The sequence below is a fragment of the Vigna unguiculata genome, chromosome 5 (genome assembly GCF_004118075.2).
Source record: "Vigna unguiculata cultivar IT97K-499-35 chromosome 5, ASM411807v1, whole genome shotgun sequence".
In the NCBI taxonomy this organism is placed as follows: Eukaryota; Viridiplantae; Streptophyta; class Magnoliopsida; order Fabales; family Fabaceae; genus Vigna; species Vigna unguiculata.
In genome coordinates this window covers 21,413,341-21,485,429 of record NC_040283.1, presented here as the reverse complement: position 1 = coordinate 21,485,429, position 72,089 = coordinate 21,413,341, and the positions used below count along the sequence as shown (strand labels likewise).

Sequence of the window (72,089 nt, the reverse complement as noted above, 5' to 3'; positions counted from 1 at the left end):
AGCTTTCTCTTAAAAGTGTAAGACGACAATTATTTTAAGATAAGAAGAATATTTCTCCAACATGACTACAGTAATGAATAGATATTGCTTCAAATTACAATTAATATGGTTTAATCAGATGATTTTTTTTTATTTCTTTTTTTCGATCTTTATGGAATATACATGGTAACAAGTAATGAATATATGTAGAAGAAATATATATTTTCATTTTTTACATAATAAAATTGTGAAAAAAAAAATCATTTCATTCTAATATATAGAAAGTTAAAATCGCATAAAATTTGATGTGATTCAAGAACATAGTGTTGTCACAATTTTTTTGTTACTTCTTATTTAGTTCTTGTTTATTGGAATTGTATATTCTACAATATTTGTTCGGGGGTTGAGGTGGTCAAATAATCAAGTCAAGTAAAACACTCTAGCTTTGAGTCCCTATAGTTTTCTCATGAACCTTCGTAAATTTGAAATTTTCTACTTTATCCTTATTTTATTAAATGGCAATGGAGTTGCGTGTAGAGATACATTTTGACACAAAATTTAGCTTAAGTGAACATTGTGAAGATTGGTAGATGTATGAGTTACGTTAACTTTTGTTTTTGGTTGAGTAGCTTTGGATCTCATATTTTGAGTTTTTCTCAAATTGTATGATATTCTCAAAATTGTGTATTTCCTAAAGGAGAAGTAACTTATTTTGGATTATTTAATCCAAAACAACAATTTGGCATTTAAAATTGTATTTTTGGATTCTTCCAAATAAAGGAGTGTATTTTGAATTTCTCAGTTTGGAAGATATTTTTCATATATTTTTTTTTTTGAATTATACAATATAAAATAGACTTCTCGATTTAGAAGAATATTCTTAATATGAAAAAGATTGTTTTAGAAGAATTTTTAACTAAAAACACATATATAGATGACCCATCACTACTTTCTAGATTCTTCAATTTAAAAATTCTCAGATCAAACAATACAAAACATACAAGTAAAAGAAAAAAAAAAAACCCAAACAATATAAATATCGCACCTTCTTACTTCACACAATAACAATGGTAACAATGTTGATGACAATAATCAATGAAAACAATAGGTGACAACACTGCACAAAATTCATTGAAAGAGAAAGTGTAGAAAAAAAAATGAGAGAATCAATCAAAGAAAAAAGATATAAGAATTAACTTTCAAATTTTAATTAGGATCATTTTTATCTTTTAATTTTCGACAAAATATAGAAAGGAATCATGAGGGTACAAAAAGCAATCCCATTTCAGTTTCGTTTATGAGGGCATCTTTCCTAAAGCCCAACGTGTTACTTCAGGACCCACAAATAAAATATTTTGGGACCCGTTAACTTTTAAAATTTTTCAAGTATATTTAAACAATAGATTTAAATAAAATAGTCTAAGTGAATATTAATATTTTATTGATACTACAAATAATACGTAAATAGTATCTTCCTTCAATAAATAATATTTTATTTTTAGTTTTAAAACAGAGAATAATTTAATAGAAAAATAAACTAAATAGTTCTTTTTTATCTCTTATTTAGTTCTTACCTCCATATGTTTCTTTTCTCTTAGTACTCTCTACTACTTTATGTTTCTTTATGAATCTTAATTGAATAATAAAAAAAGAGCTATAAATACATTTATAAAAAGGAAAAAGGAAAAACAAATGACCCTAATGATGACTAAATTCTATGATTTTTTGGAAGTAAAAGTTGTTAGAGTTTGCTCTAATCGGTAGGATATCTTTTAACTTGAACTTCCATGTATATTAGGAAATATAAAATATACATATATATATATATATATATATTGGATTGTTTGATTCGCAATAAATATATTTTAAATTATACAATTTAAAATACATAATTCACTTTCAAATATTTTTTATATTAAATTTTAATTTTAGAATATAAAATAAAAAATATATTTTGAATTATATATTTTAAAATATAAAATATACTTTTTAGATAGTATGATTTAAAATACAAAATTTTATGAAAATAGCCTAAGTAATTTCTTTTATAGATAAGAATGACAACGGGGATAGGTAGGAAACATATATTAAAAATGGATACCTGGATACCTGTTACTCGTGTGTATGGGTATTTTTGATACCCGCATATTAACGGGACGGGTACGAGCATCATAGTATCCATACCCGTAGATAACCGTACCCGCTAAACTTAATTCACAAAACTACCCTCATATATATATATATATATTAAATAAAAAATATTCTGACCTAATTTATTCTAAGTTGCACATTTTATCTTCTTTCTTCATTCTTCCCGCTTCAAGTATTGGTACGTTGTCTTCTTCCAGGTACATCCCTTGATATTCTTCTCTTTCTTTTCTTTAAAATTGGACATATACATCAAACCTTATATAGATAGTGACGTTTATGGTATACTTGTTGTCAAATGATGAAATCTAAATAAGAATACTTGGCATGTGGCATTTGAGGTTTATTATTTGTTTATTTCGTTTATTTTTCAGGAATCAATTGGAGAAAGTGAGTTTGTTGATCAAAACACTAATTAAAGAATTTCCATTGTGTTGAACGTCATTTTATATTTATTTTTATAATTATTAGGACTTGTATGAACTTGAGTTTATTTTGAACTTTATTTAAAATTTATGACAGTGATGTATTTTATTTTATTTTATTTAAATTTATGATTAAATATTTTTTTTAAATAATTTTGTAAATACTCACGGTACCCGTGGATACCCGCGAATATGAAAAAAATAGGCGGGTACCCGCATAACGGATACCCGACGGATATGGATATAGGTACGGGGCGAATATTTATCCAGCGGGTATGGTACGGGGGAGCTACTACCTGTATCATACTTGCTCCGCTGACATCCCTAGGGATAGATGAGGACGAGTTTTATTATCTTATACTCATTTTTAAAGAAAAAATCATCTTATCTCTATACCCAAATTCAATGGTTATCAACTTTTTGTCTCATTCCCATCTTAACCAGATAAAAGGTATAGATGTACCTGTGTATGTACTTACCTTTTTATTATTTCAAAATTATTAATTAATTTTATAAAATAATAAAAATCACGACATAGATAACATAATATTATCAAATATTCAATATTCAAAGAAAGTATTATTGTTTCTTCAATATCAAATATTTTAATAAAAAACTACAATGGTATATATTTTCAAATTAGAGTACCAAATATAATTTCACAAGTACTCAAAACCAATGTAACAATGCTAAGAGTTTTACCACAAAGGTATGAAGATAGTAACCAAAAAAGGAATAATTTGAGATAGTGAACTAAAACACTAATAGATGAATATTAATACTCTTTCATAATGAATAAAGAGAATAAGAAATGTTATATACATTGGAAAACATAACTGTCAGGAAAATAGAAACAACAAGTGACACCAATTTGAAACGACAAGGTACTTCTTCCTTGACCTCCACCATCACCGTGAGGATTTCCAGCCATTACTTCCTTTGAGATGAATCATGATTCTGAGAAGTAGTATGACGAATAACTAAAGAAGGAGAGTGATTGGCAACTTGTTGTGCTAGAACTCGTTGTCTCCTTGTGTCACTATTGTTTGTTAGAGTTGTTTTCTCTATCTCATGGTCAACAAGGAGTAGTTTTGAAGACACCATCCTCCTTGTACAGATGTTACCCTACATACATTAGAGAACAACAACGACTAAAACTATAAGTTAGCCCAAATAATTTATGTATCTAATTAAAATAAAAATCACAGCGTATGGATAAAATAATTGATTTTAAATAAGTTAAAAATAACACAATAGTCTAGTATTAGACACAAGTTCCCGACAGTGACGCCAAAAACTTGTTAGCTCTTTGGCAAATGTACCAAATCGTGCGACTAAATATCGTTTCCCAAGAGACTCTTGTAAGACCCGGGAAAATTAAATAATTATTTAAGTAATTATTTAATTAGGACGGGTAATAGGAACAATTAAAGTAATTAATGTGTGGAACTATGACGTGGAAAAGTACTAGCTCAAGTGGTTGAGAGTACTTTATTGTGTGTGAGGACTTGGGTTCGAGTCCTATGTGTGCCACTTGAATGTTAATTAAATTATATATTTTTGTTTGATTATATATGGAATGCGTGGAGTGATGATAGATTCCTAAAATTGTAAGAGTTATTACGAAAGATGAATTGGTTTAATGGTTGTGAAATTGACTTGGTGAGTGAGGAGGAGGTTCAAACCTTGTTAAAAACTAACCCATTTTTCTTTTTACCAAAATTTCGTTAGCATGAATATGAAGGGGCTTAAGAACCCTAGCAGCCAATGAATAGGTAATTCAAAGGGCTGGATACATCATGTGAGGGAACTTAATTAACCATTAAACCTTCTTTTATTTAATTTTCGTTTTAATGGTAAAAAGGGGTAATTAGAAAGGTAGTGATTCAAGAAAAGAAAGAGAATTAGTAAGACGAGAGGTATTGAGACTGGAGTGTGAGCGTTGGGTGGAGAAAGGCTGGTGTGGGCGTACTGCAGAGAGGAATTGGAAGGGAAGAACCGTGTGACGGGTGCAAATCAAGTGAGGAGGAGGTTTTGCTTCAAAGCACACTCACCAATTCGGGTTTGGAGCAAGGATCAGAGGTTAGGGGAGTTGTTTTATTGTTTTTTTGATTGTAATCGAATAATTGTACAATGCCTTGAATCATAGCATGATCACTGCGTCGTTTTCTGCACTATTGTATTGAAGTTTCTGGATTTTTCCAGAAACCGCCTGGCGGTTCATCCCCTACCGCCAGGCGGCACGTCAGACTGGTGTGTTGTTCTTGTTTTGGCATGAACCGCCTGGCGGTGATGAATTTATGCCAGGCGGCGCGACACTGTTGCGTTCTATTTTGGTGATTTGAAATGCTGTTTGCGTGTTAATCAATTGGATTATTGAAATTGATATGTTTGGTTTCTATTGAATATTTGATTGGGCGGAAATCAATTGGAATTCGAAGTATGGCAATGTTCTAGGTATAATCGTGAATAAACCGATTTGGGAGAATTCAAGAGGGTAAAGATCGAGGAGTCTATATGCATTGAATTAAGAACAGGAAACTAGTCCTTAATAGAGATATGGTCATTTCTGGGGGAATGGATGTAGTGGAACTGAGTACTGGAAAAAAGATGGAGTCTGTCACAGATGTGAAAGAAGCCTGGTTCGTGCAGGCATTGTTACTCCGCCTGGCGGCAAGCAAGGCGCCGCCAGGCGATGACGCGGCAGGGGGCTATTTCGTGAGGTCTTGGTGGCGGAATTGAGGGTAGAGATTTGGAGTAGGTGAGGATATTGGTAATTTGGCAACATAGAAAATTGGGGGAATAGAATACTGGGATGATTGATTTAAGGGGTGGTAAAGAGTAGATGTATAACTAATTATGGTCTTGGATTGTGCATAAGGGAGAAAAGGGAGAGGGGAGAATTGTAATTACTAGATCAGGTTTCTGGAAGCATGGTATTGGTGAAATTGCGACTAGCCAGGGCTGATTATGACTAAACAGATTTTAGGTAAGGGTTGAAGGGATAATCAGGAGTGGCGATAATTGGTTATGTCATATTGCATGGGGAATTATGGGGAAGAATTCTAAGCCGATTGAGAGGGAAGGTTGGCTTAATGCAGCGGGATGTACCTTGGAGTGTAATTGAAGGTCTGGAGCAATTTCGCCTGGCGGCGAATGGGCAGAGCTAGGCAAAAATACTACTGTTCTTTGCTTTCTTGGTGTGTTGTTTTAATTAACAATGATGCTTTGCTTGGATCGGGAGATGCTGTGCCATGAGCGGGTAGGTTCATGGATGGTGGATGACATGTGACGATATGAGCGGGGAGGTTCATATCCAGTTACTCTCACGTGGGGATACGAGCGAGGTAGGTTCGTATGTTCCGTGCTCACGTTGAGAGATGCCACGTGCGGGGAGGTACGGGGCTGGTGGATCACATGTGTTGGACTACGGGCGGGCAGGTCCGTAGAGAAGGACTACGAGTGGGGAGGTTCGTAGAGTAGGACTACGAACAAATCATTACACTTATGATATGAGTTAGAAAATAAAAACAATTATATAAAAAACATAAAAAAAGTTCTATATGATAAAAATAAACAACAAATAAATTAAGAAAATAAAAATGATCAAATGTGTGTCTTATAAGAAATTTCATAAACCATGATATGTGATTGGACAAGGTAAAACAAATGTATAGTTAAGGGATGATAAGATGAAAAATACCTTAGAGATTACATAAATTTTTTTAGATGTCAAACTAGTCAAACTGTTGAGAGATAATGAATTTTTTTAGCAAAATAGAAGAGTTCTTCCTTTAAAAAAAATTGAGAATAATAAAATAACGAAGATAAGTTTTTTATATGACCTAGTAAATGTAAGATTTCTGTTATTGAACATTTAAATTGAGTGTTAAACATTCTCATGTGAAGAAAATAATAAATAAAATATTGAAAGGACAGATTTGGGATTCAAATCACAACAGCAAACCAATTCAACTCATCCACTTCTAGATGCAATGCCAAAGCTTGATATGTTATGTATAAATTAAGTGGTATGCATAGAAAGCTTTAAAATAGAAACTCACAGTGGTTAAACTGCATAAACTTCTCAAACTACTTGAAATATGATGGTGTGGATGCAGAATGTGAGTGCAGATTAAATATCATGGATGGATTATGAATGTGAATATTAAAATGAATTTAAGTACTCTCAAATGAAGATGGATGCATGGGCACCAGGAATGCCGCATGAAATTATAGCAAAGAGTGTATATAACAGATGGCGATAACAACTAAGCACGTGACAATAACAAAATACCAAATTAAACTCACTATGCATTATTAGATTTGTTGTGATAAAGTGCTACTACAGGACAAGAACATCAAAGTCCAAATTTTATATGGCAGTAGAGAATCAGATTTTGGCAACAGAGAAATAATTAAATTCAGAACCAGATTTATGCATCAACATGATAAATGGAATGCTAAATGATGAAAGAAAAATGAAAAGATGAATTAAACTAATTGAGAAGAAGATTAACCTAGATGTAGTTCTAAGCTAAATAAGAAAATGCTTGGAATGTTGTTATAGTATTCAATCAGAGCATAACAGTGGCAAATAACACAAGATAATCATGAATTTATCACATTACAACAGCAACACACCCCATTAATTCATACCAGATCATAGCATATGCAAAATGAGTTCAAAACAAATCATATGTAGTGAAATAAAAATTCCAACGCCTAAATGAATGAATTTTTTTCACAAATAGAATGCACCTACCACTAATTCATATGCATGAAAGTAATCCAATCTATGCTGCAAAACTGAATTCACGTGTTAAGAATCCCACCGTGAATGGAATAAACTTTAAGTGTTATCATGCAATTATAAATGCAATAAAATTATGTGCACCCATTGAAATTCCTATGAGATAAATCTCTTGATCAAACTAATATGAAAATCAGTATAATGGTGTGAACATGAGTTTAATCAACCAATTCACAACAACAAACCAATTCAACTCATCCACTTTCAGATGCAATGCCAAAGCTTGATATGCGATGTATGACTTAAGTGGATATGCATAGAAAGCTCTAAAAAGGAAACTCATTTTGGTTAAACTGCATAAAGTTCCCAAACTACTTGAAATATGGTGTGGATGCAGAATGTGAGTGCAGATCAAATAGCATGGATAAACTATGAATATGAATATTAAAATGAACCTAAGTACTCTTAAATGAAGATGGATGCATTGATTTGAATATATATTTGATTTCATATAATCAAGCTTTCACCTTTCTTATACACTAATCATGATAGTACGATCATATAATTGCTTTTCTTTTCCCCCTTCTCTGATCATAATGAGTCCCCCAAGAATGGTTATTCTCTCCTCTAATACTCCCTTCTAATTTTTATGCTTTTCTTCCAATTTTTGCCCTAAATAACAAAGTTTGGTATCCAAGTTTTTCTTCCAACGATAACGGTGGCCAAAATAGATAAAAAAGAACAAAGAATGAACAAAATAAAAGGTAGAAGGAGAAAAAGAAGAGAGTTTGGTACTCATTGCAATGGTTGTTGGTCGTCATTGTTCGTTTGCTGCCGAAAGACGAGAGAAGTTGTTCGCCGCTGCAAAAATTGCAGGAGAGCGCCCACTCGCTGTTGTAACACGGAATACTTTCCCAAACCCTTAATCGACAACACCCACTCGAAGAATGAAAGCTATTGTGGTTGGAAAGGGATATGTTGTTGTGGTTGGAGAGTGCAAATGCTACTGTAGTTGGAGTCACGAATGCTGCTGCGTGAGGGTTGTAGAAGAGAAAACATGAAGTGTATTACGCGGGGGAATATTTTCTTTAGTACATATGATGCGTGAGGGTTGTAGAAGAGAAAACGTGAAATGTATGGCATGGGGGAAAATTTTCTTTAGTACATATACGCGTTATTATACTTAAGTGCTCTCTATTTTGAATACATAGACTATACTTTTTTACTTAAACGCTTTCTGTTTAATCTATTTAAAATATTTAATTTTATTTTTAAAATAATTAAATATAAATAACGTTTATTTGAAAAAACGCTATCTATGGGTACCCATTTAGACAAGATTGATCTAATAAAGCGTCGTCTAATGTTCCGCATTCCCATTTATAGCGCTTAATTAAATAAGCGTTGTCTAAAGTGCGTTGTCTATTGGTAAATTTGGCATAGTGAGAGTACAAATATTCAAATGTGAGACATAATATATATATATATATATATATATATATATATATATATATATATATATATATATATATATATATATATATATATATATAGGTCTCTATTAGCATGAAAACCAATGTTGTAAGTGGTTGCAACGTGACAAGTAATAAGTATTTTATCATTCTCTCCCAAGGGATTTGTGCAAAACAAGACACTTTTGCAATCCATAACTCTCTTTGTTTTTTTATTAAACAGTTGGTGTGCGACTGGAGTTTGCCATATTGTATTTGCAATTGTCAAGACTATATTTTATCCACTTCTGTTAACAAAAACACACAAGAACTCTCATTCATTCATAATTATCTCAATTCCAATTTTGACATACAAATATAATCAAATCTTATTCCTAGTGAGTTTACACCTATGATAACTCATCTAGTTCCAATTCCTTGAATTTTGAACAAGTAATCATACATTAAGTTCAAGAGTCTTAAGATTATTAATAAATCATGTTATATGCTTTGGTACTTAATTTCAGTTTTAGGTTCAAAAGACATTTTCGAATGCTAGAACAACCAACAATCAAGCCATGGGTGATCAATCTACAACAAGCATTAAGCATAGAAATCAAATACTAACATAGAAATGGAAAATCATACATATTAAAATCACAAAATGCACAAGCATTTAGTTTATTATATATAATCTCAACAAATATGTTTGCTCTCAATGGTGGAGAACTTTGGGCTTACAAGGTTCATAGTAAATGCTCCAAGCACCAATCAGACCCAATGCCAGCTTACTATAGTGGTTGTCTCGCCCAACGAGATCTTTTGCTCGCACAACGAGCCTAGTTGTGTTTGTCAACACTTAATCTCGTCTAAATAACTAAATATTAAACTAAATAAAGTAAAATGAATTTATGCAAAAAGAAAAACTGGACAACAAATAACAAAATTTAAAGATACTAAAAAGTAAAAAAATATTTTTTTATAAATGTATTACACTAATAAGTATATAAAACTATATAAAATAATAAAAATAAAGAATAAAAAGTATAATTAAAATATATTTTATAAAGGAAAGAAATAATTTGAAAATAGAAAAAGTAAGAAAGAGAATTTTTATAAAATAAATTTGTATGTGATATATATGTAATTTTGTTTTTACAATAAAAGTGATTTATTATATCTTATTGATATTCAACTTAATCCACTTAATTTTTCTGTTTTCTATCTCGTACACTTATAAAAAAAATGGGGATAAACGACTGTGAGAGAGAAGTGTGAAAAAAATTGCTTTAGAGTAAGAATCACAAAGTGAGAAAGAAGGATATAAAAGCTTGAATCATAGAGTAAAAGAAGAAAGAGAAGGCAGCAAGCAAACAAAAAGGAGTGCTCTTAGTGCAAATTTTATAGGTTGAGATTACTAATAGGAAGAAAGCTCACAAGTGTAGAAAACCTTTTTACGTCAGTTAAAAAGACTTTCTATATCGATATTGGAACAGGTATAGATACAAGTAGTATCGAAAGTTTCTAGAATCAACATAAGAAGATCACATACTATGTCGATTCTGGATCAAGTATAGAAATTTCACTTGAGAATATAATATTTTGTAATAGAAGTGACTTTTTATACCAACTATTATACCCGTCCACACGCACAAGTCCTTTATTTTTGCTTTTTTTTTAATCTTTTTTAATTATGTTTTAAGAAAAATAATAAATTATTATTATATTTAAAAGAGGCTAAATTATTGATTTAGTTCTCTAATTTGCTGCTTTGGCTCATTTTAGTCCCTATATTACTTTCGGGTTTAATTTAGTCCTTCATTTTTTTAAAAAGATTCAATTTGGTCCACTTATTATTTTTTATTCAATTTAGTCCTCCTTCTTTTTAAAAGGATTCAATTTTTTCTTTCAGAATTTGAGATCAAATTAGTAATTAAGTTTAATTACAACTTATATATACATGTTAAACTAATTTTTTTAGAATGTATACATCAAATCAATCCACCTAAGTGTAAATATTTGAGTATTTATGTGGAGTTGAAAAATAATTTTTTTTTAATATTTAGGTGGAGTAGTTTGATATATAAATTATAAAAAATTAGTTTAATATATATATATATATATATATATAATTATATATAAGCTTAATTATATTATCTTATTAAGTGTTAAAATTATATTTGATTATAAATATAATATTTAATTTTAGAATTACATAATATAAGAAAGTTAAATTTTACATTTTGTGAATATTTTTATAATAATAGTCATTTAACTATAAATAAGTAGTATTTTTTTAATATCAATTTCTTAAAATTAATGTAGTAGATCATATTAACCTTAGTAGTCAATTACAATATTTTGTTGATTTACTTGTGATGTATGATGCACCGATACTTCCACTTGAGTCACGTATCTGTGTCCGATACTTTAGGATACTTTATCAATACATTTTAATAAAGTATCTAATTTATAAAGTCGTAGTACACTACAAGAAAATTTTTGAATAATGACAAATTTTAGTAACAACAAATATTTAGTTACTATACAATGATCAATTTAGGTACCTATTTAAAAAACTAAAAGTTATTGACAACTAAAATAGTTCCAAACAATTATAATTGATCTCTACATTGATAATTAAAATAGTTTTTATTATGAATTGATTTCTAAATTAGTTCTAACATTATCTACCAATGTTTTGACAACTAAAATAATTGGTTTCTAAATTGTCCACTAACATTAGCTACTAACAATGATATATTTATTATGTTTTTAAGAATTATTGTACAATTTTCAATATTTATATATCACGTATCTATCACGTATCGTATCCTATTATTTTCAAAATAATCTTATCGACGTATCAAATACGTGTTGTATTCGATACATGTATCTTATTCGTGTATTATAGCTTGTGATTGATGCAAATAAAGACATTAATTGATGGATGAATGGAAATTGAACGATTAAGATATTTTAATTTTTTAGAATACTTTTAATTACTTATTATTGTGTGGTTAGGGTTGGGTTATTATTAGTTATAATTATTTGGTAGACCCACATTAAATTAAAAATGTGTTTGCTAAAGGTATTTTCACAGATTGATTGTTTTGTGTGTTTTCTTTTAAACTTAGATTAAGAAAATTATTATAATTTTATTATTTTTATTTAAATAATCCTTTTATATGATTATATTTAAGTGTTAAAATCGTGTATAATTATATATATATATATATATATATATATATATATATATATATATATATATATATATATATATATTTTGTACTTTTACTTATTTCATGAACCATGAACAATATACCATATTTTATTTTAACTGTGATTATATGCATTTCATTTTAATATAATATTCAAATTTTAATAATATAATAAAATTGTTTAAATATTGATATTATTAATAGTAAAATTGTTATTATTATAATCTAATATTATTATCAATAAAATAAAATATAGATATAATTGATCCGTACAAAAACTAATAATAATAATAATAATAATAATAATAATAATAATAATTTATTATAATAAAGATTTTTTATTTTGTTACTATGATGATTAAACTTAAAAATTAATTATATGTAATAAGTTTGAAATATATATATATATATATATATATATATATATATATATTAATAATTTTGTTATATTATAATGTTTAAACATGTATAATTATTTATAAATAATTGTTATGATATCATTAATATTAGTATAAATGATAAAATCCGATTATATTAACAATGTATAATTATTTATAAATATTTGTTATGATATTATTAGTGTAAGGCCCTCTTATTTCAGTCCCAATGTTTAAGGGTTGCCCCAAAATCTAATGGGCCTAATGGTTGGCTCATAGGGTGTCCAAGGCTCCTAAGGCAGTCCAACCCCTCTCACTTTTGTTATTCTTGCAAAAATAGTACTCTCACACTCTCATTTTCTCTCCATAGAGGCTCTGCTAGGGTTTACCCCTTAGTTCACTTCAAGCTAGCTCAATCTCGTTTCTTCTCCACGTAAGTTGTATCTAACTCACCTTCTTCCATTCCTAGCTTGTTTTCGTGATTCCAACTGGGGGTCATCATTATAACCTTGTTCCCTATTTGTCCATCGTTTTTCCAACTCACTAAATTGTCCTAGGAGCTGTGGTGCTTATCTGTTCATACTCACAACTCTCACAATAACTTTTCCAGTTAAGGGAAGCTAGGGTTTCATGTTTTTAATGTATGTGGCTTGATTTCAGTTTTGTTTAGTGCTCTTGGTGACTGTATGCCATTTAAGATAACATGAATATGTACTGTGCATCATTCTGGGTGTAGTTCTGTGTTGACCTGCGTGAATAGTGGAGGCAATATAATAGTCTTGCCCAAGCGAGTGGGTCTCACCTAAGCGAGAGTATTAGAAAACCCCCCCTGGTGTTGCGCGAGCTGTCTCTCAGGCGACGAGATCCTGTTTTGAGCGAGAGTCCGTCTCGCTCAGGCGTGGAGGTCTCGCCTAAGCGAGAGAGCGCACCAATACCATTATTCCACTGTTTGAGCTCTCGCCTAGGCGAAGGGAGCTCGCCTGAGCAAGGGAAACCTCTCGCCTGAGCGAGACCCTTCCGCCTGAGCGAGAACTGGGCGAGAATGTGCGATTGTTCTATTTCTTTCTCTATTGTTGGATGTTTGACATATGTTTGGATTGATTTCTCTTTAAAAGCATGAATTGGGTGAATATGCTTGAGCAACATGGGTTATGGTCTGTGATTGATAAGTTTAACATGATCTTGGCATGTGACATGTATGGGATGGTTGGTTACGAAAGTGACACAGAATTGGAATGAGCATGAATGTTATATTGTTTAATGGAACATGTCCTTGGTAAGGTTAGGATGTAATTCCACGACAGTTTCGTGGTGGCGCCTCATTGGTTAGGGCGTAATTCTATAGATCTCTAGGTGAGATGTCATGCTGATGCCTCAGTTGCTCAGGACGTAATTCCATGACTCCTGCTAGTGGGAGTTCATGGTGGTGCCTCATTTATATAATTTAGTAAGGATTCAAGGTAAGGATTGCATCCTAACACTATAATGAGTCAATTAGTCTCACATAGAGCGTACTGACTCAAGTGGTGAGAGTTGTAGGAGGCCTGAAACACTTTAAGGGCTAACCTTGTGTGTGGGGATGTAACACTAGAACAATTAGTTCGGTAGAGCAGTAAAGACTACCACAAGTGCAAGCATCCCCTAAATCCGACTAATTATATGTATCCGAATGAGTCGTGTCTTGAGTCTTAGTGTATTGTTTGCAAGTCATAACATGATTGATTGACTATGAATTTTGGACTATGAAATTGTGTGTAATTGTATGATAAATCATTTCTTTATATGTTAATGTGTGACGTGTCGTTTAAGTAAGTTTATTTATTAAATGGGACGTTACAATTAGTATTAGTATTAATATAAACTACCGAAAACACAAGTTCTATCCACCTGTGTGCTGGCATTTTCTTAATTTTCATAAAAGTTTGAGTTAAGATGAATAAGAAATATATAACTAATTTTAAAATAGTTGTTAAATGTAATTTTGAAAAATAATTTTTTTTTGAAAATAACAATTAAAGACAATTTTTTTTAAATAACGATTAAGAATAAATTGTTTATAAAATAATTAATTTTAAAAATAATAATTAACGATAAAATTGGAATATCGAAATGTGGATAAAAAAAGGATATCTCTTTATATATTATATATTGTTATAGATAATAAGATATGATTATATTAACTACTGCTATTATATGTAGTCAATTAGTTTTATTAGTTTTTATAGTATTTCTATCTTGAAGTCTTTAAATATTTGTAATTAATATTATATTTAAATCTGTTATAGGCTTTTTTTTCCCAATTTTTTTTAAAGAAATTAATATATTTATTTTTATATTTAAATATATATTTATTTAAATACTTATATTTAGGTGTTATAATATTTAAATAAAGAATTTATAATATAAAATAAATAAAGTAAACTGTACTATTTTTTTATTAATTGAAAATAAATTGTCCAAACTTATATATGTTTTTATTTTAATATTCTTATTTTATATTTCTCTTTTATTTGTGTTTTTTTACTAATTTTTAATTAATCTTTTATTTGTCGTCTTATGCATTTTAGCATGATATAATAATAATAATAATAATATTATTATTATTATTATTATTAGTTAATTATCGAAATGAGAGATTAAAAAAATAAATAACAATTATTTATTATTTTTAATGTGCTACTACCTAATATCAAATATATATATATATATATATATATATATATATATATATATATATATATATTTACATTTATTGTTATCTTTGATGATTTAGAGTGATATCTACTTAAATGTATTTAGTTTTACGTAATTTGAATAAGTAAGAATGCATTTCATCCTTTTATAGGTTAAGATACAAATCAAAACAGTCATGAATATTTTAAAAATATGTTGTCTTTGACATGCTTGTGACTTGAATATATGAATCATTTTGTGGTTTGAAGTTCCTTAAATGCGAATTACTGCAATGGACTCCACCACTCTTTTAGCATTATATCTAATTGGTTGATTTTTGTAGTTCAAAGAATTAATAATTCAGCAAAAGAAAATGAAACTGACAAAAAGGTTACCTACATTTTGGCCTCAAATCCAATTTCTGGAATTTCCACCAGAAAAAAGGAAAAAAATGTCATCCCTGAAGTAAAATTTAACAACTACATAGATTTATCACTCAACATATTAAAAGGAATAATTGTATAGGAAAGTTAAAAAGGATTGCAACTCATTAGTCTAACAGTAAATATTACATATCTAGAAATTTATTTCTCATCTCTATAACACCAGAGAAACACAAATCCTAATTCCTACAATAGAAAAATAGAGTACTAAGATATTGGCACCCACAATCAAACCAATTGGAATAGGGGCGACAATTCCCACATTCCCTTTCTTTGGATTCACTGTTGTGGTATAAATAATGTAAACCAAACCAAAAGTCATCACAACTTCAAACACCAATGCATTCCACACAGACACACCAAGGGATAGAGAAAATAAATGAGCTTAAAAGGTAAATATCAATTGCTTGTGGCAGTGTTAAAGTTGAAGGAGGATTAAGGAGTAGAATGCATTCAATAACTGAACCAAGTAATTGTGCAATACTATCCAGAATGTAAGTGTAGACCTAATACGTGTAATCATTTCGATATTGATTGAAACCAAATCACAAACACAATGATTCTAATCCATATAAGAATATCTCCTTTGCAAGTGAGATAAAGTTGATGCAAAAAGCTAGATGATCTAAAACCTAAAGAACAATATCAAAATGATCAGGCTCATTTCTTCTATGAAAGATATAGCAAAACAATTTTCACTTGAATTATAATGTAGTAATTTTCACTTAAATCATAATGCAGTAATTTATATTCAAACCTGTGAAACTCCAGCTCTAGTACCTGCAACATTTTATTGTCCCTAATTACCAGTAGCTGGTAAGACTTCCACATTCTTCCCAAAAGCATCTTTCCGGAAGAACAAATATTTCAAAATGATTTTTGTAACTTCATTTCTACTTCTGTACTCTGTACATTCCTTTCCTGTACCTAATGTGGCTTCTGCCAAAAGAAGCAAACTTGTTTAGGAAAAAAGGCAAACCTATAAGGAAACAATGTCGTAGGCAGTGATATCTTGATAGGAAAATGATAGTTTAACCTCTTGTTTTTAACTTTTTTTTGACCTCCTGACGTGTCACTGTGAAGTGACAATTTAAATTTCATTTTCTATTTTCTTAAAGTCTTTTGATGTGGCCTTTGGGTTGAGTGATTGATGGGACAAAAGTAAGGGTGCGTGAAATGCAGCGGGAGAAGCAATTCAGAAGTGGTTTTGAAGTGGTTTTGAAAGGGAGAAAAGGAGAGACCCCATTTTTGTTCTTCGTCGTCCCATTTTCCCAACCAAAGAATGTTTTACCAAGTTTTTCCATTCAGCCAAGTGGAGAGATCTAATTTTCATCCATTTTCTACCTTTTTTCTTAATCGAGGAAGTGGACAAGAACTGGGCATTGCTTTATTGGTCCATAAATTTTAAGACGTTGTTTACCATGGTGGGGCTTTTGATCGAAAAAAGGTTGGGTTTTTTTAATTACATTGCGTGTTTTCTTTGATTATTTATGTGTTCTTGGAAACAGTTCAGAAGCACTTCAGAAGTGGTTTTGAAAGGGAGAAAGTTTTAAGTTTATTCGTGCGGCATAACCCATCTTTTGACACAAAGGACTCCAAAGTCATTTGTTGTTGATGAAAGAAAGGGTTTAGTTTCTAAACCATCGGTGGTTGCGGCAGGCTTGTGTGTTTGTGACATTATTCACCGAGTTGGGGTACGAAGTTGTGGTCTCTTATTAAACTATTCTGGTTAAGTGACAATACTTATATTATATGTCTTTTTATAAAATCATAAGTGTCTTTTTTATCTAAAGATTATGGACAGGCAAACCTGGATATTCAAATACAGATTATGGACAAAAAATGTTGGATATTCAAATATCCTAAAGAAAATGGAATAATTCATGAGGGCTTTCTTTTTGCATTAAATTCAACGTAACCTTATTCACCATGCATCCACCAAAAGCATTCTCCTATTAAACTATTCTAGTTAAGTGACAGTACTTATATTATATGCCTTTTTATAAAATCATAAGTGTCTTTTTTATCTAAAGATTATGGACAGGCAAACCTGGATATTCAAATACAGATTATGGACAAGAAAAGTTGGATATTCAAATATCCTAACCAAAATGGAATAATTATGAGGGCTTTCTTCTTGCATTAAATTCAACGTAACCTTATTCACCATGCATCTACCAAAAGCATTCTCCTATTAAATTATTCTGGTTAAGTGACAGTACTTATATTATATGCCTTTTTATAAAATCATAAGTGTCTTTTTTATCTAAAGATTATGGACAGGCAAACCTGGATATTCAAATACAGATTATGGACAAGAAAAGCTGGATATTCAAATATCGTAACCAAAATGGAATAATTATGAGGGCTTTCTTCTTGCATTAAATTCAACGTAACCTTATTCACCATGCATCCACCAAAAGCATTCTCCTATTAAACTATTCTGGTTAAGTGACAGTACTTATATTATATGCCTTTTTATAAAATCATAAGTGTCTTTTCTATCTAAAGATTATGGATAGACAAACCTGGATATTCAAATACAGATTATGGACAAGAAAAGCTGGATATTCAAATATCCTAACCAAAATGGAATAATTATGAGGGCTTTCTTCTTGCATTAAATTCAACGTAACCTTATTCACCATGCATCCACCAAAAGCATTCTCTTATTAAACTATTATGGTTAAGTGACAGTACTTATATTATATGCCTTTTTATAAAATCATAAGTGTCTTGTTCATCTAAAGATTATGGACAGGCAAAACTGGGTATTCAAATATCCTAACCAAAATGGAATAACTCACGAGGGTTGTTTTCCTCATGAAATTCAAGTCAACCTTATTCACCATCTATCCACCAAAAACATTCTCCTTTGAAACTATTCAGGTCACGTGACAGTACTTATATTATATGCCTTTTTATAAAATCATAAGTGTCTTTTTCATCTAAAGATTATGAACAGGCAAAGCTGGACATTCAAATATCCTAACCAAAATTTGAAAATTCATGACAACTTTTTTCTTGCATGAAATTGAACGCAACCTTATTCACCATGAATTCACCAAAAGCATTCTCCTTTGAAACTATTATGGTCAAGTGAAAGTACTTATATTATATGCCTTTTTATGTTACCATAGGTGTCTTGTTTTTTTAAGGATTTCGGACACTCATAACTGCGTATGGACTGTTTCATAACGAAAGTATATTTTGATGGAATTCAAGTTAACAATTTAAGAAGGGTATGGACTATTTACTAATCCATTAATCCAATAACACCAATAAATTTTCAAAACTAATTATGAACATAATAGAGTACTTATATTAACTGTCTATATAGCCAACAATATGTACAGATGACACACACTATTTACAGCATGCTCCTCACAACCTGTCATGGACGAATTCATTTTTGTAATACCTTTAATGGTTATTCTTTCACCACTAAATAGTGAACTTATGCATCCACATCCATATACATGACATTCTACTTCTTGCCTAACTACACCCAACCCCAAACTAATACATACATCAAAAGCAAACAACGACAAAAGGTACTTCCATATATGAAATGATTCTTCACCCAGATCCCATCGCTGCAGCAGCTCAAGTAATAAAGGAGTGCATATATCTAAACACCTATCTAACTGCAGACACCATTTGAAAGGTGTCACTCCAATTTGTGATCGGTGTGCTTCTGTCAACAAACTATCAACTTGGACGATGTACTTTGTCTCCACAAAATTAATAAGTCGGACCTTACAATCAAAACAAGTTCAAAGTTAAACATCACAATAAAATCAAAGCAAATTCAAAGTTAAACATCACAATACTCGTGTAATACAATTGAACCATCTAATAATAGAGAACACTAACCCTTTGGTCTTCTTCTGCTTTTGTTCCTTTCCCCTTACCACCCATGAATTATAAACAACCTTTTCAATCATAAATCATTTGAAACATATTAATATTCACAAACTAACAAAGTGCAAGGAGAACACATATACTCAGAAACACCACATTCACGAATTCAATCCATTAAACCACATTTCGGATGGCAAAAACATTTTCCCAACAATAAACCAATGAACATTAACAAAAATAGAGAATCCATCTCAAACAATAACACAAAATCCATCTCACACAAAAATACAAAAATCCATCTCACAAAAAAAAAATTATAACACCATACGCTTAACAAAAACACACAAGAACATGACCTCCCATTTACCACCGCTACTCCAATAACTTACCTCGAACACAGGAAGAAGTTTGAATCCTTAAAGGTCGTCACCGCTTAAGGACCACACTAGAATCAACACGAACACAATAAGGTATGGTCCTGTCACCACAACCCCGCCTATCCTATTCAACTTTTGCAAAAAAAATCTGCTTTTGTCATGGAATTTAGCACTCCAAGAACACATAAATAATCAAAGAAAACACACAATGTAATTAAAAAAACCTAACCTTTTTTCGATCAAAAGCCCCACCATGGTAAACAACGTCTTAAAATTTATGGACCAATAAAACAATGCCCAGTGCTTGTCCACTTCTTCAGTTAAGAAAAAAGGTAGAAGATGGATGAAAATTAGATCTCTTCACTTGGCTGGAAGGAAAAACTTGCTAAAACATTCTTTGGTTGGGAAAATGGGACGACGAAGAACTAAAATGAGGTATCTCCTTTTCTCTCTTTCAAAACTGCTTCAAAACCACTTCTAAATTACTTCTCCCGCTGCATTTCACGCGCCCTTACTTTTGTCCCATCAATTACTCAACCTAAAGGCCACATCAAAAGACTTTAAAAAAATAGAAAATGAAATTTAAATTGCCACTTCACGGTGACACGTCAGGAGGTCAAAAAAAGGTTAAAAACAAGAGGTTAAACTATCATTTTCCATCTTCACGGTGACAACTCCCAAGGACACAAGATGCACTTTTGAATAAAGCCTAGATGTGACGTTGATACCATACATTATTGCGAAGGAAAAAAATAAAGAATATGTAAAGAATCAATACATGAGGAAAATAGTGAAAATTAACTATAAGATATCAATCCCACCTCTAGTTGCTTATAGTAGCCTAAAAAATAATATTTTAGTATTGAACACAACGAAATTGGTGTAGAAATTTTTTTTAGAGCAAATGCCTGCAATAATCACAATTGAGGGGATAAGAATACCTAGAAAATGGAACAAACATTACCTAAAATAAAAATTAAACAATCATTAAAGTCAAAAGGTTTGGAATTATTATATAGCCATAACTTTGTTATGATATACATATGGCTAAGATATACAACAAATATGCAATGCAGAAACTATACGTGTACCAGTAGATCTGGAGAGAGTTCTTTTGACAATCATCAACTGCACTCAATCAAGAATTGTTCTTTGAAATTGCCAACCACAGGATGATTGTGGTTGCTATTGATGTTGCTTACACCCTGCCTTTGACCACCAATGTCCTCATAATAGGTCATGGCCAGACAATCAATGTCCTTGTCACTACTCATTAAACATCTAGAAGAAATTATATTGTTGCACGTGCATATAAAATATACATGTCCTTAATATCTTAGTTTTGTAATTAATTAATATATATATATATATATATATATATATATATATATATATATATATATATATAATACAACTTTAGTTGACGTTAAACTCATTACTAATTACGACTATGAATAATTAGAGCAGTGGTTAGATTAGAAGAAACACAATAACATGACAACCCTCACCAGTATATAACTTCTTATTAAACAAAAATTGAATCACATATAAATTTTATATGTGGTTTATTAGCAGTTAATTATATATGCATTGGTCATGTAAAGCCCGAAAATGGAAAATGATAGATAAAGGGATTTTATTCATTACAACACCAGCCTTACATACAACAAGTAACATTGCCAAAATAGCATTGGTACCCAGCTGAAAATGTTAAAATATTGAAAACCTAATTAACAAAAAATGAATATCCAATATAACTACAAAATATGCAATCACCGAACATAATGTTGTGAAGTATGATAGCTGAAAACTTAATTCAAATTGAATAGTGTAATCTGACATAGAAAATACTAATCTCGGATTCAATTACAATAGGTCATAGGTTGAATATAGCTTTACAGAAACAACTTACTTTATTTTGTCATCTTACTATATATTAGGTTGAATATAGCTTTACAGAAACAACTTACTTTATTTTGTCATCTTACTATATCTTTTAAGCTACCAATCTCTAAACCTTGAAATTAAACACAAACTTTATCTCTCTTAGTGCTTAGACATACCCAATAATTTAAAAGTTAAACAAAACACTTCAAAGAATCTAGAAACATTTAAGACAAATAAACAAAAATATTAGAGTGGAAGATAAATGATATCTTCATTACTACTTAAAGGCATTTAAAAAAAATCCTAGAAACATTTAAGACAAATAAACAAAAATGAGTACAAATCTCAACTAAAATCTTAAAGAATCGAAAATCATTTCAAAAACAAAAAGACATAATATTATAATTTTCAACTCATAATATTTGTTGGCGAAACACATATCAAAAGACCACAAACCAAAAAAATAGAAAAGCACTAACTCAAATGTAATAACAAAAATGGAAAAAATTAACATTTATTTAGCACTTCAACCACAAATCATAACTAATCCAAAAACCATAATAAAAGAACCATGGTAGTGGTTCAAAAAATGGGGTTAAAGGAACATCTAACCTTATAATCCAAGTTTGTCAATTGCAAATGCTTTAATCGCAACCTCAACACACCATAATGAATGTCTAAACTTATTTTTTCCGTTTGTGATTTGTAAACCCTTCAAAATTGTGAGTATAGACCACACACAAACTAAATTTGATAATAAAAATTAAAAGCATAAGAGAAATTAAGAAAATAAAACCTCAAATGCTAAAAAATACCTTTTCGCTAACACTATACCATTGTATTATTCTTTGATGAATGAAACCCTGCATTGAAAATGTAAGAAAAAAACTTATAGAATGTCATCAAAAACGACATGTATAAAAAAGAAGCAGAAGAGGAATGTAGAATAATAGATTAAAATCCTAAAAAATATACCAACAAAAACCAAACGAAACCACAAACCCTAATACTATAAACACCAAGTAAAACTATAATCGAAAATGTAAACACCAAGTAAAAACATAATCGAAAAACCATAATCCAAAAGCAAATTATCAAAAAAACATGATAGTGTTGGAAGAAATGGGGTTAAGAAACATCTAACCATTTTGTGACCTCTAAATCCTTCAATGGAAACGTCATAAATTTTAGGAAGTACAGAGTGTTGCCCATTATGTCTTTCATCTAGGGTTTTTCTGGTAGAGAAGAAAGAAAAGGGAAAATATAGAACCACGAAACAAAGAGAAGAAATATCAGGGAAAAGGAGCGAGAAGGAACCATTTGCATATTTGAATTGAGAGCCCAATTACGTCTATCAACTACAATTTCCACTCCATATCAAAGAATGTTGGAAAGACAAAACTGCCATAAAAAATGCACATCTTCAAAACAAAAGCAGGGGTACATTAGTAAAGTAGTGCCACCAATACAACGACGAAAAAACCATGACTGAAGACATTTGTTGAAATAAGATAATGGGTATAAACGAAATAATAAAAATGGAAATGACTTAAGTATGGGTATTTGGGAAATATCCCTTGTAGTTTGTTTTCTTAGCATGTAAGTAGATTAAAGCCATAATCGATATAGAAAGTGAGCTTTTTAATACAGGGAAGGCCACAACTAGTATAGAAAGTGCCCCTTTCAATGATTATCATGTTAAATCTTGAACTTGCTTGATAATTAAATTATTTTTATTGATTATCATGTTGAGTCTTGGATTTGCCTGATAATTAAATATGTTTTTATTGATTATCATTTTGACTCTCAAACTTGCTTGATAATTAAAATTGTTTTTATTGATTATCGTTGTTCCTGCAAGGACAATAACAAATTATTATGGGTGTCAACTTACTTTTTCATAGGTTTTTTTTAAGAGTTAAACAAAACCCAAATAATCCCCCCTAATGAAGTATAAGAAAATTGACTCAGGATCGAATCCAAAGAAATGGTGTGTGTTAAGTTTAGCTTGCACAATTAAATCTCACGAAAAAGAAAATAAAACTAAAAATGGGAAAATAAATTAAAAACCAAAAAGAAATGTAGAATTATTTTTAATTGAATCACTTAAAGGCATGACTGAAACTAAACTGTGCTATGCAAGGTAGGCAATGCTGCTGCAAGGTATGCATAAATGATGCATATGCATGATTTGTAAGAGATCTAAAATAGAATGGAAACTGTATTAAATTGGAGTGAATACGTATCAAAGTGATTGATGCATGCCTGATCAAATTTCTCAAGATAAAACTCCACTGCAGACCAAGAATAACATTGAAATTAAGATAATATGTGACTGCAAAGAATTTAGACTCTAGCAGTAGAATCATTGTAACATAGTGATAGCAGCAAAATCATATGGCATCTATGTGTTTGCAGAACCCAAATCTGAAACATGAATCTGAATTGAAAAGATGGCAGTAGTGAATTCAATTTTGACAGTAGAGAAAATAGATATTAACAGCTAATATTGATGCATATTCAGATTGCATGAAATATAAATGCAGGAGCATATTTGAGATGCAAAGAAACCACTTGGCAGTAGATTTAAACAGTGACAACAATAGTAAAATTCAATGCAAAATCAAGATGAAAATAAAACATGGATGTGTAGTAAAAGTATGATAAGAAAATAAATATGTAAATTCCTTAGCCGCGTTGGAAACACTGTCCTTAAGGATTTATCTGCAGTGTATGCGCAAATTCCGTAGGGTACAACAGGAACATCTCTGATATATTCTGAGGATAGCAGAAACTAGCAAGATAAGGACACTTTAAAGAGTAAGTAACTCAGGATATAAGAGAAGATAGAAAATGAAGAAAATAAGAGAATGAGAGATGAGAAAGGTTGTGTCTTGGTAGAAGATTTAAGCTCCTATTTATAGGTGATGAATGGATTTAAAAATCCATGCTCTGTAGCTGAATCCTAGTGTGGAAAATAATATCCCATAAAATGTGGATGTGGAATCAACATGTGGAGGAGATCTCGCTACAACAGCATGCACCATCCTAAAAAGGAGGGACGCTTGGTCACCTTGCAACAACTGCAACGCTTATAAATATATAACAATCCCCCACATATTGCAAAAGATAAGAGATAGAAATAAAGAAAGACAATCCTGGGTCTTAACTAAGATGTAATGCATTAGAGCTGGTATATCAAGCTATATGAACCAGTCTTAGATTGAGAAACTTAACACACAATGTAGTTGGTATAACAAGCTATATGAACCAAGGACACTTGATGTGTGTTAGCAATTTATCAATGACAATACACCCCCACAATTCTTGCTATTATCACTATGTTGCGCTACTAGGCCATGCGCGTGCCCGATATTCATGAGTGCTCTTGAAATCATGCCAAGATCTCATACAAGCAGCCCCACTCAACACTCATATAGGTGATTTCATCAAGTGTATGCTGCAAATCATACACCACCCATAAGGGATATGAAAATCATTAAAACTTTGTTTAAGTTAAAATTCTTACACCCTAGAGAATTTTAATTACAAAGTTTAACCTCTCAATAATGTAGTCTCTAGCACTTTCACATACACCACAGTAATGGACATAATTGATTAATTTAGTGCTATTAGAACTAACAAGTGACTTGTTCTTACCCATATGAACCTTATTCATGGGATCTCCAATCACAAAAGTGGGGTTACCATCACTTGTTTGTTTCAAGTGGCTCAAGTCTTATTTGCCTCGATGTTTCTATAATCATATTTCATCCTAGGATTTTGTCAGAGAATATGTTAGATTCCATTCTGAATTCACATACTCAATGGAATTTGGTTCACTCTTCAATAGCTACTGTCGATTGGCAATCACAATGTATTTTCATTCCTAGTGAAATGTTAGCTAAGAAGTTCGTCAACTACTCAACTTCGCTATCAGCCCTTTCAAGAACAACATACTCATATTTCTTATTGATCTAACAATAATTGTTTAGCTGATCTCTATGAAATCACACCAACCCAAGTGTGAATCTATTACCACTAATAAATTTGACTCGTCTGAATCAAAGATTCAGTTAGCATCATTGTACCCTTCTAGTACAATGGGAAAATCCATTATATTCAATGACATATTCCATTGAATCTCGTAAGCATCTCATAAGTCTCAATATTCCTAATTAGAATATTAAGTGTATCTTCTCAATCTACTTACTACATAAACAACACCTGGTCTAGAAAAGACCATCACAAGTAGTAAGCTCCCAATTATCTGGGCTTACTTAGGTTGAGAAAATAATTTTCCTCTATTTTCTTTAATTAGTATCATAAGGGATATTCACTCATTTATAATTTCTAAACTTCCTAAGAAGTTTCTCAAGAACACTTTTGGGATAGTAATGCTATCACCCTTCCTTATGATTCTATCTTAAAAAAATCACATGGCTTCATCTAGAAATAATTTATAAAAATTCTAAAACAACTTAGTTCTAGAAACTATCAAATTGCATATATCAATCATTAGGTGAAAAGTCATATCCCAAATAATTATTTTATTTTTCTTTGAAAATGGGTTAAATTCATTCACACATTTATTTATTTTTATTTTAAATAATAAATAATTAAGTAAAATCATCTGACCCCCACAATATTAATTATTCCTAATTAACAAACAAATAAATATCTGATATCATCCACCGTATAGTCTATACCGAAAGTGCATTTCGAAATATTATGGGACCGACATTGCACCATAATTGTATAAGTTGTTAGGAATTATAGTCATTCAATTTTGAATTATATGCCATATTCCTAAAATGGCGCACCTATGGCCCACCACCATTTCTTCATGCAACTAAATTTTTTCAACAAAGGGACCCACCAACATTCCCAAAGTCTATCTCCAAACTATTTTTTAAATACAGAGACAAAAGAAACCCTAATTCTTCTCTCTTCAATTGCCATAAACATTCTCCTCCCATTTTCTCTGTCATCAAACTCAGAACGCCAACTATGAGATGAACACACATGTTACTAGAGCTACAAGAGTCATTGTCAGCGCGAGATTGGTCGCCACTTGAGTTGTTGCTGGTAACATCAAACGCCATCCATATTCCCGTCTATAACATGAGATGCTCAGGTACTCTACGTTGTAGTTGACGCGGTCACCACACCACGCCAATGCATTCGTCGGCGAGCCAAAGCCATCAGAAGCATCGTCGTTGTAGTGCTGCCCATCATCAAAGGCTGGAAGCGCTATCAGAAGGTCATAGTAGCTACAACACCACCGATCAACGCTTGCTGGAGATCATTTGCTCATTGAACGTCGTTGCCGTCATCCCGGTCCTCCCGTCCAGAAGACGATGAAAAGCGCAAGTCTAGAGTTTCGCAAATTCAAATTGTGTTTCCAAACCTACGAGGAACAAGAAAGAAAAAAAATGCTTGCCACATATTCTAGTGTTTGCGTGGTTAACGAAGGGGGAAAATGAGACAAATGTCTTCTTCTTCAACAAACTCCACTAGATTCTATTGAAAGCAAAGGCAGCAAAAGCTAACGTTTTACGTAGCCCAAGTAGCCCAAGCAAAAGAAGCTAAGGTGAAGATAATACAGAGACCACGATCATTTTGGAGTTGCAGTGTCCATCATTTCACTGAATAAATCCTTAAGATTGTAGTAAAAGTATGATAAGAAAATAAATATGTAAATTCCTAAGGCGTGTTGGAAACACTGTCCTTAAGGATTTATCTGTAGTGTATGTGCAAATTCTCCAGGGTACAACAAGAACATCTCGGATATATTCCGAGGATAGCAGAAACTAGCAAGATAAGTACTCTTTAAAGAGTAAGTAACTCAAGATATAAGAGAAGAGAGAAAATGAAGAAAATAAGAGAAGGAGAGATGAGAAAGGTTGTCTTGGAAGAAGATTTAAGCTCCTATTTATAGGTGATGAATGGATTTAAAGATCCATGCTATGTGACACAACTCGACTTTATTTAGTCTTCTTTTTTATAAAAAAAAGCAATATTAAAAAAAAGCAATATTAATATAAAATCAAGTAAATCTTTTTTAACACGATAAGCTAATTCTTACGTTTCCACACTAAAGTGAGATATATGACTTTATTATTTCTCCATTTTATGCCCATTGGTGTTCCAAGAGTACCCTTTCGAACCCCCGGGGATAAAGATGCATCTTGGGTTGATATATAGTGCGACTTGTCAGATATAGTAGGTTATATGGGATTTACCCGTTTTCTCCCCCGATCGAGATATCCCCGCTTTCACCCCCAGAAACCTAGTGTGGAAATAATATCCCATAAAATGTGGATGTGAGATCAACATGTGGAGGAGATTTCGCTGCAACAGCATGCACCATCCTAAAACGAAAAGACGCTTGCTCACGTTGCAACAACTGCAAAGCTATTATTTGTGCAATAATATTATAAATATAAAACAGAATGCAGGAGCATAATCAATGAAATGTGGCAGTAGAGTTCTGATCAATGACAACAACATTATTCAAGCAGATTCTCACAAAATGCAATGAAACACAGTAGTGAAATGTGGAATTGAATTGGAACGAATCAATATTTCAATGATTAAAGCATGTGTGTGCATAACTGAATTAAAAATGCAGAACAATTGCCAATGCACTGAAAAGCAAACTAGGAAATGTAGAATTGAATGATACAATCTCTAAAAATGAATGAAAAAATCTGTATCAGGAAAAAGAGATGAATGTAAAGGCGTATCTGGTAATCAATTCATAATAGTCAACTCAAACAAAGTATCTTCAGATATAATGCAATGACGGAATGCATTGGAAACCTTGAACTCTAATGGGATTAGATGAGAGTGTGCATAAAATCATATGGCAACATAAATTTTGACCTTGATTTCAGCAAACCAGTGCACTACAACAATAAAACAAGTTTTGACAGCAGCAAAAATCCAATCCAGCTCATATTCCTGTAAGAAATTTTAACTCAGCCACACTCACTTCAATTCAACTCCAAATTCAACTTCATTTGATCATCAAATCATCTCCATACATCACGATTACCGCATCTGTGTTGGGCTCCCTCTACATCAGGTTCTCGTAGATCAACTAGGGCTCTGGTTTGGGCCTCCTTTGATCCAATTTTATTCACGTGCATCGGGTGTTCATCAAAGAGCTCGAGCCTCTCATCATCAGAAACCAAGATGGAGATACTTACTCCATAGTAGAGATACTTACTTTAGGGAAGATGAAGGATAAGAAAAGAAGCACCTCTGAAATATACGTTTTATTGTTGGAGGAAGAGAGTACAAAAGGAGAGTGAGAGAATTTTTAGAGAGAGAGGTAGGAGGAACTCTGCCCAGCATAAGGGACTTATGAGCCTTTTTATAGAGATGTTATACAACCGGTAACTTGTTCTTCCAGTTTCAAAGTAACTGGAAGCCTTTTGTTCAGGTCATTTGTTGACCGAATACCTGTATATCCGGTTTTTACCCTTCAGTCTATTACTCAAAAAGGAGTAAAATTACTTTGTCACAGGTAAAAACGTGTTTCAACATATTCTTGTTACAGCTGTGGATGTCAAGTCTCTAAGCTCTTCTTCGAGCATGTGGTCTGTATAATCAGGATCTTCATTGTCAGATGGGAATGAAGCACCTGGAGTTTCTTGTCCATGGTTACCTGCTTGTTCATAAATTTCTTTGTAAATCCTTTCTTTTTCAAAATGTTTTACTAGTACTGGACTGGCCTCAATAGGGAAAGGATGGAACTTATTTCCCATATGTTTTTTCCAGTATAGTTTTGTATCAGCTGTTTCTTTTAAAAGTATGAATTCTAGGACGTCTTTCTTGGAAAAATTCCAATTTGATCCTTCGATGTATGCTTTCCAGAGTTGATACTGGTATAATTTGTCTTTGTTAAGAGATAATCCTTTTAAAGGATCATGTTCTAATAAAGCTTGTGTTTCTGGATTCATGTCTGTGTACAACTTGATTACATGAGTAGCTGTACTCGTGGAGGAAATGACACTTCTTGGAGAAGAAGTAATGTGCAAGAGTACATTGTTCATGTGTTCAGCTTGTATTTCATTTACTATAGAGTTTATTTCTGGTGTTAAAGAGTGAAACCTATTTGTAGGTAGAATTGAAATAGTTTGTAAATAACCAGCTTCTAGAAGTAATTGAGGACTTATTACAAGGTCCCTGTATAACTGGTTATTGAAGGTTTTTAGGTCTATTTGGGCCCGTCGGATAATGAATTTTATCTGGCAGGTGCAATCTTTGTTTACCGTTTTGCAATAATCTGAAGATTCCAAACAAGGATTTCTAGGATTAAAGTAGGTTTGTGTTTTGATGAAAAGTCCATTATAGTTTTGGGCTTCTGAATGAACTTCAAAAAGGAATTCTTGTATGATTCCAAACTTTGCTAGAAGAATGTTTGGATTGATATGTGTTGGGATGCTATAGGAGGCAGCATATATGTGTATTTGGGCTTTTGGTTCTAATGCGAGGCCCATCTTAATTTTTTCTTCATCAATAGTTGTAATTTTAAAGCCATCTAGGCTTTTTTTGCAGAATTAAATACTTTGTAAGTGGACCAAAATTGGTCTTGTTTTGCCTCAGCGAGGTCTTTGTATGAAGTGTATACTCCTTTGTTTGGCCCTGTGATTAAGGCAAAATGTGTAAACCCTTTCCCTGAAGGAGAGGCTGGTGAAGTTAACAAAACTCCTTTATTGTCAGTGCTGCAAAAATTGTATAATGCACTAATAATGCTTTGTTTTACTTTTGCAACTTGGTGCTCATTCTGAGTTGTGTGTTTTGGAATATTCTAAATATTGTCAATTAAAACATTTAATTTGACATTTGTATTTTCTCTGCCAGGAAAGTGGTAGTGATTTGTGAGTATAGGCAATTCTTGTTTGCCATACTTTATGTATTGTTCTACCATAAAGGGAGATTTAACTGCTTTAGGACCTAAAGATCCTTTCTTTGTATTTTGTGTAAATTCCATTTCTGGATTTTTGTACCTGCAATATGGAAACAAACAGATTAGGCAACAAAATGGCTAAGCTTTTGTAAGTTTTGTTCTAAAACTCTGATGTTGGCTTTGTATGAGGCAAGTGTATAGGCAAATTGGAAAGGATTATATTGAAATAATTCAATTCTACGTAGCCTGAGTTTGGCTAGCTTTCTTTTGAACCTTTTTATCTGTTTTGTGATTTCAATAGTAGGATTAGGGCTAAAGGTAGGACTGACTCCTAAAGGCTGTATTGGTTTTATTATGACCCGAAATCCAGGAGGGATTTCAGAATCTTCAATACGCAAGATATTCATGTTTTAACAGTGTTTGGAAGGCTTTTGAGTCTTTACTTTTGAATGATGTACCTGGAAAGGATATCAGCAAACATATTGTCAGATCCTTTAATATGTTTAAAGTTTATAATTTTTCCAGAGTTTACATAGTCTCTAAAAAGTAACCATCGTCTGTGAGGTTTTTGGTCATTATTAATTTTGTTTTTTCCATAAGAAACAATTGCTTCACAATTAGTTCTAATGGTTATTTCTGGTTTGTTTATCAAAAATAATTTAAATGCTTCCAAAGCGTGTATAATTGCATTAACTTCATAGTCAGTGCTATTTTGGTAGACTTGTGGTTTAAAATTATATTTTCTAGAGGCGTACCTGCATATTTGTTCATTGGTTTTTGGTAAATATTTATTTTTCTTCTTTTTTAGGATAGCTCCCCATCCTGATTCACATCCATCACATTCAACTACTAAGTAATCTGAATCTAATGGTAATTGTAAAGTAGGTAATTTATTTACCTTTTGTTTTATATTCTGAACCAATTTTATATCTTCAGAATTAAACTTTCTTTCTCCTTTCAGAGAAGTTTTGTTGTATAAAGGGGCAGTGTATTTTCCCAAATCTGGGATAAAACTTCTAGCATAATTTAGGATTCCTAAAAAAGATCTTAGGGTTTTTATGTCTTCCATTTTATCAGGAAAGTCTTGGATTTTCTTAGAAATGTGAGGTTGAAGTTTTATGGTTCCATTACCTATTTTTGTTCCAAGGAATTCTATGAAATTTTTACAAATCTCCATTTTTGCTTTTGATACAATTAAACCATATTTTTCAAGTTTATATAATACTTGTTTTAAATGAAAGTAATGATCTTCTTTTGTTTTGGAAAAAACTAGTATATCATCTATATAGACACAAGTAAAAGATTTGGAGTCATTAAAAATGTTATCCATTTTTCTTTGAAAAATTGCTGGACCATTTTTAAGACCGAAAGGCATTACATGCCATTCATATAATCCTTCAGAACAAGAGAAGGTTGTCCATTTTATAGATTCAGGTTCCATTTTTACTTGATGGAATCCACTTTTAAGGTCAAATTTTGAAAACCATTTTGCATTTTGAATACGGTTTATAAGTATCTCTTTAGATGGAATTATATATCTATCTTCGATTGTGTTATCATTTAAACATTTATAATTGTAAACCATTCTAGATTTACCTCTCTTTTGTTCAGAAGATTTATTTACTATGAAAGCAAGACTCTTGTGAGGACTTTCACTTGGAGCTATTACTTTTAGTTTTAGACGATGGTCAATATGCAATCGACACTCTTCTTGTTCCCAATTATTGAACTGTATATCTTTAGTTTTTATAATTAAATCATGGTTGATTATGTTTAATTTACAAGTAATAGGATCACGATCCCAAAATTTTGTAGGATCTTCTCTTATTATACTAGTTTTATTTAACCTATCCAAAATCTGTTGGATATTATCAAAAGTGATTGTTTTGGATATTTTTATGGATGAAAAAGAATCCATAGTGTCATCTGGATAGTAATCTATGAATTCCAAATTCTCTTCCATACAATCACATTTTTTTGAGGATTTGGGGTTTGTACATGAACATTCATCAGAGGATTGTCCTGTATAGCTGTCTCCACTAATTATGGGTGACATTTGTGTTTTATCACTAATAATGACATAATCTTTGTTTATAGTGATAGTTCTATTATGGCCTAAAATAAAATCTAAACCAATAATCATGCTTTGTTTTGAAGGGAATAAATTTTCTACACGCATGATTTTGAGGTTTATTTTTTGGCCAAATAGGTCACAATTTGTACTAAATTGAAGAGAAATATTGTTTATCTCTTCATCGTTTATCATTACTACTCCAGACATAGTTCTTGTTTTTTGTATATGTTTACTTTTAGTAATCATATATGAAGGTACTTTTGTTTTGCAGACGACTGTCTCAGAACATCCTGTATCTAAGAGAGCCTGTATGATTTCTTCTTTAGTAATCATATATGAAGCCAGTAAACAAACATCTAATCCATGGATATTTGAACCCGAGTATCCTGGAAAAAGCAAAATATTTGATGGAAGAATAGGGAATTCTTTTAAACAGCCTGCTTTAATGGGAAAGACTTATATTTTGAAATTAATTCATCAAGTTGATGATAAAATCCATGGACGTTCCAGTGGACATTATGCACTTATTACACAACAACCACTTAGAGGAAGGGCTAAGCAGGGAGGACAACGGGTAGGCGAAATGGAGGTTAGCAGGATTTTTGTTTTGTTTGGGAAAATTTAATTTTACTAATACTTTAACAGATATTAGTTGCTTTTCATTGCAAACTAATGGGATACATTCTGTGGTTCCCATCATGTTGTTTTGTATGTTTTTTGAGATGATACTTGTTCTAGAATCTTGAATCATTTGTTCTAGATGAAGAATTTTTTCTTCAAGGTTGTTTATTTTGGTTTCTAAAATGGAAGTCCTAGTGTCAATTATATTTTTATCTTTTATATTTTCTTTTTGTTCTAAAAAAATTGGTGTTTCTTGTATTTTCATATGTGTTGTAATACATTTAATACAAAAATTTTTGTAGCATAGAGGACAGTGAGCCCTTTGAGATTTATGAAAATATCTATCACAATACTGGCATGGAATAGATGCTGGTCCTGAAAAGTATTGTAATGTATGAGGACAGATATTTGTTTCAGTTATATTCATTAGATAATATCCAGAATCATCTAATATTGCGCCCAACTCATTATATTTGTCATTTAATTCGAAATCATATTCTTTGGGGTAAATTTGGATAAATTCATTATTTATGAAATCATTTATTAAGTCATAATTTTTGGGTTGTTTGTCTAAATTAATTTCATCATTGTATTCTGTTATACTAACTACTGATAATATTTCAGAATCAGTAGATACATCTTCGTCAATTGGAAGAAGATTCATGTGGCAAGATTTGATGAGCTCTGCTTCTTTTGTATAAAGATTTGCTATTTTTGGACAGTCTCTTGAGAAATGTCTAGTTTGGCTACAAGCATAGCATTTTAGTGTTTGTTTGTAATTTTTATTTTCTCTAAATTTTCTAAAGTGTCTGTCAGGGTTTAGAGTGGGTTTCCTAGAATTTGAGGATCTTATAGTATAAGTCTTTCTAGAATTAGTGGGTCTTTGTACAGTTGATTGAGACCTTTGACTATAAAGTTGGCTATGTCTAGGTTTTCTTCTGGACATATATTTTTTGTTAGTTTTATTTTGATTGCATTGTTGTGGAGTGTATATTTGTTTACAAATTCCAGAATCAGAATTTTTTAGTTGTTTTTGTATTGCAATATGTGTGCAAGTGTCTTTCATTACTTTCATAATATGTTGTATTCTTATTGAGAGGTTATTTAACATGGGAGTTACCTCATCGTTTTTCCAGGATTCTCTAATTTTCTGACCTAATTTTCCTGGAAGTTTGAGAAACATTTTTTCTCCAACACTTATATCATGAAAACATCCGGCTATGGAAGCATACATGAGATAATCTTGTAAAAACTCTTTAATTTTTCCAAAATATGTTACAGACAACCTTTCTAGATGTCCTAAATCAATTTGTTGTTTGAGTGTATTCCCATCATTTGCAGATTGAGAAGTGAGTAATCTTTGTATTAGAGAGAAAAAATTGTAAATGTTAGGACCTGGTTCGATCACTAATGTATTTAATTATGTTGGGTAATTCTTTTTAAAAGATTCCCAACATGCTCTAGCTATATCACCTAAGTAGGTTTCACCTTTGGCAATCATGTCTTGTGAAGACTGAACTTCTTTTTCGTAATGGATACCATAATCACGAATTACAGTTGCAGTCCATTGTTCAATGTATGTTGGTAACAATTGAGGGTCAATTCCTCCTATATTTAACAAAAGATTAGGCAATGGGAAATTTGGTTCTGTTGGGAGCCTTTTTCCATATGTTGTATATTGATTATCTGTAAAAGTGACATTTGTTGGGGATTACCTGGGTATGAATCCAGTAGAATAACTTTGTGTGCCAACATGTTCTAACTGGTAACTGTTGGGATTTACTGATCCTACACTTGTATTGGTGAAACCTATTGTAGATAAAGGTTCTGATATTACTGAAGAGCTATCTTCTTTATCTAAACACAAACTATTAAGAAAATAGTCTATGATATTATATGTTTCTTCATGAATATTTTCAATATTTGTGTTTGTAGAGGAATCTAAAGATCCTTGTCTATACATGGCTATAATTGCCTGATGATGATTCCATTCTTCATCAGTCATTTCATCGTTTTCAATTTCTTCGTATTGTATGATATTCATCATGGAAATATGTTCGTTATCAGGAATGGGTGAAGTGTTATGCCTGTTCTCGGTTAACCTATCTTGTTATAGGTCAAGTCGTGATATATTTGTGTAATCTATAAAGCTTAGACTAAGTCCTCTAGACCTGTTATGTAAAATAGCATATGAATGGGCTGTAATTGGATTATTTTCTTCTCTGGGTAAATGTGTTTGCCATAAGTGTCCTTCATTTCTTCTTGTGAAGGCTTGGGCCGGTAGAAATTGTGTACCATAAGAGCTAATGGCTTCCTCTAATGGTCTAGTATTTATCCTATACATAGAAGAAATATGGTTACTTATTCTTCCTATGAAGGTTATGTCTAAATGTAGATTTTCACCCATCCAATTGAGTCCAACACCTATCGTTTGTACTTCTAAATTTATATCATTTATAAAATCTTGTAAAGTTAATGTGAAATTTGGAGCAAGGTAAATAAGGGAAAAGGGTTGATTTAAATCTACCTCTAAAATCCCTATTACACTTTGTGAATCATTATTCTGAAATCTTGAATCATGGCTAGGGATTTGACTCCAATGGTAATTAATCCCATGTGGCCATATCTTTCTTGTTGATTTTGTAATTGTCTACCTTTTTGTGGAGATATTAGAGGGATTATCTCATAGGTGTTGTCGGGGAGATGAAAATCTTCTATTCTCCTATATCGATAGAGGCTCGTTCGTTCAGAACTTAACCATCCTATGTTGTATAACTGTCTAGGATTTAGAGAATCTATCCTTGAGTTAGATCCTATATCTGTATTTTTTTGTATATCTACTAAGTCTTCTAATCTTCTAATGTTAGTAGTTCTTTGTCTGTTTAAGAATCTATCTAAGATTCCTGGATGTTGTATAAGATTTTGACTTCTAGTCTGATGTTCCCTTAATCTTCTGGGGGTTCCAGGGAATCTTTGTGTGCTGCTAAGTTTTGTTGTACTATTCATATTAATATTTTCGGTTTGTGTTTGTGTTTGTGTAGAAGTATTGGGTTGTGTTATCATTATAAACTATTATCATTATTTGAAGAAGGTGCTGCGTTGGTACTTGCAGCTTTTGAATCTTTTTTCGTTATAACTTTAATAAATTTCTGTGAATTTTTAGAAATTGTTTTTGTATGTGTGTGTGTTCCTAAAGATAGTTTTGATACTTGCTTTATAAGACCATCTATGTCTTTGGACAAGTTCGTCCCTTTAGTAGAATCAATTAGATGATTCAATTTTCTAGAGACTTCTTCTAGAAGAGCTATTATAGTGTTATTTTGTCCAATAAGAACTGTGTGTACAGGGTCTACTTCTGAAGTAGGTTTTTTATAACCTACAGGAGGAGAGTTTGTAATTTTTTTAACCGCAGTTAGGGCTGATTTGTAGTCATTGCCTAGAAAAGGCTGTATGTTATCCATTAAGAAAAAAAAGATTTTATAATTAAAGGATAGCAGTGGAAGGTAAAGTGAAAAAGCAGTCAGTAACGCAGGAAAGCAATAAGAGGAAAGCAGTACGAGAAGTAGTGGTAGGAGATAAAAAGACAGGAATCCATAGAATACACTGGAAAGTAATATTTATAAAAGAATATAGATAACCATAAGGCTTAAAAAGATATACTCTTTTTTATTTTAAATATATATGTAAAGAGTGCCGCAATATGCAAAGTATTCCTCAACCCATACAGGTAGATCTAAGGGACTTACGGTCTGTTTGGCTCTGCTGGCCATACCCAGTCCAAGCTACCAAGGGTATCCTAGCAAATACCAAACCACTTCAATTACACATATATCTAAAGGTATCCCAGAACTAACCAGAGCTCTGATACCATGAAGATAATACTCAGATAAGCTTATGAGAATATATGGTTGATGGATTGGATATGGCAGAGGTGTTTCTTTTTGGCAGTAGAGGTGGATCCTCCACAAGCGAAACCACCAGAAATGGTGTTGATAGTGCCACGTAGGGGAGGATCGGCAGGGGTGATATTAGTGCGAGCCGGTTGAGGGTCTTGGTTAGTGGGTTGGGTAGGGTGTCTGTTGTGGCGAGAGTCGTGTGGAGGGCGTCTATGGTCGGATCGAGGGGGGTGACAGGCTCGGGAGGGATGATCATCTTTGCGGATGAAGCGGCAAAAGTGACCAGCACGAACCAGTTCTTCAATTTTATCCTGTAGTGCTTTGCAGTCTTCTGTAGTGTGGCCATGGTTGTAGTGGTAGCGGCAATACGTGGTCATATCAGCATTGGGGGGAGTGGTCGTCTTGCGTGGTGGTGGGATGAGGTCAGCTTGCAAGGCCTCGTCAAGGAGGCGGGATTTGGGGACATTAAGGGGGGCATATCTAGTAAAACGGGGTTGGCGGGGCTCTCGTGGTCGGGTATCAGGGCAAGGGGGTTGTGGGGTAGGGTTGGCGGTGGGGGCTGCGTAGTCATTGTAGATTTTGGTGTGGAGGGTTTGCATTTCCTCCATGCAAACATAGTCGGCCGCACGTAACTTGAGCTCGTGCATAAAGGCAGGTGGGTGGAGGTAGACATTGTTGGCGAAGGGACTGGGTTGGAGGGTGAGTGCCATACATTGGAGGATCATTTCCTGGTTGAGGTGTTGGGTACGAAGGGCGGTCTTACTGAAACGATCGATAAATGCCCGGAGTGGTTCACCTTGTTCTTGCCTGATGCCCAGGAGGGAGATTGTAGTAGTTTTAAAAATGTGTCAATTGTATCCCAACTTTTAAAAAATTATCTCAATTAGATCCCTTTAAGAAAAAAAATTATTAACGCTGTTAACGGCGTGCCACGTGTTAGTTTTTGGTGTTTTAATTTTTTAATTTTTTAATTTTTTAATTTTTTTTAATTTTTTTTAGTTTCTTTTTTGAATTTTTTTTGCCACGTGTCAGGTTCTTAGTGTGACACGTGGCAGGCATTGTTACATGTCCGTATTACTAAGTGTCATTGTCTTGATTTCAATTTAATCCTCGCATATGTCTATTTGTTTCAATTTAGTCTTCATATATGTCTAATTGTTTCAATTTAATCTCTATTTTTTTTTTTCAACATAGAGAAATATTTTCTCTTCCTTAAGACCAAATTTATTATTTATATAGATGTTATATTGATATTTGTGGTAGAGGTCATGAATAACAAAACATGAGTTAAAAATTAAAAATATTTTAAATATGTTATAACGTCATTTTTAATAAAAAATATGAATATAACATTTTCAATAATACTCATATTCTTTATTAAAAAAGACGTTATAACATGTTACATTTTTCTTAATATTTAACCCATGTTTTGTTATTGATGATGTTTACCACTAAATTTTTAATATAAATATCAATACTTAATTTTGTATGTAATTTTTTAGTAACAAATATCAATATAACATTTCTATAAATAATAAATTACGTCTTAACAATATTTTTCTATTTTGAAAAAAAAAATTAAAAATAAATTTAATCAAAAGGACATATGTGGGGACTAAATTGAAACAAATAGACCTACATGGGGACTAAATTAAAATTAAGACAATGACATTTAATAGTTACACTAACACATGGCAGTACCTTACCACATAACATTGACAATGCCACGTGTCATTGATATTGCTATGTGTCATACTAGAGACCTAACACGTGACAACAAAAATTTAAACATTTGAAAAGAATTTAAAAAATTTAAAAATGTTCCTGCAGAGAACAAATAAGATGAGTTAGGCACAAACGTCACCTTACCATGTAGTCCGCTATCTCCTTAGTTGGCCTCTTCTTGGTTGGTACATGTCGGCTTGGACACAGGAGGGGTTACCTGCAGAAGGGACTCTGAAGCTCAAGTAAGTCAAAGCTTTCAGAAGGTCAAATCAGTGATTAATGGAGTAATGAATGCGTAACTTTAATTACTGGGCTCCATGTGTATTTATAGAGCATTAATCATCTTTGGTTATGTCATGGGCTGGGCCTTGGCTTGGGCTCTAGTTTGGGTTGTAAGTGGGCCTGGGCCCTAACCTAGGCCCTTAGGAAGACCTACTGAACGCTAGAGGGGCTTGGATTTTATTAAGTATATTTAGAGTAACCGAACTAGGCCGATTACTTTTATAATTCGGTGCATTTGATTATAGATATTGAAGGTATCTATTTTTTACTTAAACCATGTTATTGATTCTAAGTTATTTCAAACGGGGTTTAATATGTTATACTAGCGCACATGGTGCAGTCGGGGAAGAAGAATTTGGCTCTATTCCAGTCGTTGAGGAAGGAGATGGCTGCTAAAGCGAAGGCGGCTGGGAAGACTAATGTTCCCAACCTGACAGAGTCCGTTGTAGAAGTACACGTACACGGCGGAACGAAGAGGAAGGTTGAGTTGCTGCCTCACCACGGCAAGGGGAAGGATGTGAAGAGGGCGGCCTTACATGGGGCGGGGTCGGCCAGTGAGGCGGGGTCGGTTAGAGGAACGAAGGGGCCGGAATCTGGGTTGATTGACTTGCCAGAAATATCTGTCAGGAAAGATATCGCGATCAATCTCCCAGATACCATTGTAAACTCCATTGAGAGCATGGAGGCAGATCATATCGTGAGAACAATGGTGGAGTTTGGAAGCAAGGCCTTGATATTAAGTCGCCGTGTGGGGTCTTTATATCGGCGAAAGGTGAAGGAGGGAGGTCGGGAAAAGGTAGAGGAGTTGCAGGGAAAATTCGACAAGTTTGAGGAAGAGAGGGCTGCGTGGAAGAAGGAAAAGGAGGGTTGGGAGGAAGAGAGAAAGACGCTGGCAACATGGAGGGTTCGGTGTTTAGATTCAGAGGAAAAATTGAATAAGAGAATAAGGGAATTGGAGGAAGACTACGATGATCTGAAAGACAAGTATGATGGTGTTATGGGTGAGCTTGATGAGCTGAAGAATTGCATTATACAAGAGCACATCAACGACTTTGAGAAGGGACTACGTCAAGCAGCCTTTTCCATCAGGAGGTTGATATTACAGACTCAAAGTTTGATGTGAACAAGGATGTTATTGATGGGAAGCTTGTCAAGGAAGATGAAAGCAGTGTGGGTGAGAAGGCGGAGGAGAAGGCGGCTGAAGAGGTGAAGGAAGCGGGTGATGCCGAGGAGGTGGCCCCTGATGCAGCAGAATAGGACCTCGATTTTTATTGATTTGAAAATATTATTTGAGCCTATGTTTGTAATAGTTGGTACATTGCGTTACATTGGTACACATTTGCATTTATGTTTAATGCGATTAATGTTCTGTATGTTATTGTGTATGATGGATTTTGATGATTTGTGGTGTATGTACGGCGCGTTCGATTGTATGTTAAGGGTGTTCGACCCAGGCTGCTTACTTGTGTTAAGGGTGAGGAACTTAAAACGATTAACATCAAGTTAAGGGTGTTCGACCCAGGCCGCTCACTTGTGGTAAGGGTGGGGAACTTGAAACGATTACCATCAAGTTAAGGGTGTTCGACCCAGGCCGCTTACTTGTGGTAAGGGTGGGGAACTTAAAACGATTAACATCAAGTTAAGGGTGTTCGACCCAGGCCGCTCACTTGTGGTAAGGGTGGGGAACTTAAACGAATTAACCATGAGTTAAGGGTGTTCGACCCAGGCCGCTTACTTGTGGTAAGGGTGGGAAACTTAAACGAATATTATGAAAATAAAGACATAGGAAAGTCGTACATTTGAGAACCCTTCGTTTTATTTATTGAATATGGGGTGCCTCGTTAAAACCTCCCTGGCCAAAACCCTCCTTAGGGAAAAAAAGACCAGGTGAGGAAAAGGAGTACACCCAAGGTTACAAGTATTCGGCTTAGTGCAGTATACATTTAACTGAAATAGAATTTGAGGTGGAACACGTTCCAGGTGTTAGGTATCTCTTCCCTATATAAGTGTTCAAGGCGATAAGCGCCTCCTCCCGCGTCTTCATGTATGCGGTATGGGCCGTCCCAGTTGACAGAGAATTTGCCATCCTTCTTTCTTGCACAGCTGGCCATTCTCCATACTAAGTCCCCGATTGCGAATGGTCGTGGACATAGGTTTGTGTTATACTTTCTGGCAGCTCTTCGTTTGGCAGGTAAATTGTGTATATGGGCTTTTTCTCTGAGTTCGGGTAAGAGGTCGAGATGAGTGACCATGTTTTGGTGGTTGTGGGTTGGGTGGTATAGTTCTCGACGCAGGGTGGGTTCGCCAATTTCAACCGGTATCATGCCGTCTGCGCCGTAAACTAGGATGAATGGGGATTCGTTTGTTGATGATTGAGGGGTGCACCTGTAAGCCCATAGCACTTCTACTAACTCTTTGGGCCATCGGCCTTTGGCGCTATCTAATCTCTTGCGCAGTTCCACTAGGATAACCTTGTTGACCGCCTCTGCTTGTCCATTAGTTTGTGGGTGTTCTACAGAACTTGTGATGTGTTTGATGCCTAGGCCAGTGTAGAACTTGGCTAGCTCCTTATTTATAAATTGACGGCCATTGTCGGTGATGATGGAATGTGGAACATCATATCTGCATATAATGTATTTCCAAACAAACTGCTGAACTTGCTAGGTCGTGATGGTGGTTAGTGGCTTGGCTTCTATGCATTTGGTGAAGTAGTCGACGGCTACAATTAGGAACTTCACTTGCCCCTTGCCGGGTGAGAAGGGGCCAAGGATGTCCATTCCCTATTTAGCAAAGGGCCATGGAGATAGTATGTGATGGAGTTGTTCTTGCTTCTGGTGGATGAGGTTGCCATGTTTTTGGCATGGTTTGCACTTTGTAACATAGTCCTGGCAGTCTGCTTCTATAGTCGGCCAGAAGTACCCGACTCTAAGGACTCTAGTAGCCATGGTACGTGCACCGGAATGGTAGCCACAAATGCCTTTGTGTAGCTCTTTAATAATGTACTGTGCTTGCTCTGCCGTGACACATTTGAGGAGAGGTTGGCCGTATCCGCGTTTGTAAAGGTAATCGCCTATCATGGTATACCTGTCGGCCTTAGCCAGCCAAGTTTTATCCGCATCTTGTGGGGGGTTGCCAGTTTTTAGGTATTGTATATAGGGAGTGGTCCAGTTATGGCTTTGGGAAGGGGTGATGTTGTCAGTTGGGGCGTGGGTTAGGTTTTGACAGGTATGTGTGATGGAGGGTGTAGATAATGTTTGCTGTAATAGGGATCAGTGGCGGCTTTTTAATTTGGTGTTGGCCAATTTGGAGAGGTTGTCGGTCCTTGGGATGTGTTCGATGCAGACTCGTTCAAAGAGGGATTGAATGACTGTACGGACCAGATGGTAGTATTGTAGAAGGATGGGATCTTTAATTTGGAACTCGTCATTTAGGTGCCCTACAGTAAGCTTGGAGTCGGTTTTACACGTTAGCGTCTTGACACCTACTTCGCGGGCAAGGGAAAGGCTGGCGAGGATAGCTTTGTATTTGGCTTGGTTGTTTGATGTTTTGAAGGCAAAGTGAAGGGATTTTTCGATGAGAATGTCGTTAGGCCCTTCTAACACGATGCCAGCGCCGACACCTTTTGGATTTGAGGAACCATCTATATGAAGCGTCCATTGGTCCTCTATGGGTGTGTGCTGGAGGTCGTTGACAACATCTAAGAGACATTGGGCTTTAATGGGGCCATGGGGTTCGTAGCGAATGTTGAATTCTGACAGCTCGACGGCCTAGGATGACATCCGTCCAGCCAAATCTGGTTTTTCCAATATTTTTTGGATGGGGTAGTCGGTCTTGACGATGATGCTGTGGTTTTGGAAGTATGGGCGTAGGCGGCGAGCTGCGTGGACTAAGGATAGGGCCAACTTCTCTACCATTTGATATCTTGCAGTGTTTTGCTAACGAAGTAGATAGGATGTTGCGTGCCTTCTATCTCTTGAACGAGCGCGGCCCTGACGGTGTGGTCGGTGGCTGTGATGTATACGAGGAGGGGTTGGCAGGTGTCCGGCTTGTGGAGGATAGGTGGTGAGGTTAGGGTAGTTTTTAGTTCTTGTAAAATTTGTTCACAATCGTCAGTCCAAGTGAACTGGGTGGATTTCTTTAGGAGTTGGACTATGGGTTGGGTTTGTTCAGCCAGTTTAGGGAGAAAGCGGGAAATGGCTGTGAGGCGGCCTATGAGGCGTACACACTTGTCAGGGTTGAGGCAAAGGTTATATTGGCGTAGCACGGAGAAGACCGCTGAGAGGTCCTTGGCATGTTGGTGGTGGCTTGGAGACTTGACAACCATGTCGTCAACATATACTTCGACACATTGTCCCATTAGATGACTGAAAACCTTGTCCATTAATCGTTGGTATGTTGCTCCAGCATTCTTAAGACCAAAGGGCATAACTCTATAGAAGTAGTTGGCATCGTCCGTGATGAAAGCGGTCTTGTTCATGTCAGATGCGGCCATGGGGATTTGGTTATACCCAGAATATGCATCCAAAAAGCTAAGCACTTTATTCCCTGCAACGCCATCAACAAGTCGGTCGATATTGGGTAGAGGGTAGGCATCGCGAGGACAGACCTTGTTCAGATCTGTGTAGTCTACACACATCCGCCATTTGCCATTGGCTTTCTTCACCAAGACTACATTAGAAAGCCAAGTGGTGTATTCAGCTTCTTCTATGAATCTTGCATTCAATAACTTGTCGGCCTCAACCTTAGCCGCTAGTCGGCGTTCTTCGCCAAGTTTGCGTTTTTCTGGGAGATGTAGCGGGCTTCTTTGTAGATGGATAGTTTGTGGGATGCTACTAGAGGGTCCACTCCGGGTAGGTCAGCGGCTAATCAGGTGAAAAGGTTTGTGTTGTTGATAAAGATGGGTGTAATGATGGCACGCTCGTCAGAGTTCAAACCGGTGCCTAAGTTGATGGAGTGGCCATTGGGAAGCTCTAGAGGGGAGGTCTCCTCAACTGGTTCGAGACGAACATCCCGACCTACTCTGGGGTCTAGATCTTCGTCTGATAGGGCGATGCCGGAGTCAGATGGTCGCTCAATGTGGTTGGTCTATTGAATTAGGAGTTGTGGGCGCAGGCTGGCCATGTAGCATTCGCGTGCCAGTGTTGGTCGCAATGGACGGTGAGGATGTCGCCGGAAGGAGAAGGGAACTTCATGGCCAAGTGGGGGGTGGAGACAACAGCGCCAAGGGTGTTGAGGGATGGACGACCCAGGAGGACATGTAGGATGTTGGCGCGTCGACGATAAGGAAGCGGATTGGAATGGTTTTGGTTTGGGTTCCCTCACAAAACACGGTGTGAAGGTCGATGTAGCTGCGGGTGGATACTTGTTCGATTTCAACGGTGATGACCATATGGTCATCTTGTTGATGGTTGAAGCCATGAAAGTCGTCGTCTGTGAAGACGATGGGAGTCATGCGGCGTCTGTGGTGGGAATGTGTGATATGATTGATGGATTGGATATGGCGGAAGTGTTTCTTTTTTGGCAAAAGAGGTGGATCCTCCACTAGCGAAGCCACTAGAGATGGTGTTGATAGTGCCACGTAGGGGAGGATTAGTGGGGGTGATGTCGGTACGGGTCGGTTGGGGTTCCTGGTTAGCAGGTTGGGCTGGGCGTCTGTCGTGGCGAGGGTCGTGTGTAGGGCGTCTATGGTCGAATCGAGAGGGGTGGCGGGATCGAGAGGGATGGTTATCCCTGCAGATGAAACGGCGAAAGTGGCCAGCACGGACCAATTCTTCTATTTTATCCTAGAGTGCTTTGCAGTCTTCTGTGGTGTGGCCATGATTGCGGTGGTAACGACAAGACTTTGTCATATCGGCATTAGGAGGAGTGGTGGTCTTGCGTGGTAGAGGGATGAGGTCAGCTTGTAGGGCCTCATCAAGGATGCGGGATCGGGCTACGGTAAGAGAGGCATATCTGGTGAGGCGGGGTTGGTGGGACTCGCGTGGGCGGGTATCAGGGCGGGGAGGTTGTGGGGTAGGATTGGCGGTGGTAGCTGCATAGTCATTGCAGAATTTGGTATGGAGGGTCTGCATTTCCTCCATGTGCACATAGTCGGCCGCACGCAATTTAAGTTCGTGCATAGAGGCAGGTGGGTGGAGGTAGACGTTTTTGGCGAAGGGGCCGGGTTGTAGGATAAGTGCCATGCACTAGAGGATCATCTCTTGGTTGAGGTGTGGGGTGCGAAGAGCTGCCTTACTGAAGCGATCTATGAACGCTCTGAGTGGTTCGCCTTGTTCCTGTCTAATGCCCAGGATGGAGATTGTGATGGTTTGGTGTGGACGGCTGCCAGCAAAATGGGTGGAGAACATGTGTGAAAGAACGTCGAAGCTATCGATGGACTAAGGCGGAAGGGTTATGAACCATTCCAAAGCAGGGCCCTTGAGGGTGGTGGGAAAGGCTTTGCAGAAAACCGCATCTTGGGACGTGTACAGGGTGACATGGGTGATGTATACTTTGAGGTGTTCATCAGGGTCGGTTTCGCTAGTGTAGTGGTCCAGCGTGAAGGGTTCCCAATAGGCATGAAGGGGGTGTTGGCGATAAAGTCGGTAAAAGGGTGACGACGTCTGGACTGGTGGGGAGGTAGCAGATGAGGTGGGATGGGATGGTTGATCATAGCAGGGAAGGTGGAGGTAAGGTTGTGAGGGGGGATGTGGGTTGTTGGCAGGTATTGGGGGTTGTAGGGTGGTATGTGTGTAGTGTGTAGGGTGGTGGGTACGTTGTAGGAGATTTGGGTGGTGGGGAGGGTAGCGGTAGGGGTTGGGGCTGCAGTATGCCCTGGTTGAGTGGATGGGAAGTGAGTGGGATGGGTGGAGGGAATGGGTGTTTGTTGGGTGGTGGTGAAGGTGTGAGGGGTGGGGTTGTATTCACTTTCCTCTTCTGTGGGCTGGAAGGTCGGGGACCTTGCAGCCTCAGACGCCTCCTTGGCTTTTCCCTTGAGGGTGGGATCAACTTCGATCTTTCGCCTAAGGCGAGAGTTCTCTTGGCGTAGCGCCTCCATCTCATTAGCGTTGCGTTTCTTCAGATCAGCTAGTTCTTGTTGCATCTTCGCCTGGCCGTCCAGGATGGCAGCTAGGTCAGGGGTGATGCCAGCAGGTCCTGAGGGACCGGCATCCGCCTGCTTGTTCACTCCAGCTCTACTGCGGGTGGAAACCATCTTCGGAGAAAAACGGGTACTAAAGGTGTTCGTCTCGTGCCCCACGGTGGGCGCCAATTGTGCCTGTAGAGAATAAATAAGATGAGTTAGGCACAAAGGTCACCTTACCATGTAGTCCGCTATCTCCTCAGTTGGCCTCTTCCCGGTTGGTACATGTCGGCTTGGACCCAAGAGGGGTTACCTGCAGAAGGGACTCCGAAGCTCAAGTAAGTCAAAGCTCTCAGAAGGTCAAATCAGTGATTAATGGAGTAATGAATGCGTACCTTTAATTACTGCGGTCCACGTGTATTTATAGAGCATTAATCATCTTTGGTTATGTCATGGGCCGGGCCCTGGCTTGGGCTCTAGTTTGGGTTGTAAGTGGGCCTAGGCCCTAACCTAGGCCCTTAGGAAGACCTACTGAACGCCAGAGGAGCTTGGATTTTATTAAGTATATTTGGAGTAGCCAGCCTAGGCTGACTACTTTTGTTGGCGGTTTACATTGGTCATGTGTCGTCTTGTGCAAGTTGTCCCTCTAGACGTTCAGGTTATCGGTTTAGGCTGGTAAGGCTCAGGCCAACTCAGCCTAGGTTGATTACTTGACTGCTTTGACATATATGTATCGTTTTATTACTATTTGGTATTTGGTCGAGTTGGCTAGGTGTCGTACAAAAAAAATTAGAGACTGAGATCTGGCACGCCGTTAATGACATTCACAATTTTTTTTATTAAAAAGACCTAATTGAGACACATTTTAAAAGTTGGACGCAATTGACACCTCCTTAAAGATGAGTACCAAGGTGACACATCCAAATAAAAGTGAGTATCATCTGACTAATTAAACTTTTAATTACAAATCATTTTAAAAATTAAAGATAAATTAATGTCAAATTAGGCAACACTACTTAAAATCGATTTTCAAAAATCGACACAACAAATTAATTTCTATAGTTGTATACACGTTCCATATAAATCTAACGTTAATAATTATTCAGAGTCGACTTTTTGTTTGCTGGCGTCAGGTTCAACCAACACTATTTTTTTGTAATAAAAATACTTTTAGTTTTTTTTTCTTTTAATATTCGGTCATTTTGCATTTTAAATTTTAAATGATATTTCAATCATTAAACATGCCCCCAAGATATCTTTGAAAGCATCAAACTTTTACATTATTTATAAGAATTATTGAGAGTAAAAGAATAAAAGACAATACCAATACTGAAAAGGAGGAAAAGAATTAACAGTAAAGATTTAAATACATTATCAGAAAAAGGAACAATTCTTAACCCGCTAGAAACATTGAATTGAGTGAAAACAAAAAGTGATTCTTCCTTCCCAATGAATGAGGCAGAATCAAAGCTTTCAGAAGCGCAGCCATTAAAATACAAACGAGTGTGTCTAAACCACATCAAGCTAAAGAAAAAGACGAGCCAGAAAAACAAATGAAGTGAGAAATTTTAACCTTTTAAGGGATTTAATAATACGGTATAATAGATACGTGGTTTAGTACATATGCACTCACATCATCACCTCCTCCACTATGAAGGCTATATGAGTAAACAAATAAGAAACTCAAATGAAGAAAGCATAACCAAGTTTTGCTTCTCATTCTAATTGGGTGTAATGAATTGTGTAGGAACAAGATGGTAGGGAATCCATGCCATATAAAAATATATCTAAAATGTAACTTTATCAGTAAATTTTATAGATTAAGTAGAATGGAGTGGTTTGCTATATAAGAGAATTCTTAAACCAGTAAGAAAGCATCATTTGAAGCTTTCACAAATTGAGTAGGTAAACACCATACTCTTTATAGTTTGTATGGTCTGTTATCATGGCAAAAACAATTCATGTAGCTATTGTTACAAGTCCTGGTTACACTCATCTGGTTCCAATAATTGAGTTCAGCAAACGACTTATCAATCACCACCCAAATTTTCATGTGACATGCATTGTTCCCTCCCTTGGGCCACCTCCAGAATCCTCCAAAGCCTACCTTGAAACTCTTCCTTCAAACATTCAAACCATCTTGCTTCCTCCAATTAGCAAAGATCAATTACCCCAGGATGTACACCCTGTGTTCCTGATTCAACTCACTACTACTCTTTCTCTGCCATCGATATATAAGGTGCTGAAATCATTGTGCTCCAAAGCATCTTTAACAGCATTGGTGGTTGATGTTTTTGCATTTAAGGCTCTGGAGTTTGCAAAGGAGTTCAATACCTTATCGTATTTATACTTCCCTAGTTCAGCTATGACATTGTCTCTGCTTGCACACGCACCAAAACTTGATGAGGAAGTTTCAGGTGAATTCAGAGATTTATCTGAACCTATAAAGTTTCCTGGTTGTGTACCAATCATGGGGGTTGATCTTCCGGATCCAGCCCAAAATCGAGCGAGTGAAATCTACAAGCATTTTCTTGAACGTGCCAAAGCAATTGTTACAGCTGATGGGGTGTTGATCAACACGTTCTTAGAGATGGAACCAGGTGCTGTGAGAGCATTGGAAGAGTTTGGAAATGGGAGGTTCAAATTGTACCCTGTTGGTCCAATCACACAAAAGGGTTCAGTCAATGAGGTTGATGAGTCTAACAAGTGTTTAAGATGGTTGGACAAGCAGCCACCTTGGTCAGTGTTGTATGTTTCTTTTGGAAGTGGTGGAACACTGTCTCAACACCAAATGAATGAGTTAGCTCTGGGTTTGGAATTGAGTGGTCAAAGGTTCTTGTGGGTTTTGAGAGCACCAAACAATTCAGCAAGTGCTGCTTACCTTGAGGCTGCAAAGGAGGACCCTTTGCAATTTTTGCCAAGTGGGTTTTTGGAAAGAACAAAGGAGAAAGGTTTGGTTGTGGCTTCATGGGCACCTCAGGTTCAGATCCTTGGTCACAGTTCAGTTGGTGGGTTCCTGAGCCATTGTGGTTGGAACTCGACTTTGGAGAGTGTGCAAGAGGGAGTGCCTCTGATAACATGGCCACTCTTTGCAGAGCAGAAAATGACTGCAGTGATGTTGACCGATGGACTTAAAGTGGCATTGAGGCCAAAATTTAACGAGGATGGCATAGCGGAGAAGGAGGAAATTGCAAAAGTGATTAAGTGTCTGATGGAAGGAGAAGAAGGTGCAGGAATGCGTGGAAGAATGAGGAATTTAAGGGATTCTGCTGCTAATGCACTCAAGGATGGTTCTTCAACACAGACACTGTCACAGTTGGCTAAGCATTGGGAAAGTTTCAGTGGGATTTAAAAGTTGTTTTTGTTAAATACTTTGGTCTTGAGTTTGATATTTCTACGTAACTTAGTATTGGGTGCTTGTCAGCCCTTGTTTTCTTCCTTAAGGTTATTCAATGGATGATCTATAATTGTTTGTTTTGAGTGTTTTTATTTATAACGAGAAAACACGCGTCGATGAGTAATAAAATTAATAAGTTTTGATGATTGACTCTAAATAGACGATCTATTGAGGAGTTCGGTCACACTTTAAATAGACTGTCTGGTACAATGGTCTAATAGAAGGGAGTACTAAACCTTTTACTAGAGACAACTTAGTAGTTACGCGATAGACAATTTAGTGCAAACATTTATTGATCTTTTCTTAAGAATCTGCAAATTAAAATGATTTTTGTAAGTATCAACTGAAATAATGTTGTAGATAATTGTAAAAGAAATTCAGCAGTTAATCTACACAAAGGATATATAAGTGATTACGGATGAATCAACTAAAAAAGGTAAACATATTTATTTTTCTTATTAGGCACAAGAAGGGTATATCAAAAGTGAAAGACATCCGTGTAAATTTTTCGTGTAAGAAGAGATCCAAAAAAACTGTCTACAAATAAATAATATTTTAAATTACAAATATAAAAAATAAATAGTATGTGCTATGGAGGAGTTTAAAGACTTGTCAACGCTCTCGGTTGAAGAATTTGTCGGACACTTAAGGCATGGAAGAAGAAGTGGAAGCCATTTGATCAACTACTCTAAAAAAAGGGAGAAGCTGAGAACACTCAAGGAAGAGGACAATAACGAAGAAGTAAAGGAAGCATTTCTGATGGTAGAAGTCATGGAAAGGAAGAGGAGAAAGAATAATCTAGGTAGTAAAATTGGCATGGAAGAGGACAAGGTCCGTGAAGAGGAGGTCGATTGAGCAACTAAAATGGTAAATGCTTCAAGTGTTGCAAGTATGGCCATGCAAAGGAGTGTTACTCGGATAAATGCTTCAATTGTTGTAAGGTCATATATTTTGCTAAAGATTGTCAATTTGAGGACTAGAAGGAAGAGACAACCAACCTTCTCCAGAAGACGTTGAAGAGGAAGTGGTGTTATTGATGATGGGACATAGATCGGGAGTTGAGCACAAGCAACGTGACAACTTGAAAAAGTAGGTCGAGTAGTATGGAGAATTCAACAAGAAGGTTGAGTATCATGGATAACTTGACAAGATAGTCAAGTAGCATCGAGAGGTCGAAGATATCCATATATATCAATGGTGCATTCAAATAGACCGATAAGGTTCATGGAGAGCACAAATAGCTCAGTAGGAAGTCTGGATATCTCAATTAAGTCGGTGGATCAAGTGGAGAGCTCAGATAGCACAATGAGGTGTTTGGAAAGCAATGCAAAGTGAAAAGTAAGCTTAGAGAGAAGAAGCTAGGTTTTGCATAAGTGGCACCTGGAACTTGAATAAGATGTTTCAAAATTGTTAGAACAATTCCATGTTGAGAAGGATCTTAGAGCTGCATTGAAGGTACAAGGCAAGGAGTAGTAACTTGAAATGGATGATGAGTTTGTTTTGGAAATATTTCAATCTCTCAAAAGGAGCTCGATCTATTCACAAGAATCCAGTTAATGATAAGTCGACTACAAAGGCAATAAAGAACCCAGTTAGGAACAAGTTGGCCAAAACAAAAAAGAAAGTAACCAAAGCAAAGAACAAGTTAGTCACCAATTGTAAAAAACTTGATCAATCATGAAAGGAGTAAACGAGCAAACACAACGTGAGAGGAATTACTACATGTGAAAAGCATGGATGAAGAGTAGAAAAACCGACATGAAATACAAAAGAAACATTTATGTTTAAGACTACATTTTGTTGAATAAACTTAACAGTGTTAGGAGATTGAAAAGGTAAAAAAATATTTTTTGTAATGATTATCACATACATAAAAGTTCATTAATTTTGTCTTGGTAGTTGATAGAAATTGTGTTTAATTCTAGAAGTTGAAAAGCCAAGTTTAAGGGTACATGAATTAGTTGATGTATTCTTGTGGCAGCAAGTAATTTTATTAGAGAGTATTTTTCAAAAAGACTTGTTATCAACAAGTTCAACTCATAGTCTTCTTTGTAAGTGACCCATCACAGAAATAATATACTGAGAATTGTATTCATTCGTTGCGTATTTCCGTTACGTTTTTACTTTCATCACACTCAATATTCGGTGCATCTGCTGGCGGCTTCAATTTTGTTTCTTTTGACCAGTCAAAACAAGACCAAGAACATGCTTTGTTACTCCAAAATAAAATTCTATATTCTATATGGTTTAAGTCAATCCATAATCCAACAATTGTTTATATTCTAACTTCTAAACACATGCCCTTGTGACCCATCAATAATGTATGAGGAAAGTGCCTCATAACAGACATCCAATAGAAAAGAAAGTCCACACAGAACATTAAAAACCATTATTCAATATACAATATACATACATAGCTGCCAACTTAGACTACGATCAACCCTCTGAAATCTCAAGCCACCATTTCGCCTCCTTACATCAATAAGAGACAGACAGATCAGAAACATACAAATAGAGAGAATACTTTCAATTTCTATTCTGTTGGTATATAAAAAAAAAAAAAAAAAACTCATTTTCAACCTAATCAGAAACCATTTTATATAGAGTTTATATATACATATATCCCCAACATAGGTCTGAATGAACATCAGAGATTCAATGGCCAAAACAACTCACATAGCAGTAGTTTCAATCCCTGCATTCAGCCACCAAGCTTCCATTGTTGAGTTCTGCAAGAGACTCGTTCATGTCCATCACCACTTCCACGTGACCTGCATCTTCCCCACCATAGATGAACCTCTCCCCGCCACACTCACTCTCCTCAAATCTCTTCCTTCCAACATCAACTACACTTTTCTCCCTCCCATCAACAAAAGGGACCTACCCCAAGATGCTCTCTCAGCAGTGCAAATCCAACTCGCAGTGTCTCAATCCGTGTCATCCATCAAAAACGCACTGGGGTCTCTCCTTTCAACCACGCCTCTGGTAGCTCTAATTGCGGATCTTTTCGCAAACGAGGCGCTGGAAATAGCAAAGGAGTTCAACCTCTTGTCCTACGTATACTTCCCTCATTCCGCCATGGCAGTCTCAGTGTTCCTCCATTTGCCAGCTTTACACCAGCAAGTTTCATGCGAATACAGAGACCACAAAGAAGCCATCAACATTCCAGGGTGTGTACCGATTCAAGGCCGCGATCTTCCCTCGCATTTTCAAGACCGATCTAGTCTTGCTTATAAGTTAATTCTCGACCGCTGCAGGAGAGTCTCTCACGCTGACGGTTTTATAGTTAACAGCTTCTCCAAAATTGAAGAAAGTTCTGAGAGGGCCTTGCAGGAACATAACAGAGTCAGCAGCAATAAAAGCAACAATTCTGGTGTCTATCTGATTGGGCCAAATGTGCAAACGGGGTCCAGCGATGAGGGTTCAGAGTGTGTGAAGTGGTTGGAGAATCAGAAGGCTAAATCGGTTTTCTACGTGTCGTTTGGAAGTGGGGGCACACTCTCTCAGCAACAGATGAATGAGTTAGCTTTTGGGTTGGAGTTGAGTGGTGAGAAGTTCTTGTGGGTAGTGAGAGCTCCCAGTGATTCTGCAGATGGTGCTTACCTTGGTGCTTCTAGTGATGACCCTTTACAGTTTTTACCAAATGGGTTCTTGGAGAGAACCAAAGGTCGTGGCTTTGTTGTTCGTTCTTGGGCACCACAGACCCAAATCCTTGGTCACGTTTCAACCGGTGGGTTTTTGACTCATTGTGGATGGAATTCGGCACTTGAGAGTATTTTGCTGGGAGTGCCGATGGTTGCTTGGCCCTTGTTTGCTGAACAGAGAACGAATGCGGTTTTGTTAACCGAGGGTGTCAAAGTGGCTTTAAGGCCAAAATTCAATGACAGTGGCATAGCTGAGAGGGAGGAAATTGCGGAGGTGATAAAGGGTCTGATGGTGGGTGAAGAAGGACGTTTGATTCGTGGAAGAATTGAAAAGCTCAGAGATGCAGCTGCTGAAGCTTTGGAAGAACATGGGTCCTCTACAAGGGCACTTTACCAATTTGGCACTCAGATAGAGAGCTTTGTTGGACAACCCTAGTGTTAAATTGTTTGCCTTTCTGAAATGAAAAAAGAAAATGAAGAAGCACCGGAAATAAGCATCGGTTCAGTTGACAAAGTTTGATGTTCCAATTCTAGAGGCAAATATGATGTTATAATATTTGAAGGATGTTGAGGGGATCAAATAGAAGATCACCAAATTATAATGAACTAAGATCATTTTAGATTTGCATATACGTGATAACTTAATTTGGAAAAAACATAAATTTTAATTTTTTTGACTGTGTTACTTTAAATGTTTTAGAAAAGTAACAATTATATTTTGCTTTTTTTTTCATCATTTTTTACTTAAACTATGATATTTAAGATTGTTTTGGAATATATTTTTCAAAGATTTGTTAAGTTTAGAAATTCATTTGTCATTGCTTCACCTTAACGACACAATTATTCCATTTTATAGGTTTAAGAATTGAATAATATCTATCTTCCTTCAGAACTAAATTCTCTCTATTTTACATATCTTTTTACCTGAGTTCATCTCCCAAACTCATGTGGATGCATCAATATTATAGGATTAAACATTATGATTCAATTCTCTATATGAGCGCATATTCAACACTAATATCTATATGTGAAACACATATTCATGTCTTAGCATTTTAGCTCGACTCTACATTTTAAGGATCTTGAGTCGTCGTTAAATCAACTATTCATTATGTGTTGCTCGACTTATACCTTGAACAATTTTATTACATAAGTGAACATTTGAAAGATGATTATGTCTAGAAATGTCAACGAGATGGGTATGATACAGTACTATTGGATAAATATATGTTCCTACCTGTATTTATATTTGTACAGGTATCAGTTATGCAGGTATTTGCATATTTTTTTTACTATCCATGAATATCACGAGTCTCTGCGACTATTTACAAAAGAAAAATTTAATATTTAAGAACCTATTTTAACCTTAAATTCAAATAAAAATATAATATATATCATTCATAAATTTCAAAAAAAGTGCAAATAATCTATTTAAATAATGTTAAATGACAGTTTATAAAGAAATTGAGATTTTTTAAAATCAATTGATAAAATATGACTCATTCAAAATCAATGTCTTAATGTTTTAATCATGTTTTGTTTTTACTTTAAATTAGAGTATAGTGGGTACAAATATCCACATATACGAATACTATGATACCTATATTTGTTTCGTTAATATGCAGGTATAAAAAATACTCATACCCATTACCTACATATATCCATTTACTATATTTATTTCCTATCCTTTGTGGATTTTATCCACATATACCCACATATAGATATTTTTGAGGTCTATAATCATATATAAACAAATAAATAGACGTCCTCGGTCGGTTTGTATGAAAAGTTGTATGTTGAATTATATCAAGAATTTTTACGTTTTCGACAAGTACTTAAAGTTCAGTTATTATCCTTTTATAGTACTAAGAATACCACATTAAATATGTAAACTTGAAAGGTTCAATCATTATGAGTATCACTTTTGGATGCGTGAGTCGATGTTTGTGGAATGCGTACTATCTTGCAATTCAAATTACGCTTGGCAAAGCCATATGTTATTTATTTCACTTGTCCTTATTGTTTGATCATGGTGCTTGTAGTGTGTTTTGGAATTTATCTTTTTCTTATTTTTGTTTACTGTTTCCCATTATTTTGTTTGAAGGTTTTGAATAATCTAATTGCATCTATGACATGTATAGTTTAATGATATTTTTTTCTAATGATTATCTTTGGCAAAAACTCTTATAAAATTAAACTATCTATTCTTGTAAAATCTCGTCTTTAACTAACATATACGAATACACAATGGAAAAAAGACAATTACTTAAATGACAATATGTCGTAAAACTAAAACAAGACGAAATCATATTTTTAAGACCATTTAATGTAATTTTTTTTAATCGAAAGTTATAAGAAAATTATAAATTATTGACGGTTTTACCGATAAATATTAATCGGTTGATAATTAAGATTTATCAACAAAATTCATTGTTTAATTTATGAACAGAATTCATAACATTTGTATATCATCATAAAGCACATGAAAGCATAAGTATAGATCACATATTTTTATATCCAAATTGTATTGACCGATCAATCCACTTTATTATATGTGTTAGATGTTTTCTCTTAGTCATCTAGCGTTGTTTCATTCACAATCATAGACTTATTCGTTTAAAGAGTGTACCACACCTAGTCGGCCTAGTCGAATAATAACCAGAAAACTCATCCATGTAACTACCAAGAGTATAAATAGTAACAATTACCATACACATGCTAGGGTACCCGGACTAAACCGCTAAGGGGCGACATTGATCAAAGAAACCAAAACAACAATAGCGGCCAAAGTCGCTAAAGGGTAACCGACCTAGGCCGATAACTCCACGAAACTAATTGTACCACACTTAGCCGGTCCCACTGACATATCAACACATATCACCCTTGACCGACATACCTATATCGGTCAAGGCTGGGAGACTGGTGTACCACACCAAGCCAACTTAACAAAATAATAATAAACGATCACCATACCTATACGCTAAATCATTCAAGTAACCAGCCTAGGCTAGGCTGACCTAAGCCTAGCCGGCCTAAACCGGTAACATAATACGTTAAGAGGAATAACCTACCTAAGACAGCATATGATCAATACAAACCGCCAAAGGCACTTAGTGAAATCAAAGCCCCTGATATCCAATGAACCCGCAATAATCGAACTCAGGGCCTGGGCTAGGGCCCAGGCCCACCTACAGCCCAAACTAAGGCCCAGCCCATGACATGACCAAACATAATTAATAGTCTATAAATACGCATGGACCCCAATAATTAAAGGTACGCATTTATTACTCCATTAATCACCCGATTTGACTTTTTGAGAGCTTTGGCTGACTTAAGCTTCGGAGTCCCTTTTGCAGGTAAACCCTCCCGGGTCCAAGCAGACATGTGCCAACCGGGAAGAGGCCAACTGAGGAGATAGCAGACTATATGGGTAAGGTGACAGTTGTGCCTAATGTATCTTATTTGTTCTCTGCAGGAACACTAACCAAGGACTTGGGAAAAACAGAACATTTCAATAAGATTCACCAAGCCCACAATAATCGAACTAAGGGCCTAGGCTAGGGCCCAGGCCCACCTATAGCCCAAACAAGGGCCCAGCCCATGACGTGGCCAAACATAATTAATAATCTATAAATATGCATGGACTCCACGAATTAAAGGTACGCATTCATTACTTCCCAAATTACCAGATTTGATTTTCTTAGAGATTTCGCTGACTTGAGCTTCGGAGTCCCTTCTGCAGGTAACCCCTCTCGGGTCCAAACCGATCACACCGAGATACCTATAAGCGACATGTATCAACTGGGAAGAAGCCTACTGAGAAGATGGCGGACCAGGGTAAGGTAATACTTGTGTCTAACATATCTTGTTTGTTCTCTGTAGGAACAAAGAGTAATTGGTTTGTTACCATCAAAACTTTATTAATTAATAGGGTTCATCTATTAGAAAATGATTACTGATTACTCAAATAATATTAATAATAATAAAAATATGAAATAACATAATAATAATAATTAGAGCAATAATAATAATGACATATATATAAAACAATGAATATTAATCAGAGATCAACGATTATAATAACAATAATAAATAAAAGATAAACAAGGAAAGGAGTAAAAATATCCTGGGTTGAAGCACGCATAGCGCTATCCTTGGAAAGAAAATGCCCCTACTACATAGGGATAAACAAATATATCAATACACAATCATATGTGTTTCTTATCATATGCGTTTCTCTCCCAAGATACAACAACCCGTCAGATCGATCGAGTGCAGCGAAGGATCTCCGAACCTTATGAAGTCCACTATCTTAAAGATAATATAGAAAAGAAAAGAAGAACATTTTTTGATAGAACTCAAGTGTTTATTGTTTTTGTTGTTGTACTGTTGTTGTGTCTTTCCCCATGCACCTATGTGGTATTTATAGGTAGAAAAGGGAGACAAAGGAGTAAATAGTAATAAAAATATAGCTGTCAGCCATAAAAAAACATTAACCCATAAATTAAAGGTCTATAAAAACATGAGTAACCGTAGAATTTTTATTTTTTTATTTTATTTTATAAATTATATTAAAATATTCCTAACAATCTCCCACATAATTTAAAAATAAAATAAAACAAAAATGTATTATCTTTTAAAACAAAATATTGTAGTTAAGTGTAAGGAACCTTTCGAGTCTGACCCTTACACCTAGTGCTTATAAACTTCCACCCGAGAAAATGCAGAGACTTGATTGCCTTGAGCTACATCCCCTGTGATCGGGTTTTAGTAAATAACACATACAATATTGGTGTTCATTATAGGTTCTAATTAGTGGGTGCACGTTACGACCTTGTGCATGTATCTTTTTTTATGAGTGTCACTTAGAGACTTGCCCATGTCTCACAATAGCGGCCCCACAATCACACTCACTAGGTAAACCCTCAAAGGGTGGTTTGTGACTCACACCCTTACAATAATTTTCATTGGGTTTATTAAGATGTATTTTATAAATAAGCACATACCTCAACCATTAGGTTTATTAAGAGGTATTTTATAAAATAAGCATAATAATGCATATACCTCAACCTAATTATTGCCACAATTTATAGTACACCTCACCATAGGAATGAGACATAAAATTTAATCAAATTATTTGGTGTACTTTAGTCAACAACAACTTCGTTGTTACCCATTGAACTTCATTCCATGGGATCGCCATTCATGTGGAGATGGGTGTCCATTGTTGCAACTAATTTATGGGCTATAGTCTCATTCCCCTCGACGACTCAAATATTTTGATGCATCAACCTTTTGATAAGCAAATCTGCAATATTTCCTTTTGACTTGACAAAGTCAAGAGAGACAATACCATGAGTAATTTAATTTCTAATATATTTGTCTCTCAATCTCATATGTCAATTTCATTGACATTTTTTACTAAGAACTTTAAATATAACAATTTAATTGTCAGGATGCATTGGAAAAAGGAATAATTTTATGCTTGCATAGTAGACCATGACAACAACTTTTTAACATATTTTCATGATAGGACACCTTCATCCAAGGTTAAAACATAACCATAACCAATAGTTGATATAGTCAACAAAATCAATATCCAATTTACATTATCCTTCAATCATCTCAAGAAATTTGACATATTGTCATAACTAGAAGAAACACAAACAATATTACACTAGATGGAAATGTTATTGATTAAGTGTATCTGAAATGTTTTTTATGATGTCCATAATAACATGACAATGGTTAACATGACATAGCATGACAATGGTTAACATGACATGTATGTAATATCCTGAAACTGTTAATCTACTGCCTCGATAGTCGACTAGCCAACTAATGTAGTCGACTAGGCTCGTGCTGACAGTAAAGGGTTTATAAAAACAGACTCTACACCTGCTGTTAACAGAGTGGTTCAACCCAAAGAAAGAAAGAAAGGTTGAAACTAGTTCTTGGAGCAATCTTGGAAGATCCTCTTGAGAATTTCATCAAGACACATCAAATTTGGCTTGGCAAGAAGAAGAAAATTCAGACTTGGAAAAGGTGTACTCAATCTAAGCTTTAGGCTGTGTTCTTGTGTTCTAAGTATAGTTTGAAACTCTCTATTTTACTATTTTCTGGTTAAAGCAAGTGTGTGTGATAGCCTTGCTGCTTTTGGTTGTTAAAGCAAGTGTGTGTGATAGCCTTGCTATTTTTGTTTGTTGGAGCAAGTATGTGGAAGCCTTGCGTGTGTGTTCCTTTATCTTAGAATTTAGATTTATCAAGTGTATTTGTAAATCTTGAAATTCTTGTGATATAGTGAATATCTCTAGCTATGGTTTGCTAGATGAAATTGGATGTAGATTCTTAAGAATCGAACCAGTATAAAAATTTTATGTGCTTTATCTCTTTCTCTCTATATTTTGACATAGTATAAATAAGCATCAAACCATACTATTTCAATTGATTCAACAAGCAAAGGTTTTTATCAAAACAATTTCAAAAGTGCTAAAACTGGGCAAAATTTGTTAATACCAATTCACCCCCCACTTTTGGTTGTGAAATATTGGTGCATCAATTCTAATAGGCAAAACAGTGAGGTATATATTCATTCACTTTATAGTATATAACCAAGATCTTTTTATTAACATGTATATTAACCATTGCAAGACACCCCCACACTTTGAAATATTTTAAATGTGGTTCTTTTTTCTTTCATAACTCATAAAAAGTTTTATCACAATCTTTTGTGTTCAAAATATGATAAGTAGGATATAAAATTTCATTAATATAATGTTAGGCAAGCTAGAACTTGAAGCATAACATTTACCATATCAAACAAAAGCATTTTTTTTCTTTCTTTCACTGCACCATTATATTAACACCATACACTATATGAAGATGTTACATAATGAATAATACCATGAGTTTCACACAAAACACTCATTTATATATACATGTATTGTCATTTCTCTATTTAATTAATTTTGTACCTCAAAATTTCATAATTTGAATGATCTCTAACCAGAATTTCTCAACAATTATAATAATAGCATGTCATATAAAACAACTTTCAACATTTGTAATAACCAAAGAAAAAGTTACTAAATATTTTATTACAAGATACAGGTACTTAACTCAAACAAATCATCACAAATATATCATTTACCAATCAAAACACATGTCTAGAAATAATAATTTATTGTACTCAAAAACCACTCCATAACCTTGATGAACAAAAAGAAAGTTTCTAAATTCAGAAACATGAAAAACTCTTTTTATTTTTTTTAAATAATTGTTGGAAGACAAGTTTAGTTTTTACTTGACCATACCTTCAATTTATCATATGAAGAATTTTTATTTTTATCATCACACACATGATCATAAGCATGATGTCAATTAATTCATTTTAATTTCATGTCATAAACAATAGTTTTGAATTCATAAAAATGATAGTTTATTATCAGTCATTTTTTTTTCATATCAAACTATTTTTTTTTTCTTTGCAAATGCAAAGTTTAGTTCAATTGTTTTTTATAACACAATAGTAGTTTTAGTATGACAAATTATTTTATAATTATTTTCATAGAAAACATTTAAAATATATACATTATATAGATAATCTTTACTAATGGTAAGAATAGACAACATTAAAGCATAAATTAATATAATAGTAAAAACATTAGTTATAGATATCACAAAAAAAAAATTATTCAATGAGAAAGAATTTCATTTATCCATAATTTCATTTATTGTTACCAATAGGAGTAGAACAATTATACACATAAACTTTTAGGCTTAGTTGAGGATGATTTAATTATAACCATAAGAAACACATTAGTTCATAAAATGTGTTTTCAGTCTTCAGCTCTATATTGTTTTTAATTCTAGAAATAAATACAAATGAGTAATCAAAAATAGAAATAACAAAAATAACATTTTTCTCTCTAAGAATGTTAGAAAATAATTACTCAAATAATATTAATAATAATAAAAATATGAAATAACATAATAATAATTATTAGAGCAATAATAATAATGACATATATATAAAACAATGAATATTAATCAGAGATCAACGATTATAATAACAATAATAAATAAAAAATAAACAAGGAAAGGAGTAGAAATATCGTGGGTTGAGACACGCATAGCGTTATCCTTAGAGAGAAAACGCCCATACTGCACAAGGCTAAACAAATATATAAATACATAATCATATGTGTTTCTTATCATATGCGTTTCTCTTCCAAGATACAACAACCTGTCAGATCGATCGAGTGCAGCGAAAGATCTCCGAACCTTATGAACTCCACTGTCTTAAAGATAATATAGAAAAGAAAAGAAGAACATTTTTTGAGAGAACTCTAGTGTTTATTGTTTTTGTTGTTGTACTGTTGTTGTGTCTTTCCCCATGCACCTATATGGTATTGATAGGTAGAAAAGGGAGACAAAGGAGTAAATAGTAATAAAAATATAGTCGTTAACCATAAAAAAATATTAACCCATAAATTAAAGGTCTATAAAAACATGAGTAACAATAGAATTTTTATTTTTTTATTTTATTTTATAAATTATATTAAAATATTTCTAACATCATGTACTTCAACGGTCGAGAATATAGTCATTGTAGTTTTATTAAATTTGAAGGTTTGATCTTTTAATTGCATCGTCTTGTATAACTTTTCATATGGAAAGTTTTGATAGTTTCATCGAAATATTCAAAGAGAACTTACCTCAACTTATTTGGCTTTTCTTTCCTTTTTTGATTCAAAGAGAACTTGTTTTTGGAACTTTGATTTGTATCTTATTGTCAACGTATTGAAATTATCTGCTAAAGGAAACATATGCAACAATTTTGTAATATCTCATTAGGAATGTAAACATTATCACTTTCAATCAAGATCAAGTTAATGTCAGTCGCATATCAAAATATGTGAAACATTTCTATACATTAAAATTAAGGCTTAAATAATGATTTGATCCTAGTTTTTATTCGGATTTTTCAATTTGGTCATACTTTTTTTTTTTAATTTGGTCCTAATATTCGTCAATTTTGTTCCATTTAGTTCTTTTCACTAATATCGTTAAAATAATTAAAGGATTGTGAATAGTAATTGTCACGTGTTATTTTTTTATTTATTTTTATTTAAAAAAAAGTTCACGTGTGAAGCTCATATCATGCCACATGTAATTTTTTTAATTTTTTTTAATTTTTTAAAATTTATTTTAAAATTTAAATTTTTTTCATTTAAAAAAAAATTCACGGGTCAAGCCAATATCATGTCACGTGTTAGGATTAGTTTTTTATATTCAATTTGGTCCTACTATTCGTTATTTTTTTTCAATTTAGTTCTAATCTTTTTTTTAATTTAATTTAGAGTTAGAGTTGGTTTAAAATTAAAATAAAAAATTTCAAAGTAGGCAATAACACCATTAATTTAAAATTTTAAGAGGTTAAAAATACTTAAATTAATGGTGGTATTCATTTCTTTTAAATTTTTGGTTAAATTATACTTTTAGTCCCAATTTTCGTAGCAAAATTTGAATTTGATCCCTCAATTATTTTTTATCTCAATCTGGTCCCTATTTTGGGAAATTTGACCCAATCAAGTCCTTTCCGTTAGTGGTGGAGTAACGGTGTTAAATGGGGTGCCACGTGTCAGCTTCTGGATTTTTTGAATTTTTTATTTTTTTTTTGAATTTTTTTTGAATTTTTATTAATTTTTTAAAATTTTTAAAAAAATTAAAATTTTGCCACGTGTCAAACTGACATCATGCCACGTGGCAGTGACAGTGCCACGTGTCACTATTTGGAATGTGTCATTTTCTCATTCTCAATTTGGTCCCTGTATTTTATCTTTTGTCTCAATTTAATCCCAATTTTTGTAAAAATTATGCAATTTCGTCCCCCTCCAAATTGAAACAAAAATTATAAAATGTTATACAAATATTTTTATTAAATTTGATTTTTTTATTCAAATTGATATATTCAAATTGTTATTTTTATACTAACTAAAATATTTGTATAGAAATTATTGAATTTTACACATTTTAAAAATATGCAATTATTTAAAATATAAATTCAAATAAAAAACAATATTAAAGTATAATGTAATAAAATATCAATATAATTTATGAATTTTTTTATTAATATTATTTTCTATTAACAACTTTAAAACAATTTTAAATAAAGTTTAACGTAAAATATAAATTAAAATAAACTTAATCTTGTTAAAAATATTTACTTGAAATATCAATTTTGATAGAAATATTTGTGTATATTTATATAGAAATTAAATTTGGTTTCAATCTGGAGAGGGACAAAATTGCACAATTTTTACAAAAATTGGGACTAAATTGAGACAAAAAATAAAATACAGGGACCAAATTGAGGATGAGAAAATGACAACTCCCAAATAGTGACACGTGGCACTGTCAGTGCCATGTGGCACGATGTCCGCTTGACATGTGGCAAAATTTTATTTTTTTTAAAAATTTTAAAAAAATTAATAAAAATAAAAAAAAATTCAAAAAAAAAAAATTCAAAAAATCCAGAAGCTGACACGTGGCATCCCATTTAACACCGTTACTCCACCACTAACGGAAAGGACTTGATTGGGTCAAATTTCCCAAAATAGGGACCAGATTGAGATAAAAATTAATTGAGGCACCAAATTCAAATTTTGCTACGAAAATGGGGACTAAAAGTATAATTTAATCTAAATTTTTAAGAGGCAACATTAAACCAACTCTAACTCGAAATTAAAAATATTTAATAAAAATATCAATTTTAATAAGAATATCCATATAACATTTATATACAAATTAAATTTTGTCTCAATTTGGAGAGGAACAAAATTGTTAAATTAAAAAAAAATTAGGACCAAATTGGAAAAAAAATAACGAATATTAGGACCAAATTGAAAAATTAAAAACTAACCTTGACACATGGTATGATATTGGTTTGACACGTGAAATTTTCTTTTAAATAAAAAATTTTAAATTTAAAAAGAAATTAAAAATTAAAACATAAAAAAATTACAAAATGACTCATGGCATGATATAAGTTTGACAAGTGAATATTTTTTTAAATAAAAAAATAAAAAAAATAAAAAAATCAAAAGAATCATAAAATGACACGTGGCAGGTACTGTTCACAATTCGTTAACTATTTTAACAATGTTAGCGAAAGGAACAAAATTGAATAAAATGGACAAATATTAGGACCCAATTGAAAAAAAAAAAGTAGGACCAAATTGAAAAAACTGAAAGAAAACTATGACCAAAGCATTATTTAAACCTAAAACTAAATGGTCGTTAATCACTTACAAGCATTTTAATTTCGAAAGTTAATTAATTTAAAATTCATATTTGATAATTAATGTTAAAATAATAAAATAGTGAAAGTATTATGTAATGAAATATTATGAAAATTAAGTTATATCGTTGTAAATGTTGTTCTTAAAGTAATGAAATAGTAAATCTAAATGATGCAATAATAATTTCAGTTTTAAATATAATAAATAGAATTGATATCATAGTATTGATATCATAGTATAATACAATTAATTAATTTTATGAAATAATTATAATAGCCTATGATCCGTGTGAACATTGTTTTTTTTATTTAAATTTTTTTAGAATAATAATATAATTGTTATTATATTTATTTAACCATTAAAAATAGTAATAATAAAATTAATATTTAGTATAACAACTTTTTCTATAATTAAAAAAAGCACACTTATAATAATAACACCACTATGAATAGTAATAATAATAAAAATAATAATGTTACCAATAATAACAATAATAATGTTTATGCTATAAATATTAATATTAATGCTAACACTAAGGCAAATGTCAACTATAATAATCTATAATTATATATAAAGATATACATTAAACAAAATAAATAAAAATGACAAGTAATTGAAATACATCATGTAGTAAATTAATTTAATGTGTGTCTAACTATAATAATAATAATAATAATACCAATATAATAATGTCTCGTGGTGATAAAAAAAATAATAATACAATAATTACAAATATAAAGAAATATAAATTTGTTGTGTCCTCTTTTGTTTATACAATTTTATCCTCTTAATTACTATTTATGAAATTAAATTAATTATTCATAATAAAAATTATTTGTCCATTTTATCATTTTCATAATTTTAGTAACTATTTTTTTAATTCAAATAATTACATAGATATAAAAATAAAAGGAACAACAAAACAAATAAAAAGTGTAAGTAATTGAGATATGATCCCGTAGTAAATAAATGTAAAATGTGTGTTTTACTATAATAATAATAATAATAATAATAATAATAATAATAACAATAATAATAATAGATAATAATAATAATACTAAAATAATATTTCATAGTGATAAAAATAATAATACTAATAATAATAATATGGTGCAGTTAATTAATTTTACAGAATCATAATAATTATAAAAATATATGACCCGTGTACACACATTTTTTTCTATTTATTTCAAATATGTTTAGAATAATAATATAATTGTTATTATAGTTATTTAACCATTAATAATAATAATATTAATATAAATTATAAATTATAAAATTTTTAAAAGATTAAAAATCTATTTAGCAAAAGTATTTAGTATAATAATGTTTTTCATAATTAAAAAAATCACTTATACTAATAACATCACTATAAATAGTAATAATAATAATAATAACAATAAAATAATAATAATACTAATAATAACAAACTAATGATAATAATAATAATTTTTATGCTATAAATATTAATGCCAATGTGAATACCAAGGCTAATAATGACATACTAATAATCTATAATTATATATAAAAATATACCTCAGCAACAAAATAATTAAGAAGGACAACTAATTGAAATATGATCCCGTCTAAATAAAATTAAGATGTGTGTCTAACTATAATAATAATAATATATCATTATAATAATATCCCGTAATTATAATAATAGTATTTAATTTCGAAAGTTAATTAATTTAAAATTCATATTTGATAATTAATGTTAACTTATTTAAAATAAATTGAACGTTGTGTATGATCAAGTACAAGACGATCAACTGCTACTTGTTTTGAGTTGCCTTTTCAATGTAAACAAATTTCTAGTAAAAATTGTTAGGTTTATAGAGGGGGTTTCACTAGGGAGATACAACACCAATGAGACCTGAGCCCAACCACATAAGGCATTGACACCACTCTCAACCTAAAACCTTAAGGTAATAGGTTTATGGGTCTTTATCCTTAAATAGTGTTCTACTTTCTCATTTCTAACCAATGTGGGACTTAGACTCACACTTGGATTCCTAATAATCTCCCCCTCAAGGGTGAGTCCCTTCAACCACATTGGTACACTCTCCCTCCAGCAGAAGCATTTCCAACCACGAGTACTCATTTTCTACCTTTTCTGTATCGTCGTTCTTCTTAACGTGACATGCTTACCTGGAACCCTTGCCAGGAAGACTTTCGGTACTCTGCACTCCTCTGAGTCAGTTTTAACCATCGACTTTGATACCACTTGTTAGGAACAAGGCAATAAAGGAAAGAATAAAGGAGAGAAAAATAGACACAGAGAATTTAACATGGTTCGACGTACAATGTGTATGCCTACGTCCACTACTACACTAGGAAGTATTTTTATTTTTGTTGTATCTTAAGCTTTACATAAGGTCTTTTATATAATAAAATAGAGAACCACATCTCACAATTTTAAGCGATGTGAGACTAAATCAAGCACCATAATGCTATCTCCCACTTGAGGTTTGATTTACATTACCACCTAGTGTAGTGCCTTCATCATTACCACTTAGTTGTTGTGACAGTCTTGGTCAACATATCAGCTAGATTCTGTGCACCTGGAATCTTCAACAAAAACAAGTCTCCATCATTTATCAACTTTATGATAAAATGATAGTTCAATTCAATGTGTTTGCATATGGAGTGAAGAATTGGATTTTTAGCAAGACAAATGGCACCTTGACTGTCACTGGACAATGGACAGTCATCTTGCTGTTTTCCTAATTCTTTTAGAAGGTTCTTCAACCATATCATCTCCTTTGCTGCTTTTGAGATAGCTACATACTCAACTTTAGTGGTTGAAAGGGAGACTCTTCCTTGAAGTTTAGACTTCCAACTGATAGTTGTACCACCCAACATAAAATTGTAACATGTGCTCTTTCTACCATCAAAATCACCTCCCAAATCTTCATCAGAAAAACCCTTATAAAGTGAGATTACTTCTTCTAGAAGACAAATGCATCTTTGAAGAGCCCTTCAAATATCTCAATATCCACTTCACGCCTTCCCAATGCTCCTTTCCGAGATTTGATAGAAACCTGCTCACAACTCCCACTACATGTGCTATGTCAAGTCTGGTGCAAACCATAGCATACATCAAGCTCTTTACTGCAAATGCATATGGCAATTTAGACATGTGACTTTCTTCTTCTTCTGTTTGAGAAGATTTCCTTTTTGAGAACTTTAAGTGAGTTCCCGAAGGTGTATTACTGGTTTTAGCATTTTCAAATTAAACCTGCTAAACAATTTTTCTATGTATTTTTCCCGAGATAAGTTCAAAATACCTTCAAATCTATCCCTGGAGCTCATACCAAGAATTTGCTTGGCTGGACCAAGATCCTTCATTTCAAAATATTTTGACAATTATTTCTTCAATCTGTCAATTTCTGCCATATTAGCACCAACAATCAATATACCGTTAACATACAAAGAAAGAATGATATAATTGTTAACATATTTCTTCACGTAACAACAATGATCTTTTTCACTTTTGTGAAATCTTGAGTTTCTCATAAACTCATTAAACTTCTTGTACCATTGTCTCGGTGCTTGTTTCAACCCATACAAACTTTTATGAAGCTTGCACACAAGATTCTCTTTGCCTTGTACTTCAAAACCTCTTGGTTGTGCCATAAAGATTTCTTCCTCAAGGTTTCCATGTAGGAATGTAGTTTTCACATCTAACTGCTTCAGATGAAGATTTTCTACAGTTACTATACTCAAGATAACTCTGATCTGATCATAGTCATCTTGACAACAAGAGAGATAATTTATGTGAAGTCAATTCCTTGTCTCTGTTGGAATCCTTTTACTACGAGTTTAGCCTTATATCGTTTGTTGCCATCTGGTTCTTCTTTTAACAGATAGACCCACTTGTTTTGCAAAACCTTTCTTCCTTCTGGAAGCTTGGTTAAAGACCATGTTTTATTCTTCTGAAGAGACTTTATCTCATCTTCCATTGCTAGCTCCCACTTAATAGATTCATCTCCCTGCATAGTCTCAGCAAAATGCTTCGGCTCACCAGCATCAGTCAACAACAAGTAATGTAATGAAGTAGAATACCTTTGTGGTGTTAGAATTGTTCTGCTAGACCTTCTAGTCGGTAATTTAGGAGTTACCGACTCTACTATTTGTTCAAGTTCTGACCCAGACTCTGACTCAGGCTCTGACTCAGGCTCTACTTCTATATTTTGCCTTATGTTGACTATATCACTTTCTGAAATTTCTTCTAATAATACTTGCTCTGGCTGTTTATTTGTGTTTGCAAAGTATGTAGTCCTGTCTTTATAGAACATGTTTTCATTAAAAGTAACATATCTACTTTTGATAATTTTCTTGTTTTGGTCATCCCAAAACCTGTAGCCATACATGTCAGATCCATAACCAATGAAATAACATCACTTTGCCTTAGGGTCCAGCTTATCTGTACTATTAGAGTTCAACAAAATATATGAAGCACAACCAAAAACTTTCATATGTGAAAGGTTTACCTCATTTCCAGACCATACTTCTTCAGGTAACTGATAGCCTAAAGGAAATGATGATCCTCTATTTACGAGATAGGCTGTTGTGCTTATTGCATCTGCCCAAAAAACCTTGGGTAGTCTTGACTGAATTCTCATACATATTGCTCTCTCATTCAAGGTTCTGTTCATTCTTTTTGCCATACCATTTTGCTCTGGTGTTCCTGGAACCGTCTTGATCATTCTGATCTTGTTCTTTGAAAAAAACTCCTTGAATTGACTAGTGTCATATTCTCCACCATTATCAGACTTCAAACATTTAATCTTTAAACTTGTTTGAGTCTCAACCTCCTTTTTCCACCTTTTCAATCACAGAAAACACATCAGATTTATTTTTAATAAAATAAAACCATACCTTTCTTGTAGAGTCATCAATGAAGGTTACGTAATACTGTGAACCTTCAAGGGATTTCATTGGAGCTGGCCCCCAAACATCTGTATGGACTAGTTCTAGTCTTTTAGCTTTAGACGACTTACTTGTTTTGGAGAAGCTAACATTTTTCTGCTTTCCAAAGATACAATGTTCACAAGGTCCAACATCAACATGCTTCAAGTTAGGTATTTAACCTTTTGAGACCATGAGCTTCATTCCTTTCTCACTCATATGCCTAAGCCTCTGATGCCACAAAGAGGAACCGTTGCCGACTTCTACAACTGATATCATATCCTCATCTGCAATCATGTAAAGAGATCCTTACTTCTTTCCACGAGCAACAACAAGATTACCTTTTGTAAGACCCGGGAAAATTAATTAATTAATTAATAAATGCGGGAGGAAGGCGTCTTTTTGACATAAATCGTTGTTTAATGTGACGTGGAAAAGTACTAGCTCATGTGGTTGAGAGTACTTGGTTTGTGTGAGAGGACTTGGGTTTGAGTCCTATGTATGCCAATTATGTGTTGTTGTTTTATGCTTTGTTTTATTAATATGTAAGAGTGTGGAACTTGAAATGTAAACTTATGCTGAGTGTGTATATCACCGAATGTGAATTGGCATAGTGGTTATGCTTTGGCCTTATGAGTGGAAGGTCACGGGTTCAAACCTTGGTGGGCAAAGAATAAGCTTTATTTTTGCTAACTATTAGTTGTGGTATGAATGTGAAGGGGTAAAGAAAACGTAGCAGAAGGGTAACCATTATGTGCTGAAAAATCACTCAAGAAGGGACTTGAATATCCATTAAGCCCACACTAAAGCCATTCCCGTTTTATTTTTAAAACCCGTCTCAAAGGCACCTATAAAAGCCAAAATTTGGGTAAAGGGAAGGGTTTTGGCATTTGTGGTGAACTGCTATAGTGAGAGGCACGAAATTGAGAGTGTGGGCAGAATTTTGGGTGTGCAAGGGCTGAAGCAAGAGGGAGGTTGGAATCAAGGTGTCTGCCTTCTCAATTTTGAGCACTGATTCTAGGTTAGGGGAGCTTTTCTTTGTGTGTGTGAATTACGTAATATGTGTATGGTTCTGTGTCATGGATTTCACAATTGATTTCTGTTTGGCATGCAATTCATGTATTATGTGCAGTGCTTGAGAGTTTAATTGGTTTGAGATTATGTGCATAACCTTGTGATGCATTATATAATTAGAATGAGGGTTTTGGTGTTGTTATTTTTGGGTTATGGCCAATATGTGGGTTCAGAGGATTCAAATGTGTTGCATTGCATATATATATAGGGCTTGGTTGATGATACAAATTGATTGAACATGTTTGGTTGTGATTTGGGATTGGTTTGGGTATGTTTCGAATGATTGTGTGCGTGTAAAGAGGCAAAACCCTGCAAGTCTCGCCCAAGCGAGTCCATCTCGCCTAAGCGAGAATTTGCAGAGCTACTCTTATGATTTAAAGGTCTTGTAGCTCGTCTAGGCGAGCTGTGTTATTGTTGAGCGAGTGACACTCTCGTTTAGGCGAGAGTGGTTCGCCTAAGCGAGATAGCAAGGAAATGTTCTCATATTGAGCGCGATTTCTCGTCTCAGCGAGGGTTTGTGAGTTTTGAGCAAACCAGGATCTCGCCCAGGCGAGGTGGCCTCGCTTAAGCGAGACGTCATAACCATGTGTGATGCTTTGTATGCGTTTTAGCTCGGGCGAGTTGGAGAGGGGTGTTTGGGCGAGAGATGATCTCACCTAGGCGAGAGTATGTCGCCTAAGCGAGATAACGTGGTGTGGTCTATGCTTTAAGCTGACTCAGGAGAGTTGGGTTAGCCTAGGCGAGGCTGAGAGCTTAGTTGGGTGAGGGGTCCCTAGCCTAAGCAAGTTTATGCGAGTTAATTTGTTTCATATGTTTGTGAGTGTGTGTTTTGGTTGTTTATCATAAGGATGGATTGCATATGCATGTGGTGTGATGTTTGGGCTTGAAGGACTAAGTCCAATAGGGATTTGGGATGTGCTCGGTGGTTGGACACATGATGGCCATGGAACTGGTTGAGTTCCCGTCGGCTACTAATGGGCGAGGAGTCCTTAGTATGGTGATTACATGCGTCAGGCGCATGATGGGCAAAGAACTGTTATGTTTCCGTCGGCTACTATTGGACGAGGAGTCCATAGTATGGTGATTGCGTGCGTGCCAGGGTCCAAGTGTGAGACTTGGATGTTTTACTACAGACGAGGAGTCTGTAGGGCAGGACTATGAGCGGGATAGGCTTATAGGGTTGGACCACGAATGAGTTAGTTTCGTGGGAGCATAGGGAAGTCTCAAAACTTAGTTCATGCATATGACTCATGAAGGACTATGAGGTTATGGTTTGGGTGATTTGGAAATTATAAAGTTAGTTATGTTATTTTGGGTTGGGAAACATATTTATATCATGTTTTGTTTATATATGTTGTGCATAGCTCACTCTTTCTATGTGTGTGTGGCGATGATCGGATAACTTGTTATTCGGGAGCAGATGATGTGACAGGTGCGCCAGGAGACACTTAGACACGGAGCGAGGGCTAGCAGGGGGATAATTTTGTATATGTATATAGATGTTTACATTTTTAGCTTTGAGAAAATTATATAATCCCTTTGGGAGTCTTTTACTTTTAATTCGGTTTTATGAATTATGGA

At 34.0% G+C, this 72,089-nt stretch overlaps 2 protein-coding genes across 2 annotated transcripts; both read left to right on the top strand.

Moving 5' to 3' along the window:
• Window positions 1–48,028: 48,028 nt before the first annotated feature.
• Window positions 48,029–49,665, top strand: LOC114183256 (hydroquinone glucosyltransferase-like). Its single transcript, XM_028070196.1, has one exon. It carries the CDS (start codon window positions 48,122–48,124, stop codon window positions 49,526–49,528), a length of 1,407 nt encoding a protein of 468 aa, XP_027925997.1. The 5' UTR covers window positions 48,029–48,121; the 3' UTR covers window positions 49,529–49,665.
• A 2,469-nt stretch (window positions 49,666–52,134) lies between these two features.
• On the top strand, window positions 52,135–53,888 carry LOC114186124 (hydroquinone glucosyltransferase-like). The gene has a single exon (XM_028074153.1). It carries the CDS (start codon window positions 52,214–52,216, stop codon window positions 53,651–53,653), a length of 1,440 nt encoding a protein of 479 aa, XP_027929954.1. The 5' UTR covers window positions 52,135–52,213; the 3' UTR covers window positions 53,654–53,888.
• The last annotated feature ends 18,201 nt before the right edge of the window (window positions 53,889–72,089 follow it).

What these genes read in the sequence shown, in the direction of transcription:
- LOC114186124 (XM_028074153.1), top strand. Translation starts at nt 52,214, where the DNA reads ATGAACATCAGAGATTCAATGGCCAAAACAACTCACATAGCAGTAGTT.
- LOC114183256 (XM_028070196.1), top strand. Translation starts at nt 48,122, where the DNA reads ATGGCAAAAACAATTCATGTAGCTATTGTTACAAGTCCTGGTTACACT.